This window comes from Notolepis coatsorum (genome assembly GCF_963971535.1).
Source record: "Notolepis coatsorum genome assembly, chromosome: 10".
Taxonomy (NCBI): Eukaryota; Metazoa; Chordata; class Actinopteri; order Aulopiformes; family Paralepididae; genus Notolepis; species Notolepis coatsorum.
Window position 1 is genome coordinate 46892971 of NC_140174.1, and position 72089 is coordinate 46965059.

Sequence of the window (72089 nt, forward strand, 5' to 3'; positions counted from 1 at the left end):
GGTCATGTGACAACATATTTTTGAAGAGGCATCCATTTCACTCAACCTGCAGAGAAGGGAGACGCCTGGCTTGAGAGGTAAGCACGTTTAAGTTCAAAAAACAGTTTTTTGCCCTCCAAAGTAAAATTTGTATGATCAAGGTTTTTTGATTGCTGTGTTTGAACAATTATAGACAACTTTGAAAACAGTTCACACATGTTTTAGTGCTTTAGTAAGCTACACCATGAGTCTATACAGTTAGCATGATGCTAGCTCAGCTGGGGGATGCATTTTTTTTCAAAATGGTAGGCTTGGGGTGATTTGTGCCAAAGGGCCTGGGTTAAGTTGCGCCAACTTATAATTATTAACTATATATATTACTTTATTGTATTTTATTGTTATTGTACATTGCATTCTTGCATTTGATCACTAAAACTATGTGATATTCTTAATTTTAGACCAAAATCCATCATGCCACGCAGATACAAACGGAAGACAGACAGGGTTTCAACTCCTCTTGAGAAGTTGGAAAGAGCAGTGAAAGAGGTGCAACAGGGGAAGACTATACGTCAGGTTGGAAAGGAGATGAAGATCTGCAGGATGCTTTTACCGCTTTTGAGATTAAAATGATCTGTTTTACGTAAAATTATCAATGGCACAATTTACCCCAGTGTATTCTCTCTAATGTCACAACTTACCCTGCACCGGGGGCAAGTTGTGCCACAAAACCACTTTTTTTTTCTAAAGCTATATTTCTGAAACCGTTTATTTAAGATCCAAAGTGATTGTCCCCAGGGATGCACAACATTCTAAACTATATGTACATATTTTAGTTGGGGGCATTACTGTAATCCCCTTGCTTTAAAGGCACTTTAAGTAAAAAGTGGCACTACTCACCCCACTCTCCCCTACTGTTTGTGATACAAAAAGAGTCCAAAAAAGAGTATATACATTTGACGTAAAAACTGTACATTGGGGGAGGTTGGGTAGGTGTGGTGCATGGGGGGGGGGGTTGTACATTGGAGGTGGTTCGTGGGTGGGTTGGGGGTGGGGGGGGGGGGGGGGGGGGGGGGGTTGGGTAGGAGGTGTGGGTGGGGAACACTGTACAACTGTACAAGCAAAACTGTACATTGGAATATTGACAGCCATACTTGGTCATTTACTGTACATTGGAGGGGGTTGGGTTAGGACATTTACATCTGCCAGTTTCGAATTGCAGTCTCCCTTAGGTGTTCTTTGAGAGTGGTTTTGAAAGTGGGTAGTGATTCACATTCCTTTACAGCTTTGGGTAGGGCGTTCCACATTGATGTGGCATAATTGCGAAACGTGTAGCATAGCATTTATTTTTCAGCAAAGAAAGTGCAATAAAAGTGCAATAAACCAAACGGATACATTCACTGAGTGTTCTGCCTCTCATTTGTTGATGAAACAAAACTAACATCAACACAATTGACCACCAAGAGCGGAGTTTAGTCTCACAAAAAGATCGTTGTCGATTTTGTTAGCTTATGTGCTAACGTGATTGGGATATGCCAGTATAACAGTATAGCATTGTGGCTAGCAGCGAAGTTTGTTAGCTTACGTGCTAATGTGATAGGGATATGTCATTATCTCCAGGGGGGACGAGTCGGCCTACAGAAATGGGAGCTAAACATCACGGCCCTGCTTAAATAGGCCCAGGGGAGGATGTTCTTCCTCCGGCAGTTGAACAAATTCAAACTGCCGAGGACCATGATGGCCCAATTTTACACAGCTATCATTGAGTCCATCCTCACCCACTCCATCATCTCCTGGTTCCCCGCTGCAGCGGCAAAAGATCTCGCCAAGCTGCAGCGGGTGATTCGCTCCGCGGAGAGGGTGATCGGCTGTCCCCTGCCCTCCCTCAGGTCCCTGCACGACTCCAGGGCGCTGAAGAGGGCAAGAAAGATCATGGCCGACCCCTCCCACAGCCTCTTCACCCTGCTCCCCTCTGGGAGAAGGCTGAGGATCCCAAAGGCTGTGAAAGCTTGTCACAGACTGAGTTTCTTCCCCTCAGCCTCCAGGCTGATCAATGCCTCAGGCCCCCTCCACCCCCAAGTGACACTGGCACAATGACACTGCACTGCACTGGTCTTTACTGGATCTCTGCACTTTACACTTTACACTTTATATATGTATTTAAATTATTAATCCTCCACTGCACTGTTTTTGTCCTGTGTCTGTGTTGTTGTTACTGTCAAAAAAAAGAATGAAAAAATGCATACACTGTAATGCCGCAACAATTACCAATGTGTTTTACACAAATGGCTTAATAAAGGAATCTGAATCTGAATCTCTATCCTCACCTTATTCTATTCTGCATTTGTGGTCAGTTCAACGGTGTGTTTTTTTTTAAACAATTTCACAGATAAACTGTTTTTTAGCTGTAAGACAGATTTACCTAAATAGGCTATGCCAACCTTCCAAAGCCTAATATAATTAGATTCCGGCTTTCTTTACTTATTCTCTCTCTCTCTCTCTCTCTCTCTCTCTCTCTCTCTCTCTCTCTCTCTCTCTCTCTCTCTCTCTCTCTCTCTCTCTCTCTCTCTCTCTCTCTCTCTCTCTCTCTCTCTCTCTCTCTCTCTCTCTCTCTCTCTCTCTCTCTCTCTCTCTCTCTCTCTCTACATATCCTGTTTCCCCCCACTGTGTATAAGGTCCCAACCAACCCTGAATAAAGCTCTGATTCAAGCATACAGCTGCAAACCAGGATCATTCTTTCCTCTACCCCCCTTCCACCACCAGTGAGGCCAGGCCAGGTCAAACACTTCCTGATTAATTGAAAATGGGGGACCCTGATGTAAACAAGACGAAAGTCTTTCTCTGGTCTGCATCCTCTTAACAATTGTGTGTATTAGGGCGGCTACGTGGCGTAGTGGGCAAGGCGCTCGCCACGAATGACGGAGACGCTGGGCTTGCCTGTTCGAGCCCAGCGCTCCACATTGCTTTCAGTTTAGCTGGCCGTCCATACTAATACACATTGGCCGTATTAGGGGGTGGGAAACTGATGGGTGGGGATCGGGCGTTGTGGACAGCGACTCCTACAGGTCGATTGGTGCGCCTGCGCAGTAGAATCAGGAAGTGTCGGGGGCAGCGTGAGCCTCCCACGCGTTACTCCTCGCCACTGAGAGATCGAGCTGCGCAGGTGAAAAGATGCGACTGCTGTTTCTCAAGTACCGGAGGGGACTTGTGCTATGTATGACTTAGTCCACATTGCAGCCGGCTTGTGGGAGGCAAGAAACAGCGTTCGTGACAGGGGAGGGTTGAATTGGATGATACGAAATTGGGATGGGAGAAAAATATAGAAAATGGGAGAAAAAGTGGATAAAAAAAAAGCAATTGTGTGTATTGAGCTGTACTGTATTGTACCCATTCTGCAATCTGTTAATAAAGTTTTCAATCAATCAATCACACACACGCACACACGCACACAAACAGTAGTTTGCTGTTTGCTTAAAATTACCTCTGATTGGTTGGTGCTACTGAAGCCACGCCCCTAGTACTCTGCCACATGGGTCGAGGTGCGTCGGTTCGGGTGTCTCTCTTTCCGAAACAGTTGTCATTTCTTGGAACGGACATTAAACGTCAAGTGCCTAACGCCTAATGAATGAGCGTAAATTTGCCCTAAAAAAACATTTTGTTTGTCGACTTTGAAATTATTTTGGGCGAAAAGTCTTCAGGTATTTTATGCACGTCTACCTCAACAAACAGAAATGGTGTTGAAGTCGGAAGATGGAGTTGGTAAGTTGCTCGACCTAATTATAGCAAAGGTAGACACTAGATCGGACGGCCTGGAAGAAAATGTTTACATTTATTTAAAAAAAAATTAAGTAGTGGGAGTGATTAAGGTTAGGGTTTATAAACGACTTTTAAGGTTAAAACGATGACGACTTGCGCCTTTGCAGCTTGGCCAGCGAACTGACGACCCCCAATAAAATACCGATGACCCCGTCCGATCGACTAGCATCAATCAACCATTAGCAAAGTTAGCTTTAGAACCAAGTTATCTTAGTAGCTAGTATCTATCAACAAAAATAACTTACCAGCAAGCACACATTGTCGCCCCACGTAGACGGTCAGATGTTTTAGTATTTAACTTCCAAATGGTCCCGACTAATTGTATGCTAGCGTTCATTTCCAGGCATGTTTAGGGGACAAGGGTCCCCATTATATTGGACAACATTGAGGCGATGGCATATTATGTGTTTATTGTGCAACACTGAATTCATAATGCACACGGTCATAAATACTCTGAAAGCATCCATTGATTTGGTTTAAAACGAGACAGTCTCGGTTCTCTCGGGCTCTGTGTCGTTACTTTACCCACTGGTGCTGCGCATTTCAGTGTTGCGCTTGACCACATACTTAGATGTATTTGTGGCGGCCCAACACAATATCAAACAGACCCACCACAAATAAATATATCAAACTGATACAGCAACACAAAATGGCTCATCTCGCATGTACAACACAGTCCTCTCCACTGCTCGACTGTATATGTTGCCTGTCCCAGTTTGCCACCACCACCACAGATCCTAGCCTAACTACGTGAAACATTCCAGTTACTTGTGAGGCCAGGTCAAACTACTGTCTGTAGGAGAGATGGATCCTAGTCTAACCTATATCCATATACTCATACATATTGCCAATGCCTAATATGTATGTATGTTTAATATGGTTTATTGTATGTGGTTTATGTTACATGTCCATTATATGTTTTTGTTGTTGTTGTTGTTGTTGTTGGTATATTTATTACCTATTTTTTTTATTATTATTATTTTGTATCCCTTGCTGTGCTGCACTGTTAGAACAAAGTAATTGCCCAATGGGGACAATAAATGTCCTTATCTCATTTTAATCTTATAGATGATTGATTGGTAGATCTAAATATGAGCTTGGATGAAGTTTAATAGGAAAAAAAACATTAAGGGGTCAGGGATGACCGAAAACATTTTCCTCAGCTGACTTTTCTGGCCATTTTGATCCTTAACTGGAACACCCGACCTTAATTGACAACTGTTGTGTTTGGAGGATCAAGAGAAGAGGGCAGGGTTTGAGACATGTCAATTATCTTGACCTCTAGATCCCTTTAGTAAACGCATTCAGACAAAGGCACATTGATGGAGGTTGGTGTGCCAGCTGCTCAACACCTGTGAGCCTGGACAGACTGGTGGGTCCATTCTCTTCGCTCTCTCTCCATCCGATCCGTACCTTTTCTCGTCTGGATGTTCCTCTTTTTCCTTTCAGCTGCTTGTCCTGTTGTTTATCGGACACTAACAGCCCAGAGGCGGTGTGTGAACACAGTCACCAGGGAGCTTCACCAAAGCCACATGATTATGTCATTGTTTTGAGCATGTTATCCTGGGGGGCAAAGAACATTACACTAGACAAATGTGACCTTGTGAGCAGAACATAACGTCTGTCTGGAGATTCGAATAAGACTTCATCTCAAAATACAGTGAAGGCTCTAGAGAGCCAGGTCTAGGGCCGATCTCAACTGCCCGACACCGGAGAGAGCAGCTTCAGTAGATAACTGATTTCATGAAGTGTGTGTGTGTGGCTGCTGCTGCTCATGTGATGGGTGGTTGACAAGGAATACTGAAGAGATGTAAAAATCTGCCAAACAGAGGACTGTTTGTTCAGCTCCAGTTTGTTAGTCATGGAATTTTAAGCCTGCACTTGATTCTCCCTGCTGTTGACAAGCGTGTCATGGGTCCTAACAGTGTACTTACCTGTCACACTACACCACTTACATCTGGTCAGAATAGCCTACTGTGCTTGCCCCACACACACACACACACACACACCCAATGTCTCATCTAGGGCTGCGGTTAGACTGACTGATGTTATTGTTTTCGTTTAGTTTTGAAGATGAGTTTAGCTTTTCCAGGTCGCAACCTAGCAGTAGGCGAGTCAGACATTCGTTTTGCAACCTGAGCACTTTTGTTTTGTCACCTGAGCACAGTGATGTAGTACAATGCCAAAGCAGTAGGTGGCAGTAGGTGGCGAACATGAAGGCAATTTTCAACCAATCAGAACTTGAATGAGGACACTCCACATCCTGTTCAAAATCTCAAAAGCCACCATCTTTAAATGCCTCCGCAAGCCATTTTAGCCAATGAAGCATTATTTTTCAGCAAGAAATAAAGTGCAATAAACAAAAATGGATACATTCACTGTGTTCTGCCTCATTTGTTGATTTGTTGATGAAACAAAACTAACATCAACACAAGTGACCACCAAGAGCGGATAGTTTAGTCTCAAAAAAGATCGCTGATGTTGTTAGCTACATTCACTGTGTGTTCTGCCTCATTTGTTGATGATTTGTTGATGAAACAAAACTAACATCAACACAAGTGACCACCAAGAGCGGATAGTTTAGTCTCAAAAAAGATAGCTGATGTTGTTAGCTACATGCTAATGTGAATAGAATATGCCAGTATAACAGTATAGCATTGTGGCTAGCAGCTAACGTTAGTTAGCCAGCCAGCACCAGGATGATATCGGGAGCTATCAGTAGCTAGATAACATTAGAGACAACGCCTCATGTATTAAACAAAAGTGAATTGATGACTGGGCCATTTTGTTTAATGCTTGTTATGTTGAAAGAGGGGCTCTGAGCTAACAGGGTCTGGTAGCTAACGTTGGCTCACGTTAGCCAGCTGCTCATGCAATCGTTAATGCTAGCAGAATGAATGGATGTAAACTTTATTTAACATATTGCAGAATGGGTACAATACAATACGGCTCAATACAAACAATTGTTAAGGGAATGCAGACTGTTGTAGCTTGTACTGGGGTCCTTATAACAATAACTTGACAACACATGGTAGCTGCAGCTATAGCTCTGTTGTCACCGGACGTTGGTGAGGGCACGCAGATGTGGTTTGATTGAAAAGTTTATTAACAGATTGCAGAATGGGTACAGTACAGCTCAATACATACAATTGTTAAGGGGATGCAGACCAGAGAAAGACTTTTGTCTTGTTTACATCAGGGTCCCCCATTTTCAATTCATCATATGACACACACGACATACAGATGGACAGTACTGCTACATCTATACATTTATGACATACCAGATTTGCAAATACAGTACTGTTTGTGATACTAAAAGAATCCAGAAAAAGAGTATATATACATTTGACATAGAAACTGTACATTGGAGGAGGTTGGGTAGGTGGGGTGGGGTTGGGTGGGGCTGTACATTGGAGGTGGGGGGGGGGGGGGGGGGGGGGTTGGGTAGGGAGGGGACACTGTACATTGAAATACTGACATACATTTGACATAACTGTACATTGGAGGAGGTTGGGTAGGTGGGGTGGGGTTGGGTGGGGCTGTACATTGGAGGTGGGGGGGAGGTTGGGTAGGGGGGGGGCACTGTACATTGGAATACTGACAAGGCCATACTTGGTCTTTACTGTACAACTGGGTTAGGACATTTGTAGGGGCCAGTTTCGAATTGCAGTCTCCCGTAGGTGTTCTTTGAGAGTGTTTTTGAAAGTGGGTAGTGATTAGGCAATTAGGCTTGGGCGGTATGGCGGTATTACGGTATACCGGGGTATTTAGAGATACCGACGGTATTGAAAATCAATACCATCAAAATCACAGTTGGGGTTCAGTTTCTATTTACACTGAAACGGAGTTTCGACGGGGACTGCATTGGTTGTAGTGCACAGACACACAGCACGGCCAGCAGAGGGCAGGGGAGGCGGTCCGTATTTCCCGCACAGAGCTGAGCTGAGCAAGATGGCGGCAGCATTGGCTATTGTGAGTCACGTGAGGAGAACACAGAGGTGCGTCACACTAACCTGTATGCATTTCCTCTATCTCTGAGCAGACTGCTAAAGCAATAATAATAATACGTTACCATTGAACGATGAAGCGTCGAAGTTAACCACGTCACTCCAGCCCACGATGAGCTCCCTGACCACAGATGGCTAACGTTTTGTCAAACAAGAGCTAAACTTGCACACACTTGTCACATTTGGACAATTAAAGGACTGGAGTCTGTTCGGATTTAAGCAAAACCCTCACCGCCACGAGTCGCCAGTGACTTCATCCAGCACAACGAGACTACGAGAGACGGGGGCATTTCTTTGGGAATGTAATATAAAACGGGGTGAGTGAGTGTTGACATTTTTTAATCCTAATGCAACTGGCTCACGTTGATACGATGGTGCCGGGCTGCCGGCTAACTAGCTACCGTTAGCTCACGTCGATACCTGAATGGTGCCGGCAGGCGGCTGTGGGCTACCTTCTGTGATTTGTTTACTTCGAGGTTGAAGAAAGTGCACTTTCAGGTTGAAAGAACGGCCCTAATCTCAACGTGTATATTGAGATTAGGGCCGACGACGAGTATATTGTTAGCTCCGCCGCCGCCGCTCCCCCCCCCCGCTGATGAAAATGAAAGTCATACGTCATATACCGTATACCGGGGTATTAGGTCATCAATGACGGTATGACGGTATGAAAAAAATGATACCGCCCAAGCCTAGTAGTGATTCACATTCCTTTACAGCTTTGGGTAGGGCGTTCCACATTGATGTGGCATAATTGCAAAACGTGTTTAGTCCCTTGTTTGAGCCGAATCTGGGTTTTACATGATTTGTGTTGTGTCCCTCTGGTGTTGTGATCGTGGTATTCACTGACCTTTGGGAAGTATTTTGACATGTACATGGGTACCTTGCAGGGCTCCAGACTAACTTTTTTCACCACCGTCCCAGAACCGTCCCGAAATACAATTTTAACCGTCCCAAAGTGAATGTAACCGTCCCAAAAATCAAATGTAGTTTCTTTACTTTGGTTTTGTTGTCTATAGTTGTTATTGCCATAAGAAACACCTTTCAGAGAAGGGGAGAATAAATTGATTTAGTCAAAAGGCTCCCATGGTGGAAAGATTTCACAAGAATAATTATGATTAAAAATAAATATAAAAAAAAGTGTTTAACAAGGTGCTAGTATAGGGATATTTGGTCACGGTGCTGTTATAGTCAACCAATTGGAGCCATGTTGATTATTCCTTCCATAGGAAAATATATTTAAATGTATTTTATTTCGTTTTATTTTTTTTTGTTATTACAAATGTGTGTTTATGGTTAAAAATGTTAGAGATAAATAAAGATCAAATCAAGTTTAGCTTTAAACTACATAATGTCATTGCATTGATACTAATACAAATCTATACACTGAGTATGAGGCTGCAGCACTGCAGATATACCCTACTCCAACGATCCACACGGACATTACACGGTGTTGCACTCGTTACCAAGTGGCTCTGCAGATATACCCACCCTACTCGGCTACAAGGCTCCGTTGGAGAGGATCTGTTGTGATTTTTGCACAATAAATATTCAACATTCTCTTTTGAGACTCCGCCTCAGACTCTTATCATTTGGCACTAAAAGCTAAACATTGTCACCGATATGGCTGTCCGCAACATGTCATTAATTGTGTACGCGAGGTGGTTCAGTGACGACGCTAACATGAGCTAGGTTAGCTAGCATGTAGCTGCAGATGGAAAGACTAACTTTACTGGTGAAAATGTGATTTACGTTGGAATACTCCTTCGCCAACTTGCTGTACTTTGCTTGCAGGTCTGCAGCCATTATTGCTGGATTATGATTAGTCCCAACTTTAGCCAAGGTAACGTTAAGCTAAAACTAGCTCTTCAGCTAATGCTAACACCAGCAATCGAACCCATCAGAGCTCCCCGTCACACTGCTCTGTCGGGAGGATGGCATTTAAGAAAGTATCTGCTGTTAAAATGACAAACAGCATTGACACTTTAATTCACGGTCGGTTAAACACACGTTTGTTTTATAATGCTCACAGCAGACCGCAGTGTTGTTGATAAATTACGTGGGGATTTAAGTTCCGCAAAAAAAGGTTCCGCACCGTTGCAATCGTACGGTGCACAGCGCGTACTGTACCGGAGGAGAGGTGGGTAGGAACTTGATGCTGGATGAGCGTATTGCTGCGTTGGGAGGCGGAGATAGTCATTGGATTTGGCAAATCACGCTACGTTTAGACTTCATTTGACAGCAATATATGCGCGCACTGACAGTCGGCCAATTGACATTTTCTGTGAAAAAAAAATCCTCTCCGTCCCGGATGCGTCCCAGCAAAGATTTCTGTTCGTCCCAAATCAATATTTGATCGTCCCCGGGACGACGGGACATCGTTAGTCTCGAGCCCTGGTACCTTGGTCGTGTAGTGTATCTTGTAGACCAGGCCCATTGCAAGTTGCTGTACTCTGTCGTCTACTCTAAGCCATCCTAGGTTGGCAAAGTGGGCAGGGGTGAGGTGGGTTCTAGAAGTCAGGTCAAGCAGTAGTCTGACTAGTTTGTTTTGAGATGTTTGTAATTTGGTTTTTAGTGCCTTTTGAGGTGCTTTGGTACCATGAGGTGCAAGCATAGTTGTAGTACCCTTGAATGAGTGCTCCTGCCAGAGTCTTCAGGGTATTCTTGTTTACCAGAGAGGAGATCCGGTACAAGAATCGAGTTCGTTGGTTGACCTTTTTTATTACATTGGATGCCATTTTGTCACAGGAAAGATTAGCCTCTAGGATGGAACCCAGGTAGGTAATTTCATCTTTCCTTGTGACAATATTGTCACCCACTGTAACTGAGAAGCCGTCGGTCTTGCTGAGTTTGTTATTTGAACCGAAGAGAATGGACTCTGTTTTGCCCATGTGTAATGATAGTTTGTTGTCGGCGAGCCATATGCAGATTTTGCCTAGTTCCGAGCTGAGGGTTTTTTCAACCTGTAACTTGTTCTTGTCAGAGACCAGCAGGGCTGAGTCGTCCGCAAACAGGAACAAGTTGCAGTCACAAGCTGACGACATGTCATTTGCATAAATTAGGAACAGTAGCGGTCCTAGTATGCTTCCTTGTGGAACACCACAGTTCACTGTGAGGGGGGGGGGGGGTAGGGTACCGTTGGGTGGGTATCTACTGCGCATGGGCGTTGAGCAACAACGGCTCCGCGCAGATTACACGACACGTTGTCGGCGAGTTTTTGGCGTTTTTCCAAAACGGAAACACAATTTAGCGTTTTCAGTAGGGCCAAAACGTTTCCTGCCAAAACGGCATTTCTATCTAACAGGGACAGCAAACATATTCAAAACGAACACAAAAACAGTCTGTGTAACAAGGGCCTAGGAATGCAACAAACATGGTTTAATTCATCAGGCCAATGGATCTGGCTAAAGCAGGAGGTACCAGGCTAAAGCAGGATACTGGGCTAAAGCAGGATATACAGTACTAGCCTAAAGTCAGGATAGTACCAGGCTAAAGCAGGATATACAGTACCAGGCTAAAGTCAGGATATACAGTACCAGGCTAAAGTCAGGATATACCAGGGATATACAGTACCAGGCTAAAGCAGGATACAGTACCAGGCTAAAGTCAGGATATACCAGGGATATACAGTACCAGGCTAAAGCAGGATACAGTACCAGGCTAAAGTCAGGATATACCAGGGATATACAGTAGGGGTGCACCGATGTATCGGTCGGGTATCGGTATCGGCCGATAAGTGCCTTGTTGACTGCAATCGGCCGATAAGCTCGAATATGGCGATGGCAGTAGCCGATAAATATTCGTCAATTTGTGTCTCGTCAAATGGCAAAAAAAAGTTCAGTTGCGTCGCGACCTGCACAACGCCGCCCCCGGCCCACACACACACAAGCTACTGCATCAAAGTCACTACTTATGATTAACAAATGCATTCGTTTTGTGGCATTAACGTTATATAGTTAGTGTTACACGTTCAAGAACATCAGCATTATTATTTACCCGAACATAGCACGTAGCAAGCATAGCACTCAATTCATAGCTCAGTTCCTTCCGTTGCTCAGAGCCCGTACTGAGTTGTACCCATTCTGCAATCTGTTAATAAAGTTTTCAATCAGACACATGTATAGAAAGGCTTTGTTTTATTATAACATTCGTTGCAGTAAAATCATTATGCCTCGTTGCGGAGCTAAACGTCGGCCGCGGGGATGTAACGTTGTTGTTGTAGAGCACCCGTCAAAATCAATGGTGGACAAAAGCGGAAGTAAAAAATGTATACGTGCTTGCCGATTGGTGGTAACAGCAGAGGCGGGTGCAAGCGGTGTGTGACGTAATTGGCAGAATCGACTGTCAATCAAAATTTCATTGGTTGAGAGCTCTGGTTGAGACAATAGTATCCAGCTGCAGCCCGGTAGACCCATACTGGGAGAACTAGTATCTAGCTGCAGCCCGGCAGACCATACTGATAGAGTGCTATTTCTTGATGTTTCCTTTTTTTAAGTAAGTAAAGAGGCCTATGTTCATATCGGTGAGCACAATTTGTAACACAAATATACAGTAGTTTCATAAAATAAAAAAAAAACGATTACAAAAATATATATATATATTACAAAAAAAAAAAAAAAATTACAAATTTTTTTTGCCACAAATATCGGTATCGGCCGATTGTGTTAGTTGAACAATCGGTATCGGTGGCAAATTTTCATATCGGTGCATCCATAATATACAGTACCAGGCTAAAGTCAGGATATACAGTACCAGGCTAAAACAGGATATACTACAAAGCAACATGTATGGCAAAAAAAATAAAAAAAAACATCTGCAGCTAGACAGATAAAGAATCATAGGTTGTTTACATCTTCCCAGTTCCTCATTGTACCAATGCCAAAAATTTTATAAATCCATATATGTTCGCCGCTATATATCTGCCCAGATTTGCTCATCGGTCCAATGGTGATTATATAATGCATCCCTAAAATTGAGGGATGAGCCAGTGGGTTAAGGTGCTCCTTAGCCGTCCCGGCTCCTCATAATTGAGAGTCTGCGAGACATTGGTCTTTGGAAAGATCTATTCACATATTTACTATATGGCTGAGTTATTAGCTGTCATGTTACGTTAGTTAAATTTCAACAGCAATTGTGAGACTCTGTTACCCCTTGACTGAAGCCCATTGCCAAACATTCCTAACCTTCTCTTACGCTCATGTCCACACGGGGGCGCATGTGGTGCTGGTGCTCTGTTGAGTGAAGGAGGAGTCAAGAGGGAGGCAGGCAGGGGAGAGAGAGATCTGAGAGTAGGGCTTTCCCCCCACACTGTCAGCAATCAGTCAAGCAGAGCACTTCTTCCCTACACACACACCCACACTGGCACACTCGTCCTAGTATTTTGGTGGCCTCCTCCCTCCTTCTCCCCTGCCTTCCTGTGCCCTCTGGCAGAGTGAGAGCTCTGGGATTAGGCTGGAGGCAGACCAGCAGGCTGGCTAGATTGTCGAACCACAGGATTGGAGGGCCGCGTGGGGACAGGACTGGATTACTTCCAGGCCGCCTGGGGCACTGGGCTGAACGGAGAACGACGAGCAGTCCGCTCTAGTACTGACGTGCGCTCCCAAGTTTGACTCGTGGATCAGAACTGCCAGCGACACCGGGCAGTGGATAAAGGTGTTGTCACTGTCAGAACGTGGTCTATGTCTAGTTGTCTACTGTGGACTACCAGACTACCGTCAAGAGTGGGGAGTCTCTACTGGTTCTGCTGTACTGGAAGAACGGGACGCACAGCTGATTGGAGACGGGAGGGTGAAGCCACTCTTAAGGGCAGAGGCTCTGATGCTCACACTGGTAGGAAGAAACTCCAAGACAATGTGTAGGAGTTGTGTGTGTGGAAACTTCTGCTTTAAAGTTTAGGCCTTATTGTGTGTCAAAAGAGTCACTGTGATGCTGCCCGGAAACCCAACTAGAGCATATGGTGACTACTGATAAAAACAGTGGTTTTTTTTGGCGAGTCTGTGTGAATTGTCATTGCGTTATTCTTGACCTTGAAAGGATGCAATTTCTTACACAATGCTTATCAAGCTTTTACAGAAAGTTGATGAGAAAGAGAGGGCAGGAGAGGGAGGGAGAGAGGTTAGCTGCATGTTGTTCAGAGAAAAGTGTCTTGACGTGGTGTCCCATTACTTTCACTCACTCACACGCACACACACACGCACACACACATACCAGGCTGACCTCTAGACTATGCAGTGCAGCTGGTTGAGGAGCCATGACTCATAAACCACAAGTTATGTCAGGAAGTGTGTGTTTGCTTTAGTAAATGTGTATTAATGTGTGTGTATGCGCTGGGGAGATAGTTGGGGGATGTGATTACTTCATAAGCCAGTATAAGTCCATTTGATCTCATCTCCTGGCTTGATGAAATAGCCAATGCCGTGGATTGTAAGTGTGTGCGTATGAATCTGTGCACGCCAGTGTTATTCTTGTCACCATGTTTAAAACGGGAGCTCCGGCCTAGTTAAACCTTTTTTCTTTTTTTTCATCTGGGCAGTTGGCAACATGGCACGTGTGATGAGTGAGAGTAAGTGTGTGTGTGCACCATGGCAATGATGTCACAGTCTAACTGAGGCTGTGACAGCTGTCCCATCACCTACTGGTACTGTAGGCCTGCTGGTTTTCACTTTGGTTCTTTTTTCCAATGTACCACAGGCTAAAACGGTGCTACTTTGGCCGACATCGGAACGAAGTCCCGTTTCTTACGATGACGACTAGCTGGAATACCTCTGCATGTGGTTTTCTAACGACTTCTTAAAATAGATGTTGACCATGCGGTGCTGCCGCTCGATCCGTCTCTCACACGCCTTCCTTTCTGTCCCCGTTTTCATCTCTCGTCCCTCTAATCCTTTATCGGAGGTTATTTCTTATGCCATTTCTTTAGAGATGCAACGATACTGATACTCTGAATGTCGGGAGAATTTCCCCAACACTTCAGATCTAATGCCCAGAGCCATGTGTGGAACATGTCGGGAGTCTAATGCCCAGAGCCATGTGTGGAACATGTCGGGAGTCTAATGCCCAGAGCCATGTGTGGAACATGTCGGGAGTCTAATGCCCAGAGCCATGTGTGGAACATGTCGGGAGTCTAATGCCCAGAGCCATGTGTGGAACATGTCGGGAGTCTAATGCCCAGAGCCATGTGTGGAACATGTCGGGAGTCTAATGCCCAGAGCCATGTGTGGAACATGTCGGGAGTCTAATGCCCAGAGCCATGTGTGGAACATGTCGGGAGTCTAATCCCCAGAGCCATGTGTGGAACATGTCGGGCAGGGGCGGATGTAGGATTGTAGGAGATCCGGGGCTTAGCCCAGATAGGTGCCCTTTATTTAATTTTTTTATTTTTTTTGGGCAGGCAAGGGGTGGTTTGGAGGGGGTCAGGCACCACCCCCTCCACGGCAGATTTTTTTTAATTTTTTTTTTACTTTATTTTTTAGCGTTTATCGCTTTTCTGGTCAAGCATGACCGACAGAAACGGGTTGAAATGGGATGTAGAGCAGGGGAAGACATTCTGAGAAATGACGGCGGGTCCGGGAATCGAACTCGTGTCCCCCAGATCCGTGACGAGCACGGTTTTCCCCGACGCAGAAATAGCGCCGAGATATACGGTGAGCTACGGGAGCTCCCCGGCATATTTTTTTTGAATTTAATGAACCTGTACGTGCAATTTCCTGCAATATAGAGCCTTCAATCTTGACCAATAAAGCTGCTCTTTTCACTATAAAACTCAGTTAACCATAACGTAGTTATGGTTAGATTTATATATTGGGGGGGGGGATATATCATATTTTTCATATGATCAAAAAGTGGTGGAGCAAGAGCATACCTTTGCTCCCCCAAGTTCAATAGTGGGAGAGCAGAGATGCTCCGAATGCTCTTATGGCCAGGCGTCTATGATTCACTGATACAAAGTAAAATAGTGCAGTGCAATAAAATAGTTAGTAAAATAGAATAAAATAATGCAATAGTGCATTGCAATAAAATAGTTATCATCGTATTTTTTCGGGAGGCCGGTAAGGAGTGCATTACAGTAGTCGAGTTGGCTTGAGATAAAGGCATGGATCTGGTTTTCAGCGTCCTTTTGATTTATAAATGGCCGTACTTTAGCTATGTTTCTAAGGTGGAAGAATTAAGTTTTTGTCAACTTGTTGATTGTGATTTAAAGCTTAGGTCTGAGTCTACCATAACACCAAGACTTAACTCACTCAAATACAGTTAGCAGCTGGATAGACCACAGATGGAAATTAGCTTCTGCTAAATCTGGTGCAAACATATTTTCATGTAACAATGATGAATTGTCAAAAAAAAAAAAAAAAGTATATATATAATTTTTTTTTAAATAGATTCGGGGCTTTTCAGAATACATTCGGGGCTTGAGCCCAAGTAGCCACCCCCTAGCCCCGCCCCTGATGTCGGGAAGCAAAATTATTCTCTTTTTCACAATTTTGTTTATTTACTGTAGTTTGGTCGTTTTCTTCTTTCCATTGACCCCAAACGAATGGTCCATTTACTAAAAGTAATGGACTGGATTGATTTTTGCTGTCGGATGATACTTCTATTTTAGGACTAGGGGTGGGGGAAAATTTTTTACTTAGTAGTATCGCGATACTTTGCGTGGCGATACTGTATCGATACAGGGACGCCAAACTCGCCAAGTATTTATATTTAATTATTAATGAATTGTATAAGGAATTTGCATTGTTCATTTCAATACCTGTAATAGTACAGTAGTCCACACACACACACACACACGTGCATTCAGTTAAGTTGGAATATGACTGTAATACAAACAGTTCAGTTTGTCAGGTACATGCAACACAGATTACAGTGTTTACATCTGTCTGCTTAAGAAAATACCATGTTCTGCAATAAAAATGATTGAAGTGAGATGAACAAACTGAACTTAATTTTATAAGATAAAACGTGTTGACAAAATCTTTTTTTCCCGCAATACTCAGCGTATCGCGATATATTTAGTATCGTGACGCAAGTATTGCGATAGTATCGTATATCGTGAGGTCTCTGGTTATTCCCACCCCTATTTAGGACTGTGACCCTTTTTCCTTATTTGAGGAGATGATGTAATGTCCCGCAGCATGGCTACATGGGTAGAGCTCCGGACTCATGATCGGAAGATCACCAGTTCAAGTCCCGGTTAAGGCCTTTGTCCGAAAGTGGTGGTGTTGTCCAGCAGGTTGCACTCTGTTCTCTGGACTTGGCGGTAACAATGCCCCTGCGAGTGCCGACTGAATTTAGTTGTTAAAGAACCCAGGGCGCCTATCGTAAAGAGTAGGGGGTTCCCCGACGTTCCTGGCCTAATTCCCAATCAGGTTTCTGACGTCTAATCATGCCTTCCTTTTAATTGGCTGGTATCAATCCCTGTCTCCTGAGCTTTTCAGCCATTGTGTATGTGTAATGTGTGCCTAGACCTAGTGCCAGTGAATGGCAGCCATTGAGCCTGCGTAGCCCAAAGTTGGGTGCTACACAGTGGTGGTGAAGGAAGCAATTTCCACCCTACATTGAAAAGCACTTTATAAACATAATGATCATTCATTCATGATGGATAGTTGGGGCAAACATGGGAGACGGTGAGGGCCATGACCCTTGAAGTATCAATTCTGGCTGTTTCTCCGCACCGGTCAACAAGAGTTTCTGCTCCAATGCGCCGAAAGGAAACTGGCTGCTCTTCTGGGCACTTCATCGTCTGGTGTGTCTCAGGTGTGTTAGTCTGCTGTTCCACCAAGATACCACCGTCGCTATGATCTAGCACCGACCTGAATGCTTTGAAGTTGAATCATTGCCATGGTAATCGATGTCAACATCGCTATTCGAATGCTTCATTGTTTTTGATGGTGTGCCTACATCAGCGTTAAGAATAACTTGTAGAAATGGATCATTTTCATTTAGAAAATTAGCTCTTCTCGGTCGAGGACATCACGAGAACCTTCAGAAAACCTGTTTGCCCAGCTCTCATTCACCCACTGCATTGAAACCTGTGTGCAGGAAGAATGACCATTATTGTTTGATGACCATTACTACCGGCGCTTGGAAACCCATCAAATGGGCAGCCCTGTATCGTTTGTAACTGACGGTGGGAATCTTCTTTTTTCTTCTCACTCTAGGCTTCTCTTTTTTTTTGGTCCCTCCCCAATGTCTCACTCTGTCTGTCTGTCATGTGGTTTCTCTGCTTCCCTTGTCGTTCCTCTGCAGATGTACATTGAGAAAATGGGTGTCACTCTGTGTGTGTGCGTGTGTGAGCGAGAGTTTGATCTTGTAGATGGAAAATATGCTATGTGGACCTTTCTTAATCCGTAAATCAGAATATAGGCTGGATCTGTTTAACTAAAGTGTTTAAAACATTAGCATTGTAAACTAACCTTTTACAACCATATAATATATATTTTATTTTCACGTTTTCTAGTGTTAGTCATTGTATCAAGAGCTCAGTCAACCAGAAAATGAGATCACTGATTGGGCCTTTCATCAAGAGACAAATATGAGTGCAGCTTAAACCGCTTTACAGGAAATGCCATGCAAGCTGAAATACATGGCATGTAGATATTCACAGTACATACATATGAATTAATTAATACATTTTCTTTGTCGTCATTATGGACATCGATGACATCATTACATTGTCACGCTTTGGTATGTGGCACGAGTGCTTGCATACAGCTGTGTGTGTGACTGTGTGTGTATATACTGTGTGAAGAACTGTGTATAAGACAAAGGGGTTTTGTTTCAACCTCCCAGTTGGAGGCTAGTGGTGGAGTTGGGGTGCAGTTTGATGGATTGCCATAGAGCAGTGGGATTATTGGGTCTCTGTGTGTGTGTGTGTGTGTTGTAACTTGTAACAGTATTTATTAATTCCTCTACTCTCTTTTTAGTGCCTGATGACCTTAGTCCAGAGGAGAGGAAGGAGCTGGAGAGCATCCACCGCAGAAAACAGGAGCTACAGCAGGACATACAAGTAAAACAAACACACGCACACACTGACTCACTCACACAGACACAAACAAACGCATAAAAAAGAGGGGTATAGATGGAGGAGAAGAAAGTATTCCTCCAGTTGCATAAGTCTTAAAGTTGTAATCAGGGCTGGAACTTAATTAGAAACACCCCCTCCCGGCTTCTAAGTCACTCCGGCCAAATTTTATTTGGATGATTTTGTTTACTGAGGCCCCCGTCCACACGAATACGGATATTTTCGAATTCCGGAAAACAGGAGTTTTAGGTTATGCCATCAGGTCATTCCATGCGAGTAAGTAAGTAAAACTTAATTTTTATAGCGCCCTTCTCAGCACGAGTGCTTCACAGCATTTTAAAACATCAGTGAAAATACAAGAAATAAAACATGCAAAGAGAAGAAAAAACATTAAAATTAGCTAAAACAACAGAATAGACAAAGAAAAAGAAAAAAAAGACAACGTCTATTTTGCGTTGTCGTGTGGACGGAGAGATCTTCTGAAACACCGTTTGTGATGACAGGATTTTCTTTTTTAAACTCGGTTTTCAAAAAGACCTGTTTACGTGGACTAGGCCTGACTACACACACAGACACTCTCTTTTAATTGCTTAATCAATTTGGTAAATATTGGAATGCAACTCCTGTTTACATTCCTTTGGAATTGCAACTCCCAACTGCTTGCCAGTCAGAACCATCATCGCCTGGTCATGGCTAGAAGGTATCCGCATTTCGTAGATTTTTCACCTTAGACGTTGTTTCCAAACTCAATCCCAATAGAAATACTTTATTCATCCTGAGGGAAATTTGGCTCTATCTTAACCACAAACCAATGCAGTCAATATGATGTTCTCTTTTCAAATCGTTCCATTTCATATCTATCCACTCCTCTTTTCAAATAGTTCCATTACATATCCATATCCACTCCTCTCTTCAAATAGTTCCATTACATATCCATATCCACTCCTCTCTTCAAATAGTCCCTGTTACATATCCATATCCATTCCTCTCTTCTCTTATGAGTATCGTCACCGAAAATGTTTTGTTCTCTGTATTATTTTGAAATATTCCAGACTGGAAAATGCCATGAAGATTCCTTCACAACCCCCCAATAATGAGACGAAGGTGGAGGGTGGATGAATGTCTAGACCAGTATGCCTACCTAGGGAGAATGGATAGTATGGGAGGGTGGATGAATGAGAACAGATGGGGGGGGGGGGGGGGGGGGTGAAATCAGTGGGGATGGTGAATACTAGCAGTTTGACTACTAGAGCGTTACTGTACGCACTAGTGACAAATGACCCTCTTTGTCTAGGTGTGTGTGTTGGTGGGGGAGGTGTTGTGTGATTTCATGGGTAATGTCTGGATGTCCATTTGTCTATGCCTTCTAGCCCTGAGGCTGTGTTTACCCTCTAACCTGCTTTTGTTGAAGGCTGGGTTATATTCCGCAGTAGTCCATGCATGTACATATTTATGAATTAAAAAATCTCTCTCTCACACTCTGTACAGTGGTTATGTGTAGAGATGCATTGATTGAGTTTATTAGTGGGGCTAACTCTTACACCACACTTCATTCTCAAGTCCTGCCCTGTCCTGCTCTGGGGGTTGATGGGTAATGGGGTGTGAAATATTCCTGTAATGGAGACAGAAGACCCTCTAGTAGTAGCCATGGTAACTATAAGGGTCCAGGCGACAGAAGTACTTACCTTATGTGACCATTTCGGATTATGTAGCCTGCCCTGCTCTCCCTAAATGTGTGTATCTCACTCTCTCACTCTCACAGACAGACTAATGTTTTGCACATTCTCTTTTAGATGATTATCCCACTAATCTGAAACAGACCTGTCTCACCTTCAGCTACCTCTCTCCTCTTCCCTTAGTGTTCCAGGCTCAATATACATTTATATTATTATTATTATTATTACATTCGATTATATACAATATTATATGTATAATATATTACATTTGTTTTATTATTCCTTCCCATCTGTTCCCTTGTATTCTACACTATTCTCCCCAGGAGTTGCCGGAGACATTCTTGATGATTTTCATCTCTAGTTGAGGTTATTGTGAGGTCTCCAGTTAAGTTGAGCGTTTATAAACCAGGGTGTGAGGTTAAGGCCCAGTCCACACGATCACAGGTATTTTTGACACCAGTTTTTTTTTTTTTATTATTCAACAACAAAAAAACTCTGTACACACGACTGGTTTAAACTCCGCACTGAGTGATGTATATACATGTAGTACAATGCCAAAGCAGTAGGTGGCGATGTAGTTCAAACATGAAGGCCATTTTCTTTTTTTTAAACTTTATTTTTTAGCGTTTATCGCTTTTCTGGTCAAGCATGACCGACAGAAACAGGTTGAATGGGATGTAGAGTAGGGGAAGACACTCTGAGAAAATACGGCGGGTCCGGGAATCGAACTCGTGTACCCCAGATCCGTGACGAGCACGGTTGTCCCCGACGCAGAAATAGCGCAGAGGTACGCGGTGAGCTACGGGAGCTCCCCCATGAAGGCCATTTTCAACCAATCAGAAGGGTTGAACGCGTCACTACACGTCCTGCTCAAAAACAGAAACCCACCATCTTTAAATTACCTCGCGTGAACCATTAGCAACATAGCATTTATTTTTCAGCAAGAAACAAAAGTGCAATAAAAGTGCAATAAACAAAAAAGGGTACATTCACTGTGTTCTGCCTCATTTGTTGATGAAACAAAACCAACATCAACACAATTTACCACCAAGAGTGGAGAGTTTAGTCACTCAAAAAGATCTCTGATGTTGTTAGCTACATGTTAATGTGATTGGCATTTTCCATTTATATAGTTAGCATTGAGGATAGTGTACATTAACGTACTAACGTTAACGCTAGTAGAATAAATGGATGAAAACGTTATTTAACTGATTTCAGAATGGGTACAATACAATACGGCTCAATACAAACAATTGTTAAGGGGATGCAGACTGTTGTAGTTTGGACGGGTTCCTTATAACAATAACTTGACAACACATGAGCGTAGTTGGTAGCCGCAGCTACTTGGGACAGCTCTGCTGTAAACACTGGAAATAACCTCAGTTACTATGTCCACACGCAACCACTGCAACCGGGATGCGTGCAAAACTTCACCCTGGACTCCGGATGTAAAAGAACACTGTGCAGTGTTCCAAAAACCCGGTTGCGTGTGGACGAACAGTGCAACCGCGCACATTAAGGCTTGGTTACATAACACCCCGCGTGAGTGTGGACAGGGCCTAAGTTAAGAGTTTATATAAACCAGGTGGGTGTGAGGTCTCCAGTGAGGTTGTTAAGAGTTTATAAACGACCATAAACAACCGTCCCAAAATGGCGTGGAAACGGGGAGTCCGTTTGTCCCAGAATATCACTCCCCCTCCCGTTTGGGATCTTGGCTAAGCCAATCAAAGCCTTTGATCCAAAGTCCCGCACCCCCACCCTCTCCTCCAACTTGACACTTATCAGAAAGCCGGGGGAGGCGGGGGATTGGAAATGTGGGTCAGACAGAGGGCGGAGGAGGAGGAGGAGGAGGAGGGGGAGGAGGAGGGGTGGAGGGGTGGAGGGGTGGAGAGGGTGGTCCAGTCTGACCCCTGAAGCAGGTGCAGCATCTCCCATAGGGGATTTTCTGCCGTCTGCGGCTGTTCTGAACGATGCCCCGCTGAGTCGGCCTTTGCAAGGAGAGTGATTTATGTCTGGCACTTGTACTTTAGACCAACAACTGTTTTTACCTTCGCTGTGGGGTGGCTTTGTATTCATGTGTTGTTGGACAGAATGATTTTGAATCTGGAACAGGAATAGACACACATAGAGGCTGAGGCGGGGGTCTAACATCACAAGAACACTGTAATGTGATTTTGTTTGTGTACATGTGTATTTATTTATGTTGAGTTGTACAGTATGTGTTTGATTCACGGAGCTTCAGCTCTCCTTGCTCAAAATCTCTCCCTTTATTTTTTTTGTTCATGTTCCCCTCTCCCCCTCCCCCATCCCCTCCCCCTCAATGTCTTCCTCTCACTCTGCTCCCTCAGAGGCTGAAGGATGAGATCGCAGAGGTGACCAATGAGATTGAAAACCTGGGCTTGTCAGAAGAGAGGTATTGTACCTTTTTTCTTTTTTTGTCTGTCTTATGAGTGGCATTATCTACACTTGTCAGCCTTTGTGCTATGTAGATAGTTGGAGGGGGGTGAGGGCACACACACACACACACTGTCGTGAATTTCCCCAAGGGTATCAGTAAAGGAATATCTTATCTTATCTAACACACACACTACAAAATCACTTGCTGACACGAAGTAGAACAGGGAGGATTGATAGTGATGTCACCATTGAGGGATGTGATTGTGTGTGTATGTGTGTATTATGTTATGTGCGCGCGTGTATGTGTGTATTATGTTATGGAGGGTCTAGGCCAGGGAGTTTCCCTCAGGCTGTAGAGACTTAATTGGGTTAAATGGAGGTTATTTGGATGGACTGGCAGCTCCATTAAGGCTGATTTATGTCTTAATAAAAGCGATGTTAATCTATTGTCTCTGCAGGAAAAACATGCAAAGGAATAAGCAGGTGGCCATGGGCCGCAAGAAGTTCAACATGGACCCCAAGAAGGTTAGAGCAAAACAACCTCTAAATGAAGGGCTTGGATGTCAAAAGATCAAAGGCCCAGATAAAAGACTGCTTTGCCGCTGTTCTTGCATCGTAGTATGGAGTGTGTTGCTACTAGGACTTAATTAATCCATCACTTTGTTTGATGATCAATTAGTTGTTTTTATTAGTGTTTTGTTTGTTTTCTAGTGGAAAACACTCAATTTTAGATGATTGCTTGTGGAAAACGTCAAAATCAACTTAATTGATTAGTCAACAAAGTCCTATGACTGAATAAGGAATCTGGTAAGTGGAGGACAGTCCTGTCAGCTCCCTGTTTCCTGTTTCTGATTTCTCTTCAAGTCAGTTGAGCATTTTCTCGATTTGTAAAAGAACCAGACAATATACTGAAGTGCTGCCATTTAACCTTGTTATGGTTTTCAAACTCTTGCATATGATCTGATTGGCTTTGTCTCTTGTAAAATCAGGGGATCCGGTTTTTGATCGACAGCTCCCTGCTGAAGAACACCAGTGATGACATCGCCCAATTTCTTTATAAGGGGGAGGGGCTTAATAAGACTGCCATCGGAGACTACTTGGGGGAGAGGTGAGTGACTGTTATTGACGGTTATTGTGCACCTGTTCCTCCCCTTTGTAACAGAAACTGATGATGCACATGGAAAACCAGTTGACCTATCTCAAACCCCGCCCTCTTTTCTTGACCCTCCAATCACAACAGTTTCTTCCCTCGGACATACAAAAGTTTGTCCAAGGGAAGCGACAGTTGTGATTGGAGGATCAAGAAAAGAGGGTGGGGTTTGAGATGGGTCAATTCCATAATTGGAAAAACATAATCCCTAATCCTGAGGATTTCCATCTCTGGAATAGGTCCAAGATTCAGACTGTGTATGACTTATGTAACAGGCATGTGTTTGTATGTCTCTGGCAGCAGGAGGAGACAGTGGGTCAAATCAATATATATCTGAACACCAGAGTAATCAATCCATCCATCACATGAATCTATTGGTTGCCAATTGGTTGGTACTAAGCAGAACTGCATTCAGACTTGATATGACATGTATATTATTGACGTGTGTGTGTGTGTGTGTCTCTGGGTGTGGTTGTGGTTGCGTGTGCAGAGATGACTTCAACATTGAGGTTCTGCATGCGTTTGTGGAGCTTCATGAGTTTACAGACCTGAACCTGGTGCAGGCCCTCCGTCAGTTCCTGTGGAGCTTCAGGCTGCCCGGTGAGGCCCAGAAGATCGACCGCATGATGGAGGCCTTTGCCCAGCGATACTGTCGCTGCAACCCGGGTGTGTTCCAGAGCACAGGTTTGTGTGTGTGATGATGAAATTACCCCAACCCTTTGTTTACACACTCACTTTAAACAAACACTCACTTAGGGCGGCTGGGTGGAGTAGCGGAGATTGCGCTTGTCACCAATGCAAGAGACTCCGGTCTCGACTCCCCGAGTCAGCGTTGCCTCCGGCTTGGGCCAGTCGTCATACTATCTCAATTGGCAGAGTTACTGGGTGGAAAGTTGATGGGTGGGGATTGGACGTTGTGGACAGCGACTCCTACAGGTCGGTTGGGTGACGCCTTTACAGCAGAGACAGGAAGTATCGGGGGCAGCGTGAGCCTCCCACGCGTTACTCCTCGCCACTGAGAGTCTGCGCTGTCTGGTGAAAAGATGCGACAGGCTGCCTCCTTGTGTACCGGAGGGGACACGTGATGCAAGGCTACTATCCTCACTGCAACCGACCAGTGGGAGGCATAGTCTAGCAATGTTCAAGAAAGAGTAGGGGAGAATTGGCAATATGAAATTGGGATGGGAGAAAAAATAGAAAATAAGGAGAAAAAGTGGATCAAATACGAAAAACAAACGCTCACTTTACTCAATTTAGACACTTTAACACACTTTATATTTATCTATTATTAAAGAGATTTGCACTACATTCATACCTCATTTGCACCCTACCCTAAGTTTTGTACCTCATCTAATTTCTGCATTGTACCTCACTGTTACTCATTTTACTCTGTATTGTATATATATTGTATATTGTATATTAACTGAACATACCCTTACTTACTTTTTACTTACTACTTAATAACTTTTTTTACTTACTTTTTTTTACTGTATGTAGCACACTCTCGGGCTCATACAGAAACAAGCATTTCATCATAAAGTATTCTGTATTTTGTTGTGACAAATAATAAACAAACTTGAACTTGTAGCTAAGCAGATAACTGCAGGATTTGGCAGAATTGTTCACATGTGGCAACGAGCAGCACATTTTGGAACAGATTTCTCAAGATGGCTACCACCAATGATGCCAAAAATGCAATTTTCCCTTATAGAATTAGATTTCAGTCATTCATTATTTCCCTTAATCTAAAATCTTAATCTCATTCATGCCTGAAAATAGTTGCTGTGGTTAAAGAGTTGGTCATTAGCAATACATGTCATAGTTCCAAGTTTAGTAGTAGAGTCTGGTAGGAACTGACTATTCAACTGTACCTCGTGAATTTGTGACTCTGAATCAATCCATTACAGGAAGGCAATTTTTCCTATATTTACTGGGGCACGAATATAAAATAGGAAGTGTTGCTTTAATTTGTCTGCAGAATCATTCCTTTTTACAGCAAGATGGATGAGAAGTCCGTCTGACCTGCAATCACCCGTTGAGATGTCGAACACTATGACTGAAATGGCATTTCTGCCTCGTCGGTGGTGGCCATCTTGAGAAATCCAAGTGGCTTAATGTTCTTTTACGGCAACGTTAGACTCAAGAAAACCTTCGTGACAATTACGATGCTTGCTGCCTGCTTGTTGCATGTGAACGATTTCTCTCATCTGCGTGGTTATCATGCTCCTCGTCATGCGTGGAAAGCGTTTTCACAGGTCTAAACTACGCGCGGTGAAGCCCCCTGTAACACGCTGTCCTCCGTCTCCTGTCCTGTGTTGCAGACACGTGTTACGTTTTGTCGTTCGCTGTGATCATGTTGAACACCAGTTTGCACAACCCCAACGTGAAGGACAAGCCCTCTGTCCAGAGATTCACCGCCATGAACAGAGGGATCAACGAGGGAGGAGACCTTCCTGGAGAACTACTCAGGGTACCTTCATCTCTTCTCACTCTCTCCACAGACTGCTTTCAAAGACATGGGTTAAAGGAACATGCCAACTTTTTGGGAAATTAGCTTATTTGCCATCTACCCTGGAGTTAGACAAGCGGACACATACCCTTTTCTTCTCTATGCATGCATTAGGCTTAGGGAACAGCCGCACCGTTAGCCTAGCTTAGCGTCATTCACTGGACGTAGGTGTGCCAGTGTAGCCTAGTTCCCAACCGTCACGAAATACACTCCAAATACAACAAAGTAAGATGGGGAAGAAAATATTACATTGGGAGTTGTTTTGCATAAACAATTTGCATATTTTATATATAAACTTTTACATGATAAAAATATAGATATACTGTATTAAAAAATAAATAATAATAATTGCTTGCCTAGTCTATTTCTTGGCTGGGTCTTGCTTAACTAGGCTTGCCATGTCTTGTTCTTGGCTGGGTCTTGCTTAACTAGGCTTGCCTAGTCTTATTCTAGGCTGGGTCTTGCTGAACTAGGCTTGCCTAGTCTTGTTCTAGGCTGGGTCTTGCTGAACTAGGCTTGCCTAGTCTTGTTCTTGGCTGGGTCTTGCTTAACTAGGCTTGCCTAGTCTCGTTCTTGGCTGGGTCTTGCTGAACTAGGCTTGCCTAGTCTTGTTCTAGGCTGGGTCTTGCTGAACTAGGCTTGCCTAGTCTCGTTCTTGGCTGGGTCTTGCTGAACTAGGCTTGCCTAGTCTATTTCTTGGCTGGGTCTTGCTTAACTAGGCTTGCCTAGTCTTGTTCTAGGTTGGGTCTCGCTGAACTAGGCTTGCCTAGTCTTGGTCTTGCTGAACTAGGCTTACCTAGTCTCGTTCTTGGCTGGGTCTTGCTGAACTAGGCTTGTCTAGTCTATTTCTTGGCTGGGTCTTGCTTAACTAGGCTTGCCTAGTCTTGTTCTAGGCTGGGTCTTGCTGAACTAGGCTTGCCTAGTCTTGTTCTAGGCTGGGTCTTGCTGAACTAGGCTTGCCTAGTCTTGTTCTAGGCTGGGTCTTGCTGAACTAGGCTTGCCTAGTCTCGTTCTTGGCTGGGTCTTGCTGAACTAGGCTTGCCTAGTCTATTTCTTGGCTGGGTCTTGCTTAACTAGGCTTGCCTAGTCTTGTTCTAGGTTGGGTCTCGCTGAACTAGGCTTGCCTAGTCTTGGTCTTGCTGAACTAGGCTTACCTAGTCTCGTTCTTGGCTGGGTCTTGCTGAACTAGGCTTGTCTAGTCTATTTCTTGGCTGGGTCTTGCTTAACTAGGCTTGCCTAGTCTTGTTCTAGGCTGGGTCTTGCTGAACTAGGCTTGCCTAGTCTTGTTCTAGGCTGGGTCTTGCTGAACTAGGCTTGCCTAGTCTTGTTCTAGGCTGGGTCTTGCTGAACTAGGCTTGCCTAGTCTCGTTCTTGGCTGGGTCTTGCTGAACTAGGCTTGCCTAGTCTATTTCTTGGCTGGGTCTTGCTTAACTAGGCTTGCCTAGTCTTGTTCTAGGTTGGGTCTTGCTGAACTAGGCTTGCCTAGTCTTGGTCTTGCTGAACTAGGCTTACCTAGTCTCGTTCTTGGCTGGGTCTTGCTGAACTAGGCTTGTCTAGTCTATTTCTTGGCTGGGTCTTGCTTAACTAGGCTTGCCTAGTCTTGTTCTAGGCTGGGTCTTGCTGAACTAGGCTTGCCTAGTCTTGTTCTAGGCTGGGTCTTGCTGAACTAGGCTTGCCTAGTCTCGTTCTTGGCTGGGTCTTGCTTAACTGATAGAGTTGTGCCCTTCCTGATGACTTGTCGTACAGAACTTGTAAGTCGCTTTGGATAAAAGTGTCAGCTAAATGACTAAATGTAAATGTAAACTCCAAAACTTTCCTGTAAACATGTTGTGACCTGTGTATTTACCACATGGAGAGAAAAAATTATTGGCATTTTAGTTTTCTAAGCAGATATATATACTCAGATTTTTTTTGCCGAACCACTGCTGCTAAATCACTGCACCGAGGCAGCAGTGGTTCGGCAAAAAAAATTCTGAGTATATATCTTAGAAAACGAAAATGTCTTATTATTTTTTTTTTTCACGTGGTAAATACACGGGTCACAACATGTTTACAGGAACGTTTTGGAGTTGTATTTGGAGTGTAATTCGTGACTTTTGGGAACTAGGCTACACTGGCACACCTACTTCCAGTGAATGACGCTAAGCTAGGCTAACGGTACGGCTGTTCCCTAAGCCTAATGCATGCACAGAGAAGAAAAGGGTATGTATCTGCTTGTCTAACTCCAGGGTAGATGGCAAATAAGCTAATTTCCCAAAAAGTTGGCATGTTCCTTTAAGCCTTGTCCTGGACTAATGTGATTTTGTTCCTGAAAAGCACCCTTTTGATGCATTAGTCTCCACCTCCCCTCTAATCGATATCTGTGAAACCAGCCTCCCCGTGTCATGTGTCCTCTCCGTCTTGTCCTCTGTTTGACTGTGTTTTACCTTAACTATGACCTGTACAATACAATTTAGATGCCCCTCTTACCACCTCCTACTTTGCTCTCCGCAGAACCTGTATGAAAGCATCAAGAATGAACCTTTTAAGATCCCAGAGGATGACGGGAATGACCTCACACACACCTTCTTTAACCCAGACAGAGAGGGCTGGCTACTCAAGCTAGGTGTGTGGGTGCACTTGATTCAAATAGAAATAGACCACCTCCATGTCTGTGTGAATATACTTGTTTATAGTATGGATGAATAGAATCCTCTGTTGGTTTATTATGAGCTAGAGGGCCATCTAGTGGCTAGGATTGGAATGGAATTGATGTTGCAGTTATGTTGTAAAGTTACATTTATGTTGGCCTTGCACAGAATGTTTGTGTAGTGATCATTGCTAACCACTTAAGAGATTTTATTAGATTAAAAATATATATATATTTATTTATTAAAAAAAAATCTAATTTCTGGGCAGCGGAAGAGTAGGTAAAACACTGGAAAGCATGATATTACCGTTCTACTGTGAATCATTTACAAGATCCAGTAATAAGACACAAAACGATTGTGTTTTTGTTTATATATTTATATATATTGTTTATATATTTCTCATAAATCAACACGTAGCAACAAAGTCGTCTTCTTATCGCACAAAACAATGGTTGCTATGTTACAGGCAGCCATCCTGGAAGAAAGAAGTACATAAACATTCCGTGCAAGGTTTCTATTGGTGTGTGGAAACTTCTGACTCAGATGTTTTTGTTGACATATTTCTTGTTTGTTTGCTTTTCATGGGTTTTGTCTCCAGGAGGTATGTATTATCTGAAAGCTCAAACTCCTCAGCTTTTAACAACACGCTGCTTTGCTTTGAGTGCGTCCTTGCCCCACCTCACTTCCCAATGGCTGTGTGCGTTAGAATGCGTCCTCACAATTTCATCTACAAAGATGAAATTGTCTATGCCTTTTATGTTTCTGAAGGCATTTTTACCCTGCACTGTTTTTTTATTTGGTTGGGTCCTTCCCCCTGACGTTAAAGGGCTAAGGTTTCCTCTCGTCGTAGCACTGTCCACTGAAAACTGTTTTTAACCCCAACCAGTGAGCTCAACTTTTGCAGTCAATAAGCTTTCTTTTGCTTGTCTTTTTATGCCAAGTGTGTCTGTAATAATAACTTAATATCACCACAGTTGGTCTAATTATACTGCACCTATAGCGGGGAAAAAGTGGTCAACGATGTAATCCTGTGTTGGTCCTCGCTAACCTGTAATCTGTCCTCAGGTGGACGAGTTAAGACGTGGAAGAGACGGTGGTTTATCCTCACAGACAACTGCCTCTACTACTTTGAGTACACCACTGTGAGTAACTGCATGACTTAACGCCGGCCGGCCTCGTCAGACCTGTGGAATGCTAACGCAAGCTAGCTCTCCCTTGGGACTCTGGTCGGCTTTGGACCCAGCCAGGGGGAGGTCCGGTTCCAGACCCAAGAGAGAGCTAGCTTGCGTTAGCCATGTGTGATGTGTTGGGCTAGTTGAAGAGTAGGGGGGGAGGGGTGTTACAAAAGCAGACCTCTGAACTCTGTTGCCTATTGTAATGGGAAATATTAAAGGACAAAACGATGAGCCGCTTTATAAATCATTCTGAGTCATTATTAATAATAGAAACGTTTATTTCACCGTGGCCACAATGAAAGGACAGTTTACAGACGGATACATCATGTTCACACACTAGCGTCTGGCCATAAAGTGACCAGGAGGTCTGGGCAGAACATAGTTTATACACACTTGCAAGATGTAACATTAGAACAGGTATGATGATGAAAGTAAATAAAAATGGTTCCCAGTTACGGGAATTAATAATAACCTTGCTTTGGCTGGCTGAGGAGATGTTGGTACCTTGGAATCTCTTAAAGAGACACACGCATTACACTAGTTGGTCACACTGAAACAGTCAAGCTGTAAAATGATAAAATGATATCTCAACACAGATCTATAATGACATGATAATATTTTCCACGACACTATACTCAATCTATACCCATCTACTGCCTACAACTCTCTTGCACTGTAATCATAATCACCTACCTCAACCTATAGTTGTATCTGTATAGTATCTGTATACATATATCTGCATATATTCCTGTTTTACATACCCACTCTGCGTCGAACACACTGTAGGTATATCCCACACCTCTTATTATACCACTGGCCAGTATGGCTTACTACCATAGTGTATTTATACTTGTACTCAGTGGTGCAGTGGTGGTCCCACGTGGTACCACGCCGTCCCAGCAGTTTTCTGAGCAGAAGTACTCGCACGGATGTGCATGCGCGCGCGCACACAAAAATGCGTTCACAATAAGTGCCGACGCGTCGCGCCGTGCGCCAAGTACCGGCACTTATCTATCACCTAGACTTTGCATAATAATAGGATACCAATAACATAACAAAGAACGAGAAGTGCAAAACCAAAATACAAGCCCTGTGGGGGTTTGCTTGATCTGTGGATCTCTCACTATGTGACAAATGGTCCCGACTGGAAGGATGAGGCATTAAGTTGTGCTTCAGAAGGAAACTGTCCTTCTATAAACTGTAAGTTACATTGTTAATTTAGTTTGTATTTACTTTTCTAGTTTAAGTTAATTCAATTAAAGAAATTGTAACTACAATATTGTATCTACAATTACATTTAAAACATTGTTTCAACCATATCTGTTGACAATATAATTTATTTATATATTGAAGGCTACATCCTGCTACCTTTTTCAGCTTCTCTATTTCAAGGCAATATTTACAAAAACTAAACTAAAACTTGTAATTTCCTATACAAACATGTTTCCTACTATTTATGCATAATAATCATCTGTTCTGTGCGCACGTGTGGGAACATGTATGCGCATGTGCGTGCACACGGCGTCCAGGCAGTTCTGATATTACGACTGCACCCCTGCTTGTACTGTATCATTCATTTAACCTTTATTTAGATCCTCAGAGATTATTGAGGGTGGACCTAGGGTTGGGTGGTATAGCCTAAAATGTATATCTCTGTATGTTTCTAATTTTGGACGGTAGCAGTATATTTGTTTTTCTTATAATAATAAAAATGCTTTTGGAGTAGTACAAGATTTAACTGAGTTTTTTTTTCTTTTACATAATGTGGTTCCAAGTGGTCATAATGTCCTGTGAAAATATTTCCCTCTTGTTTTTAGTTGGTTCCCAAGTAATGTACATCCACTAAAAGTGGTTGTTTTTGCCACTGAAACAGAAATCTAGCGCAAACAGAAGTCTCGTTCTGAAATCCCTTGAGGTGTGTGTGTGTTTACCTTGTGATGCAGCTGGATTCACGAGATCTGTGTGTGCGAAAACCTGGAAACAAACAAGGACTGGAGTAACACTTGTTGCATTGGAATACAGCTACCTTAGTGTCATCTAAAAGATATAAACAATGGTTTGTGTTTGTACGTTTCCAAATGATGTCAACAACATGTTGCCTACTTCGCATAACGTTCATACAATATTGATACAGACTGACACACTTAAATTGTGGCTAGCATCTTGGTTCACCAAAGTACCTTTTTACTCAAGAAATCGGCCACAAACTATTTTATTATATTTGAATGGCAGCATGCAGTAATACACCTAAGAGCAGAGTGATAAAAGCATCTAAGGGTAGAAATGGCAGCATGTCTATATATTACATCACCATAATCCATAATTGGATTAGCATATTTACTCAGTAGCTTCGTTATATACTAGGGGTGCACGATATTGTTTTTTTTACCCTGATATCGATACCGATAACTTTCTGCTCCTCAAGGTCGATACCGATAACCGATATATATATATATTTATTGTATTATAATACCGTAATTCCTCTAATAGTAACCCCGGCTTGTATTTGTTTCAACTGTAGCGGGTACCAGGCTTGTATTAGGAGGAGGCCTGTATAAGAGGGAGGCCTATATTTCACATTTTCAAACGGATCATAATGAATAAATCAACATTTTGTGTCAGTTTGAACCCAGTAAAATGTACTGGGTTCATTTATTGAAACCAAGTACTGTATGAAATAGTAAACAGTGCAATTACAGGTGGTCACTGGTCATTTCAACGTTTTCAAAGTGAAATCAAGTAACTAGCTCAGTATGCAGCTCAGTATATTAGTAACCCGGCTTGTATTAGGAGGCCGGCTTATAATTGCTTAGCTCAAGAGCGCACCCGGCCATTAATAGAGACCCGGCTTGTATTTGAGACCCGGTTACTATTAGAGGAATTACGGTATATATTTGTTTGTATGTATATTCCTGTAGTTTTGACCTAACCAGATTTATCATGACATGAGCGTTACTACTATGAACAAAACAACGCCAAGAGAACAGTTTTGACTCTTCAAATAAAGTTTCCAAATAAATATAATTTGAGTCAATCACAAAATTCACAATCCGTCAATGTCATTAACAATGTGTTTCCCTGAACAATGAGTGAACTAAAAACCAACAGGTATTGTGCTTTGTCAGTAGGGATGGGTCCGTTCACATTTGAACTGATACGGTACCGGTACCTGTGAATCGATACCGGTACCCAACGGTACCTTTTTTCGGTACTTTAGTCTCTAAAAATGTAATCTACCTACCTCAGTTGTGAAAAAAAGAATCCAAACTTCAAATAACCAAATTTTCAACCGTTTTCGGCTTGCCATTGCCCCGACTGCTTTGTTGTTGAATCAAGTCAAATCCTAAGTAAGCATATATTGTGCGTTTGAACGTTGACATGAAAAGAAAAAAGTGTAAAAAAAATAATTATTATCGGAGCTATCAATAATTTTATCGGGATGACGTCATAATTGCTGATATCGGCCCGATAATTATCAACCCGATAATTATCGTGCATCCCTAGTATATACGTATAAATTCCATATTATGTGTATATTGTTACACTGTATATTGTTGTGCACTTTACTGTTACCTTGCACTTACTGTACGATGACACTAAATCGGAATCTAATCTAAGATTGTCGCAACGTGTGACATTGTGTATGGTGGTAATCTACCAATAAATGTTGATGGGAGCATAGTCCAGTGTGCCTACTCTTAACTCATTCGGCGCCAGCTATTAGTCGGGGCCCGCTGTGCATCACCTTTTTTGTAGAGCTATAACTATATTCTATATTATAGCTATGGATACAATACTATGGCCCATTCGTTCAATATGTGAAAACGAAAAAAATTTATACTGTGTTGAATATAAGTATGGTTTTAGAGCTGTCTAGGGTAATTCATGAAATGCTGAGTTATAGCCTTATATGTCAATTCCACTATAGACGTTGCCGTTTCTTGCCTGTACACGCTATTATTCTGAAATCAAATCTATATCATAGGTATTATGTTCCATCATGAATGCATGAAAGGGGGGGGGGGGGGGGTCGTTTCTGATTATTTGATTGTCAGTAACGGCATTCGTATTGAACACAAAAAACGCGTATCAGCCCGATCGGTATAAAAGCATTGCAGGATCAAGCTAAAATTGACGTCGGATCGTTCTTACCTCTGATCGGGAGTATTCCAAAAAAATTATTCCAATTGTTTCATCGCCATCTGGTACATCCAATGTCCATTTGGTCCACGGATAATATGGATCAGGATTTTTTTTCTTTTTAAACTTTATTTTTTAGCGTTTATCGCTTTTCTGGTCAAGCATGACCGACAGATACAGGGTGAAACGGGATATAGATCAGGGGAAGACATTCTGGCAAATGACGGCGGGTCCGGGAATCGAACTCGGAGTCCACCAGATCCGTGACGCAGCACGGTTTTCCCCGACGCAGAAATAGCGCCGAGATATGCGGTGAGCTACTGGAGCTCCCCCTGGATCAGGATATTTGACGCGCTTCAATGGAACCGGGAGAACCGCTCGCCTCGCCCGACAAGGACAAATTTAACCGGAGACGTTTGGCCATTACATAGGCTAAGATACAAGGTTACAAAGGGTGCTCGATACCGCCGTCTAGCTGGATGCGGCCGGTATTGCACTTTGGCGACCTCAGACTAATTCCCTATGGTAACACAGAGGTCCGTGGATGAATAATAAATAAAAATATCGAATAAAGGAATAAACTACCAAAACCTGAGAAATCTTGGGTCTGACACCCAACGCATGGCGAGTTAACCCGGGATATCTCGGGTCTGGCGCAGAATGTGTTAAGACTAGAGTGTTCGTCTCAAGGCTGTGGCTAAGGGTGCAGACAGAACGCTTGACATCACACGCTCTTCCCTATTCTTTTAGGATAAGGAACCTCGGGGGATCATCCCTCTGGAGAATCTTAGTATCAGAGAAGTGGAGGACTCCAAGAAACCGGTAAACACTATCTCTTTCTCTCTTTTCTGTCTCCAGTGATGTTATTAAAGGTGCATCCTGTAAGACTGTTTGGAATGAGGACCTTGTACACCGTACACATACAGTTAGTAGTATGTGTATGTACCACTGAGGGAATAAAGGCCTATTCTATTCTACACAGTCCTCATTGATGGTGTGAACCGTGTGACAGAGTACGGACCATGTCGACTCAACCTTGAATTACATGCCTATTCCACACTGTTGTACTTGATTCAAGTCTACGAGTTCCTCAAATGATCAGAAATCTTACTCTTAACACATTGAGTACCACGCCCCTTCCGGGAAGTGACCACTTCCGTGCCGTCCATTAACCCCATGTAAACGTAGTTGTACTTTGTAGACCTAAACCTATATTTTATAGTATAGCTATGGGTCTAATAACGCAGTCGAGTCTCATTGCTGCTTCTGGTCAACGTGCAAAAAACAGATTCTTTTTTCATCCGTACATTTCCGTTTTAAACCGTTTTGAATATGAACATAGTCCGGCGGCTTCTGAGCAATTCCAGGGAAAAGACACGAAAATAGCGTTTTTGTGTAATTCAATAAACATGTTGTCATTTTGGGCGGCTACGTGGCGTAGTGGGCAAGGCGCTCGCCACAAAATGCTGGAAACGCTGGGCTCGTCAGTTTGAGCCCAGCGCTCCACATTTGCTTTCAGTTTAGCTGGTCGTCCGTACTAATACACATTGGCCGTATTAGGGGGTGGGAAACTGATGGTGGGGATCGGGCGTTGTGGACAGTGACTCCTACAGGTCGGTTGGTGCGCCTGCGCAGTAGAATCAGGAAGTGTCGGGGGCAGCGTGAGCCTCCCACACGTTACTCCTCGCCACTGAGAGATCGAGCTGCGCAGGTGAAAAGATGCGACTGCTGTTACCTCAGGTACCGGAGGGGACTTGTACTATGTATGACTTAGTCCACATTGCAGCCGGCTTGTGGGAGGCAAGAAACAGCGTCCGTGACAGGGGAGGGTTGAATTGGATGATACGAAAATTGGGATGGGAGAAAATATAGAAAATGGGAGAAAAAGTGGATAAAAAAAAAAAAAATGTTGTCATTTTTCGCCTGATTATCGGATCTTCCTGAAATCAACGCTAGATCATCACTATTATCCTTTGTCGTGCATGCATGCAATGTGATTTAGACCTGCGCCCCCCCCCCCCCCCCCTCCAACGGAAAACAGCCAAACAGCTATAACACAGATAGCTTCAATCGCAGTAAAAATAAATATCAGATCAACGCAAGCTTTCATATATGGTGTCCTTACCTGGTCTCTGAAGTAATGAAAAAAAAATCCAATAATCTCATCGCCATTCCAGTTATCCATAGCAATCGTGCCTCCGACGTTGTTGGACATTGCTCTTCAACGGGCGGGCGCGGTCAGTAGTCCAAAGCATCCCTACAAGCGTGTGTTTTGCCGGAGTGTTTAGGACCCGCCCCCATGCCGCAGCTCGGTAGAGAAAAGAAACCAACCCGTTTCTAACGGGGTGCATTACTGGCCGAGGGCGGTATAATACCGTCTGCCAGCTCAGACACACTCAGAACAGTATGCACAAGGTGCCCCGCTGAATTATGAATGGCAATAGATAATAAAAGAAATACCGTGACAGAAACGTAGATCTACGTTTCCGGCACTCAACCATCGGGCGACAGAAACGTAGATCTATGTGAACGGCAGTCAATGTGTTAACACTTTCAGTGCCAACAACGAGATTTCTCGTTAGTTCATACCAACCGTTGAGTGCCAGCCGACGAGAGATCTCGTTTTTAATCGTTTTTTTTAATTAGCGATTTCCATTCATATTTCATCAATCTAGCCTCCCGTTACCACTGGAACTCTCTCTGAGCTCCATTGGGAAAATACAGCCCCCTATCGTCTCTCCGTGTGGTACTGCACCCCTTTGGATTGGATTGAATGAAACGCATGAAAAAAAAATCCTGCTTCCACATTTTACTTCTCAGGCATGTAACTCGAGCCGATCGGATTCATTGTGGACCATCAGAACAGCGTGGAATCGGTGTTTCGACCACCCAGCGTTGGATCAATAAACGCAATCGATATTTGGAATGGCGATCAGGAATTGGAATAATCTTTTTGGAGAACATCTGATCTGAGGTAAGGAATCTATTTTACCAGTCTTGGGATAATCAGAGCTTTTTTCACAGATATCAACGTGGGCCCTATGTGTGTGTGTGTGTGTGCTGATCAGGAAATGGATAATAGATTTTTCAGCCCGCTTCTATAGCGTGCATAAGTACACATATACTATCGATAATCTAGCGTTTATTTGAAAACGATTCATAAATAGGCCGAAAAATTACATTTTTTTGTGTATTCCACTAAAGGGCAATTATCACAGAATCTTTATATTTTCCTGAAACTTTCAAAAAACTAGTTTTTCAAAATGGTATAAAACGGAAATGAACCGATAATTTTATTTTTAAATAAATAAAAATAAACAAATAAAATCCGTTTCGACAATGTTGACTGCAAACAAGTCATTGATAAGCGACGGCTATTATTATACACATAGCCATAATTGAAGATATAGTTTATGCGTTCGCAAATATGAGAGCTCTATCATTGAAGTGGGCGTTGACACGCAACAGGGTTCCGGAGCACCGGACCTGTGGCACGGAAAGTGTCAAGAAGCTCCATTAACACTTTAATCGCCGGAAACGCTGAAACACGTCTTTCCCCGCCATGCTCATTCTGCCGAAGACGCTGGACAGCGTCTTTGATATCAATATTTCTAAAATCTGTGATCGAAATCATATTTCTCCCCCGGAGACATGAGATGTACTGTTGAGCCCCTCTCAACTCTCGAACGGTTCAAGAGCGCCATCTGGTGGCCGATCGGCGGATCGCCCAGGGCAGAAACAGGAAGTGGAAGCTGGTGCTCATTTCAATTCGGTCCGATCACTCGCTAATAGTCCCAGGACTCGAGCTGATCACAACGGATAGCAATCAGTTACCAATAACTCGATAAACAACATGATTTGGACGTATATACTATTATACAACCTGGAAATGGATCGGATATTTCGACATCCCATAATAGAAAAAATTCTGTTCCACGCTAATCACCCAACGGCGCGAGGAAGCTACGGTGAGTTTCAGCGTTATTTTCTAACGTCTTCGATACTAACTGCTCTAATGATCATATCACCCACACTAGATGAATGATATAACGTTGCCCACGGAATTATAAACGACCCGCCCCCATCCGGTCAACATCAGATCATACGTAGTAACTCCTAGAAGCACGTCCAGTTGAAATTTTTTATCTCTCACAGATTCCTACCAAACTGTATTTGATCATCAATATAATGCATTTAGGGCTATAAATCAAGTTCTGGAGAAAGCTGCAGAAAACGATAAAAACATACTTATACTTTAGACCGTATTTTAGTATGAATATGTGAATGAAAAAGTATAACGTTGCTACACCCTGAACAATAGATATAGGACGTTGAATGGGCCATAGTAATGTCAATTTAGCAATACAATTTAAAAGGTTATAGCAAAGAAGGGGAACTTCTCCATGTTAAATAAGGCTGGCGAGGGATGGTAAATTATGAATTTAACCCCGGTGATCAAAATGTTAACCTCTGCTGTTTTTTTCCAGAAATAATTTTTCTTGTTTCTCTATAAGAAGCCACTGAATGACTACAAAGCTCTCTTGTCTCCCATAATCTCTATTGATCCGTCTCTCTCATCCCACTCTCTGCTGCAGAACTGTTTTGAGCTCTACATCCCAGACAACAGGGATCAGGTGATCAAGGCGTGCAAGACAGAGGCAGACGGACGTGTGGTCGAAGGCAACCACACTTTCTACAGAATATCTGCCCCGACTGCAGAAGAAAAGGAGGAATGGATCAACAGCATCAAGTGAGTCCCATCTGTTCTTCCTTTTTGAGCTAAATCCTTTTCTCTGTGCGATCAAAACGGGGTTCCTACTATAGCCGTGGACATTTGGAAAAGTTATGGAATTGTATCTAGTACAGGTCCAAAGTTGATAACAATACCACAGAAAATGGTGTTTTACAGCGGTATGTTTATCCAAAATGGCCATTGGCACCAATGCATTCGCACGCTCAGGAGAGGCTTTGAGTATTCTTCTTTTGCCAGAGAAAAGGATGTATATATCCCTGTAAATATCCCTTACATCATATATCATCGTTTCTAGAATTTCATTGGCTACAAAACTGGTCAATCATTTTCACCATCAGAGGTGACTAGTCTGATCACCGAGAGGCAAAACCGGAGGTGGTAACTTTTTTGAAAGTGACGCTCGTTGGCCGTTTGGTCTTATAACCCGAAATTGGAAGCACGTAATATGTAATGGGCCAGGTAGCTTAGCTTTCAACTGATGTGTTGGTTCATAGACAATAACACAGCGTGACGGCGACAGACGAGGGCAAATGTGTTGCGACGTGCCGTTCCATCGTTAAGAATTTCCTGGTCTACTGCCCCAGTGCCCCTCCCCCTGCCAAACTAACACCTAATGAAGAAGTCTTTCAGATTGTCTCGTTAACGTTTACGAGCCTCATCTATCATTACACATGGGCAAAACAGAGTCCATTCTCTTCGGTTCAAATAACGAACTCAGCAAGACCGACGGCTTCTCAGTTACAGTGGGTGACAATATTGTCACAAGGAAAGAAGAAATTACCTACCTGGGTTCCATCCTAGAGGCAAATCTTTCCTGTGACAAAATGGCATCCAATGTAATAAAAAAAGTCAACCAACGAACTCGATTCTTGTACCGGATCTCCTCACTGGTAAATGAGAATACCCTGAAGACTCTGGCAGGAGCACTCATTCAAGGGTACTACGACTATGCTTGCACCTCATGGTACCAAAGCACCTCAAAGGCGCTAAAAACAAAATTACAAACATCTCAAAACAAACTGGTCAGACTACTGCTTGACCTTACTCCTAGAACCCACCTCACCCCTGCCCACTTTGACAACCTAGGATGGCTTAGAGTAGACGACAGAGTACAGCAACTTGCAATGGGCCTGGTCTACAAGATACACTACACCACTAAGATACCCATGTACATGTCAAAATACTTCCCAAAGGTCAGTGAATACCACGATCACAACACCAGAGGGAGCTCCACAAATCATGTTAAACCCAGATTCGGCTCAAACAAGGGACTAAACACGTTTAGCAATTATGCCACATCAATGTGGAACGCCCTACCCAAAGCTGTAAAGGAATGTCAATCACTACCCACGTTCAAAACCACTCTCAAAGAACACCTACGGGAGACTGCAATTCGAAACTGGCCCCTGTAAATGTCCTAACCCAACCCCCTCCAATGTACAGTAAATGACCAAGTATGGTTGTCAATATTCCAATGTACAGTTTTGCTTGTACAGTTGTACAGTGTCCACCCACCCACCCCTCCTACCCAACCCCCCCCCCCCCCCCCCCACCCACCCAACCACCTCCAATGTACAGCACCCCCCCCCACCCCCCCACCCCCATCTACCCAACCTCCTCCAATGTACAGTTTCTACGTCAAATGTATATACTCTCTTTTCTGGACTCTTTTTGTATCACAAACAGTACTGTATTTGCAAATCTGGTATGTCATAAATGTATAGATGTAGCAGTATTGTCTATCTGTATGTCGTGTATGTCATATATGTTATGATGAATTGAAAATGGGGGACCCTGATGTAAACAAGATGAAAGTCTTTCTCTGGTCTGCATCCCCTTAACAATTGTATGTATTGAACTGTACTGTATCCATTCTGCAATCTGTTAATAAAGTTTTCAATCAATCAATCATTCAGTAACAATACTCCCCCGTTCAGCAAGTGATTATTTGCGAGCGGATCAGCGAGTGATTCTTTGGAAGGATTCGGGTCGTGAATCAGAGATTTTGATTAATTTGATTCAGCTATGGAGTGAAGGGACTCGATGACGCCATCAACCCGAATCACTCCAGATAATCCCTTTATAGAGCCTGTCTCAATGAACGTGCTGTAAATCATGGAATAATATAAATAACAAAAACCTTGTCAATATTGTTCTGTTACGTTCCACATCCATACTCTCCTGTTTTGCAGAGCTGCCATAAGCAAAGACCCCTTCTATGAGATGCTGGCTGCCAGAAAAAAGAAGATTTCTTCCCTGAAAGGGCTGTAGGAGAAGCTCAGTGTTGGAACAGTGACGACAGGCCACACTTCTCAACCCAGCCTACTGGCTATGGACCTGCACTATAATGACCTGTACAGCTGGAGCTGGAGTGGGAACATTGATGCCTCCATTTTGGCTACTTCTGTGAGGATAACGTTCGGACCTGACAAGGAGGCGGTGGACTCTTTGGACCTTCTTTTTCTTTTTGTACTCGTGTGGTTTGTACTCTTAAAATACACACATGTACATAAACAGCAGCCACGACCTTCCATCTTCCATGTGTAGATTCAATTCTATGTGCTTTCAAAGTCTTCGTGGACCCCCCCCAAGGAACAAATTCATTTTCCATGTTGCAGTTCTGTCATAAGGTCAGAAGCAGACACAATGCTTAGCCTGTGGTTGTTGCACCTTTTTTAGTTTTTTTTATTACGGCTACCCACAATTTTCCAGGAATGGGAAACCAAGAGGAAACGGAAAATCTGAAGTTAGTTTGTAGCACATGCTGTATTAACATGTAATTCTACTTGACATTTTTACAAATACTTTTTTCCAATACAACAGGTCTGAGGTCTGTCCACAGATGCTGAGACACGCAGTGAAATGAAATTGAAAGACTAAAAGTACTGGAGATTTATTCCTCCTGTATAATTCAGTTAAACTTCCAAGATATGTTAGTTATTTACCAAATATTCCTAGTTACCACAATGATTTAGCTAATTTCAAACGAGAACCATGTAGACTCGATAGTAGGAAGTTAAAGGTGCACTAAAGATTTTGGATAATTTGAAATGAGAACAGTGTATACTCATAGTTATGTGGAATAAGCACATAATGTAGTGGTCAAGTTTTGCATTTGGTATATTAAGCTTGTAGTAAATACAATAGCTACTTAATTTAGAATACGCCACCTTTTGCCCATCCCAGATTCAGATAGTCGAGTGTTGCTTTATTAATCCCTCTTGGGGAAATTCAAGATAATTTCAGGTCAACCGTTTTATTAGGCCTAACTGCTGGTAAATATTTTTGCTAAACATGTATTTTTCCCCCAATTTACTTCGGTCTCAGTCAGTGCACTGATTATGGAATTTCAGTTCATGCTTAGTTAATATTTAATAATAATTTATTGTTTTCAATTGTTTCATGAAAAGTGTGCAAATAAACGTCATTAAATACTGTTGCCCTTTGTGATAAAGGGCACTGTAACTTCTACCTGGAAATGGATTGCTCCACTTCTGTTTACATTAACACATTCTGTGCCACACAGTTTGCCTATCTTATACCACTCTCTGCCAGTGCTGTAAGCCTATGGAGTCGCTCACCTTCTTTGCAGGGCTATAACTTTTTTAATATTATAGCTATATCGACATTACTATGGCCCATTCAACATCGGGTATCTAACGTTCCGGATGTGGGAACGTTATATTTTTCCATTCATACATTGTCGTGTTAGTACAGTCGTGAATATAAGTGTTTTTGGAGTGTATAGCAGTAATTCCTAGAACGCGAGTTATAGGCCCCAGCGCATATTACACATAATCGATTGGCGTTTCGTTCCTATACACGCTATATTAAAAAATTAAAATGCATATGCTCGGTATACATTATGCTCCATCATGCGTGAAGGAAAGGGGGGGGGGGGGGGGGGGCATTTATGATTCCTTGATTGTCAGTAACGGCTTTCCTTAGTAAGACATCATATGTTGAGCAGATGGATTGCAATGAAATAAATGGACAATCGAGCTGGAATTAACGTTAGATTCCTCTTACCTGTGGCCGATGCGTCTGGAGAAAAAAAATTCTAATTATTTGATGTCTATCTACTAGATCCATTTTCCGTTTGTATGACTCAATAAATGCCGAAAGCATATTGATTCTTGCGTCTCGAAGGCGATCAAATGCACTTGAGTGTTTGTCTTGATCAACATAACAAGATATCTCTGCCGGAGGATTTCCCCCGATGCACAGAGCGCCACATCCGGTTTAGAGTGGAGTGCAACTAGCCCGAAATCCACCAGGCGGCGGTATTGAGGCGTTGAAATATCAGACAGGGTCCAGCTCATAGATATATATAGAACACTAGATAGCTTAAGGCGGAGTCACCAGCGTCACTGAACCGCCGCCATCTTTGGAGGGTCAGCCTTGAATGAGAGTGAGTGAGCTGCAGACAAAAATACTCATAACTCGCTGAAATATTGACGGATTTACAAACGGGTTGGTTTGCTATAAACATCAAAGATGTAGTTATGATACTGCATACTTATAAAAAACATTTAAAGATGTTTTTTTTTTACAAACCGCTTGAATCATAGCCACGTTAATAATGCTTGTAATAAACCAAACCGTTTGTAAATCCGTCAATATTTCAGCGAGTTATGAGTATTTTTGTCTGTGCAGCTCACTCACTCTCACTCAAGGCTGACCCTCCCAAGATGGCGGCGGTTCAGTGACGTCGCTCTCCATTGGCCGGCAGCGCGGGCAGCGTGTAGCTTAATCCCAGCGGAAGAGTGCAAGAGCGCTTCCGCATTCTTCGCCATACGCCAGTACGGTAATGCGCATTTCCTTTTCCTTCGCCCAGGTGCTCGCGCGCGCATGCGCATGAGATCCCCGCTTGGTTCGACGCTTTGGTTCATATTAATCACATATTAACACGCTTTGGTTCATATTAATCACATATTAACGCTAACGCGCCATATTAGCACACATAAATACACGCGATGGACGCAGCAGGCGATCATATTAATCACATATTAACACGCTTTGGTTCATATTAATCGCATATTAACGCTAACGCACCATATTAGCACACATATATACACGCGATGGACGCAGCAGGCGATCACTGCTACTGTTATTCAGCCTGCGGCATTATGTAGCCGTAATCCCTGATGTTTTTCATTCGACGCTTAGCTCAACTGGTATGCCGCCGTGCTGTGTATCCTGCGGTCCGTTGGTGACAAGTTCGATTCCCTTAAATTTTTTTTCTTTCTTTTTTTACGTGCATTCTTTCGCCGGTTAAGTTTAGGCATGTTAACTTTAAGCATTGTTTCAGAGTTGGTTATGGTTAAGGTTAGGCATTGTTTCGGAGTTGGTTAAGGTTAGAAGGGTTAAGTTTAGGCGCTGTTAAGGAGCTGGTTAAGGTTAGAGTTTGTCTTAGAGAATGGCAATGTAAAGTACAGTTGACAGTGAGTGAATCGCGTCGCGATAATATACATGTATTACCATAATATGTAAAGTACAGTTGACAGCTGCGTTGTGTTAACGTTACAATGTACAGGGAAATAACATTATGTGGTCCTCGTTTGGATAATATGTAAAGTACAGTTGACAGCTGCGTTGTGTTACGTTGCAATGTAGGCGGAAATGCTGCGTTGTGTTGCAATGTACTACATGCATTCCATTTCGGCGTCTGAGCGGGGGGAAAGAAAATGCGCATTTGGAGGGCGTTACCGCGGCCAATCGGGGCAAAATGCGGAAGCGCTCTTGCACTCTTCCGCTGGGATTAAGCTACACGCGCGCGGGCAAGCTATCTAGTGTTCTATATATATCTATGGTCCAGCTGGCTCCCGGAGCCTTCCTGGATGAATTATGAATGCCAATAGCGAATAAAGGAAATAACGATCATAAAAACAAGTAAACTCGTTGTCGGTGTTATTAGATTGGCGGGCAATAACGAGTAAACTCGTTTTTGGTGCAGGATGTGTTAAGGTTCCATAGCTTTATCGTGTTTCTCACCCAGTTCAGAAAGCTTTGCCTGCAACTGTTCCAATAGGGTTCTCTTCCCCGTCGTGGTGAAACGTCCCTGTGCACTAAAGCTCAAGCCCAGTCACTTGAATGCAATGCTATTGTGAGAGTAGTGTTTTGTGTTGACTGTAAGCAGCCAGCACCTTACACACAAACAAGACTTCTTTTTCTGTTTTGCAAATCTCTCCCTGGTTCGGACAAAAACACAATATTGTGGGCCACTAAATTATAACTGGGCCAATGGCTTTTCTGTGAAAGTCATTTTAAAGTGAGTAATGGTTTTGACAACCATATAATCTTATATAGTTCCATGTGCGCAACCTCTCAATTAGGGGATACCCAAACGGGCACAGTGCACCTAGTGGCTTTAGTGGGAACATTGTATTTTTCACTAGGCTACGCATAAAATAGTGCATGTAATTTGTAAAGCCACACAACATTGTAAAGCAACACACAACAGGCACAGTGCCACCTAGTGGCTTTAGTGGGAACATTGTATTTTCCACTAGGCTACGCATTAGGCCGTGGGCCAGTAGGGTTGGTCGTTACCATCTTGGGGGACAAACTTTCATAGTGATTTTTGGGAAGGTATACACCCCTACTGCTAGAAAAGATGTGATGGCAATGTAGCAGTTGCCTCCAAATGTGTGCTATCACATCTTTTATAACACTACCAAGCATATTTGTCAGGCCTCCTGTCCGAAATTACATGCCCCAAATGAATCATGATAGCTCCTGAACCATAAGGCCTATATGCATGTTTCTGGTCTCCTTTGATAGGTAACAAGCTAGGAAATATGAATCCAGTGTAAGTAAACCCACATATATTACCATTCCAGAGTAAATTTGATTTGATTTTATTAGGGATCCCCATTAGCTGGTGCGATAGCAACCAGCTAGTCTTCCTGGGGTCCACACACAAAAAAAACATACAAAAACAATCACTGTAACTGAGGGGTACAATTCCCTGACTGTATTAATAAGTATGGTATCATTAAACCACTACTGTCTTATGTACATTACTACTGGCCATACAGTACACAGGTATATGATGAGAACACCTCCACAATGACACGGTTCCACACACAACTGGGTTTAAGAATATTTATTAGCAGCAATGATAGTACATAATATACTTTACTTAGGGTGCGCTTATAAGGCAAAGAATGTGCGTAGGCAAATCAATAACGTATGTCCATTCTCATATTACGCAGGAGATAATTAATACAACCTGAATCTTAGGAATTATATCTATGGTTCTCTAGTAAGGTAGCGGGAGATACTGGTAGGGTCCCTCCGGTTGTAGGCCAGCAGGGGGAGGAAATGTTCGAATGCAAACTCTGGATCAACGGGGAATCAATAAACTCCAGCTACGGGAGACGATACATTACTCCTTTGATCAGCAGACGAAAGCAGCAGCTGTAATCCAATTATGCGTGCAGCATAGGTGAAAGCCGGCCAGCCTCTCCAAGAGACGGGCTCGAGTGATGTTCCTCACGGGTAAATCCCACACCGTAGTGGGTATAGACGATTCTCCTCCGCTCCAACATCCACAGGACCAAAGCAATAATCCAGCTGGAAAGGGCTCTGCATTCACCGGTGTAGATTCTCCGGTGCGCTGTACTTCACATTAACTAGGTCGAACTTGACGTTATTCCACTAAGCTCTGACACTTTACTATCCTATTTGCACGCGGTTATAAGTGCTCTATTTAGATGCACGGTTGCACACTTCACTTGGTTGTTGACTCGTGATGAAGGCTTTACTAGTAAGGAGCGAACGATACGTTGAACGAACGTATTAGGATAAGACAAGACTACTGCTGTATCCACCTGCGACGTATTTATACGTACGGTGAACAAACTAGTACCAGCCCTATTCCTGTCTCGTATCCTTGCGCAGAGCCGTTCATGCCCAGGCATGTCTTTGACGGTGACTTTGAACTAGACCCTGGAGGTATGGCAATGGCGCCTAATGGACCGCTGTCCAATAGGAGAACGAAATATTATGGTCTGTACTAGGCTAAAGGGATATTCCGTGTATATGTACAAGGAATACACAAGGGATATCAAACGATATACAAATATTATGCAATATATATCAATCAATAAATATATATATTCGGTTTAATCTGATCCTTTGTAACAATCACTATTGCAAAAACAAAATTATTAAAAGTCAGTACACACAATGCATAATGAACCTACTGTAACAATTAAGATGGCTAAAATTACATTAGTGTAAAACAAAAACAAAAAAAATACTTTACAGTGTTAAAAACAATTTAAAAACAATTTAAGATTATTTTTAAAAGTGAATCTACGGGGGAGCTCCAGTAGCTCACCACGTACCGCGAGTGCTATTTCAGCGCCGTGGACAACCGTGCTCGTCACGGATCTGGGGCTGAGCGAGTTCGAATCCCGGACTGCAGCCGTGCCTTTCCCAGAGTGTCTCCCCCCCCATCTGAACCCTTTCAGCCTGCTTCTGTCGGTCGAACTTGACCAAGTATAAATGCGATAAACGTATAAAAGAGCCAGGGAAATGGCCAAAGTTTAAAAAAAAAAAAAAAAGTGAATCTACTGTAAATGCAGCAGAGGTTCCGAGGCAGGCCATTCCAAAGAGTTAATGCTCTAAAAATAAAAGATCTCCCCATTGGAGATACAATGAAGGAAAACATCATATTTTTACCCTCGCCTGGTACATAATCTTAATTTAAAAGGCAATATGACCATTATAACCAATATCCCATGGATAATAATACAACTGAAGGTGTTCTCCTACTCCTTGACTACAAATGTAACTGTAAATGTGATGACAATACATTAGAAATGCAACATTTATGATACCGTTTAAAAAGGTATACTCAGGGCGGCTGAGTGGCGCAGTGGGCAAGGCGTTCACCACTAATGCAGGAGATGCTGGTATCGAGCCCGGCTCTCGGCGTTGCTACCGGCTTGGCCGGTCGTCATACTAACACAATTGGCAGTGTTAGAGGGTGGGAAAGACCCCGTCAGTACAGACAGTTCTCAGTCTCTATCCGTGGCGCTGTTGGCGGTGCTTTCCAATGGTCTGGGAGCCGAGACTAGTACAGATGTAAAAAAACAATAACATATATAATAATAATAATAATAATAATAATAATAATAATAATAATAATAATTGTAACTGAGGGGTACAATTCCCTGACTGTATTACTAGATATGATACTTACTACCACTACCTTTGTACTTTATATTCGGCCACCCAGTACTCGGCATAAATATATTATGATGAACACTGTCACGTAGATGAAACGGATCCAACACAAATGTACGAATTAGAAATAGGTCTTTATTTCTACACAGCGATGGTGTGTAGAGCAAGCACTTAATCAAATCAATCACATTTATGAATGGGAATTAGTATGCACTTTTATGGCAAGAGTATTCGTCGGTATATCAATAGAGAATGTCCAATCTCTGATGGCGCAGGTGGTAAATATACAACCTGGAATAGTTAAGGAATAACAGCAATGATACTTTAATGATTATAAGACTGGATACACTAGGGGGGTTAATCCGGTCGCTTGTAAGACAACAGGAGTAGGAGGGGGGGGGGGGGTAGAGTCTGGCTGCCTCGTCCGGCTAAGGGTATCCTGGGTGAACCCACAGTAGTGCAGTTCAATGCGCCAGCGATCCTTGGACCACAGATGAAAGCAGCTGGACTCTCTGTGGGCCGGCTCTCTCCGGTCCACGGAGGAGAGACGTGAAGCGACCTCGTCTTGCAGAGCGCCTCCTCACCTTGCGTCCTCTCCAGGGGGGGGGTTCCAACACACGGCAGTGTCGGGGGTCTTTATCCATGGAATAATCACTGTACACAAAGCATAATCCGTGCCTGGGAAGGCGGGCTGTCGTCGGTAGAATAATCCGGTATACAGGTCCACTCGCTCGTCGGCTCTGGGGCTCCTCGGGTGCAGCCTCACATGGGGTCGGCCACCCTGGATAAGCAGCCAGTTCTCTGCCCGAAACGATGGGGTACTGACTGCGATAGTATTCTCACCGCACGAAGCACTACATATGAATAGACTATTATTAGCTTAATAGACTACGTCCAACTCGACGATATAGTGCCAAATATGACTATTCAAATATTAATATACACGATGTCTCAATACCGATGGTAGGCCGAACTTGGCCTTACTCCCACACGTGGCGTCGCGGGGAGGCTTTACGTCTGTCACTCTATTGGAGGGTAAGAAACTGGACTAAAAAGGAAGTCCTACCTTAGTAGCGCCGTATATATACGCACTATGAACAAATAGTACCGTTAGTGGTGCGGTAGCCAGATTCCTACGCGGAACTAGGACTTGTTCGTACATGTTGAGCGGTACGTTTGAACTGGGTCTGGGGGGTATGGCAGCCTGGCACCAAGGTCTCGACCAATAGTAGAATGGAGACTATTATGGGATGTTCAGTAGGCTAGAATGGATATTCAATGCATATTGTACAAGGAATATACAAGGGATATCAGGGAATATTAGAGAATATACAAATACAATTAAATATATATATATAATAAATATATATATTCGGTTTAATCTGGCCCTTCACAACAATAATAATACAAAACCTACCATACTTTTTTTTTTTTTTTTTTAATCCACTTTTTCTCCCATTTTTTTCTATATTTTCTCCCATCCCAATTTCGTATCCAATTCAACCCTCCCCTGTCACGAACGCTGTTTCTTGCCTCCCACAAGCCGGCTACAATGTGGACTAAGTCATACATAGCACAAGTCCCCTCCGGTACTTGAGGTAACAGCAGTCGCATCTTTTCACCTGCGCAGCTCGATCTCTCAGTGGTGAGGAGTAACGCGTGGGAGGCTCACGCTGCCCCCGACACTTCCTGATTCCACTGCGCAGGCGCACCAACCAACCTGTAGGAGTCGCTGTCCACAACGCCCGATCCCCACCCATCAGTTTCCCACCCCCTAATACGGCCAATGTGTATTAGTACGGACGACCAGCTAAACTGAAAGCAAATGTGGAGTGCTGGGCTCGAACAGGCAAGCCCAGCATCTCCAGATTTCGTGGCGAGCGCCTTGCCCACTACGCCACGTAGCCGCCCACCTACCATACTTTGTTTTACATCTTCCACATCTTCATCAGAACTTTCCACACTCTCTGAGGTGGATGCCTGGTTCTCACAGTCTGCCAGTCTACACATGTCAGTGCACCTGAGGCCATTTGCAACACACATACATCTTGGGAGTAAACACATTTTTGGACAGTTACAGGCCAGTAGATCCAGGACGGCATCGGGTGCTGGCTGGCCTTCCATCCAGTCCACCACCAACTGTTCAGCTTCCTCTTCTTTCTCCATCTTCAGGCTTCTGCCAACAGGGATTGGCACTTGTGGGTCCTTCTCCAAACATCTTCTCCATATACCAGCCTGGTAGTTAGCTTTCTGTGCATGTTTTGTTAAGCAGTCCTTGCATGGTGGGAGTTGATGACTTTCAAGTTCACCTTTTTTGGCATAGAAAATGTGATATCTGAGCTGATTGACCTTGGTGGTTGATGCTTTTGGGGCATACAGGAGACATGTAAATGCCTCTAGTTTGTCCCTCAGCTCTGGGGAGAGATCCCATTCCTGACCCAACTCTGAGAATGTGTCCTGATTTTGCCTATTGCTGGTCAGAATTTTTAGGGCACTTGTCTTCCCTTTGCCTGCAAAAGCACTTAGTGTCACATCCTGTATATGCATGCAACCCGATGAGAGCCCTACACACCTCTACACGAACAGTGGCAGCAACCTTCCTGGTGTCCACAAGCCTTGCACAGGATTTACTGCCACACATCTGGAACAATGGGGCCTCAATCTTGTCACAGAACGCTAAAGACATGATAAAGACATCTGTGTCTTCTGAGCAGATAACTACAGATGGGTATCCCTCTCTTTGTGGAATGGGCAGAATCGAGAAGTAGGCGGCCATCTGCTTCTTGTTGGCATTGAAGAGCCGACACCTCCTCACTGTCCTGAGATGAGATTAACATTTGTCATTCACAGTTGCATACAGAATCTTGTCTTGTAGCTTTGTTCTGTACTCTGCCTTCCTCCATTCATCGACTATACAGCTAATGAGACTAGTTTTGTTACTGACTTTGGTCAGGAAGCTCCTCCACTGCCTCACCATCTGTGTACCTGTGATACCTTGCAACTCATGACCAGTCTCTTCACCCCGTAGAGATCTTTCACTGTTCTTGATAGAGTTCTCCTTGTACAACATCTATTCTGCTACTCTGACTGCCTTCCCTCAGAGCCATACCCAGAACTGTTGTGGCAACATCTCTGAAAGTAACTTGATCACCTTTCACTCTTTGGACCAAGTTCATTCCATCAACCACTGTAGCAGAGTTCCCTGGGAGTTTCTATGCTAATGCAAACATTTTCTGCAAGGTCGTGGCCAAAGTAGCTTTATTTGTCTTTCTCAGCAATCCGCCTGGTGTGGACTGTGGGCAGGGCCCAGGAAAATCGCCCAAGGGGATGAGAAAGGATATCTTCCATATGTAGACTGCGCCCTTGTGCCATCACTTTGATGTGTCCAAACAAAGACCTGTTTGCTTTCAAGATGATTGCCCTCCCACTTGATTTCACTTCTCTCTTCTTACACATATCACTGAATGTTTTTAGCCTGTTGGTTTTCATTGGGTCATGGAATTTCTTTGCTGGTGGGTCTTTCTCCAGTCTCTCATCCTTGAATATTGCATAGCATTGCTCACCAATCTCATATGCCTTCATCAGGTCGGAGTCAATCTCCTTGGGGGCTGTCTTTGCTGTAGAGATTCTAATGAGGTCCCGCTTCTCTGCAAATGGGTTGACCCATTCCTGTATGAGGCTAACCACTGCTGAAACTGCTTCCTCATCTTTCAGGATTATTGGCTGCTGTAGCTCCGCATGACAAACCTCTGATTTGTCACCTTGCACCATCTCCCTTAACTGTCCCAGGAATGCACTGCGGTGCTCAGCTGTTATGTAGTAACGCTTGACAGCTCCAGCATTCAGGCTGAACCATGTTGTGCCTCCAGGAGTCTGTGTGTCTTTGTTAACTGTGACTTCAGTAGCCTGGTCCACAGGGATCCATCCAAAGGGGTTGTTACTTGACAGCTGCACCAAGAATTGGCCTGTCTTGAAGGCCTCATACACAGCAGGATGCTTCTCTGGGCGGTTTTTCATCTGAGCAAAGTAAGGGGACAGGTACCTGGCATAATTTCTTATCATAAGCAAAGTACCATGGGATCATGCTTCTTATAGCATGGAGGTGCAACTCCCAGTCCCCCTCACAAGAGGCACACAGAAGGACAAGTATTACGTTATCTACCATGTCAATGTATGACATCCAGAATGCAGAAAGCTCTCCATTGTTGTGACTGAGGTGTTCCAGAAAGTCTGTCCACAGGGTTATCAGCTCAGCTAAGAGTGGACTTTGCAGCAGATTGTTCGCCGTCTGTTGGTTCAAGTCACTGGCCATGTCTTTCACATTGTCCAAGAATGATTTGATCATCCCACTCTTCTCTGGAATGCTGTCCTCAACCCACAGTGTGAACTCTGCCCATGCGAGTCTCATCAGTGCTTCATAGATGTACTTGTGGACCCTGACAGCACGGTTATAGTGTTTACCATCAAGGACTCCATTGACAGAACCCTCTGTGACAATTCCAGCCTCTATGCATATGTCCTTTAGACCAGCATCCTGAAATCGCTTTCCTAGGATGGCTAAGGCAGATTACATATGGTATGGAATGTCCCCATTCTGAGAAGAATAAGATAAGATATTCCTTTATTGATCCCCTTGGGGAAATTCAGGCATCATAGCAGCATGGGGGGGAGGGGTACAGGTAGTAAAACAACACAGTATACAGGTAGTAAAAGACAACACAGGCAGTGTAAACAATTTGATCAATATGGTCAATATAATTTACTATCTGACTAGCTGAGGAATATTCACATTATTCACAGTGTCACATAAGGTGCAGTATGCATGAGGTAGTGTTATAATTTACTATCTACTGAGTATACATTAATCAAAGTACCAGGGTAGTCTACTTTGTCCCCCTTGGGTTCCTATAAGTCCCAGGTCAATGTCTGGTAGCAGTCGCTGTCGCTGCCCCCTGTTGTGGGGCCTGGAGGCTGCTAGTCGCTGCCCACTGTTGTGGAGCCTGATGGCCGCTGGTATGAAGGACTGTCCGAGGCGGTTAGTTGAGTGTCGGGGGGGGGATGAGTCTGTGGCTGAACGAGCTTCTCATCTTGACTAGCTCGTCGTAGAGGGGGTGGTAGGGGTTCTCCATGATGGCATCCAGCTTCCTTATCATCCCCCTCTCTACCATCACCTCAAGTCTAGGTAGCTCGACTCCCACCACGGAGCTAGCCTTCCTCACCAGCTTGTTGAGCTTGTTGGTGTCCCTTGAGTTGATGTAGCCTCCCCAGCATGCCACAGCATAGAAGAGGATGCTGGCCACAACAGACTGGTAAAAAGACTGCAGCAGTTTGTTGCACACATTGAAGGACCTGAGTCTCCTCAGGAAGAACAGCCTGCTCTGTCCCTTCCTGTAGAGGGCCTCTGTTGTCCGACCAGTCCAGTTTATTGTTCAGGTGTACCCCAAGGAACTTGTATGAGTCCACCATCTCCACATCCACCCCTCGGATGGAGATGGGAATCGGGGGGGGCCTCTTCTTGCCCCTCCGGAAGTCCACCACCAGCTCCTTGGTCTTACTGGTGTTGAGTTGGAGGTGGTTGCTGTCGCTCCACCCCACGAAGCTCTCCACCAGGGCTCTGTACTCCTCCTCATCATCGAATGTTGGAGAAGCTCTCTTTGTGCTTCCAGGCCATTTCAGTGGCTTGCGCATATAGTGCTTTATCCATGACTACCACAATTGATTCTAGATGCAGTTCCTTTCTGATTATCTCTGATTGATTCAGGATTTCAAACACTGGTCAACTGTGTGGCTGGTGAATTGATGGTTGGCAGATACCCAACTATATCTTGTGAGATTGGTTCTTGGTCCCTGGTGCTGATATTAAAACCAGTCCAGCTTGGGATTGTCTGATTCTCTGTATCTGTTTGCCTTGCAAGTGCCCACACCAGGTTCTTCTTGCAGGCAAGAAGAGCAGCTTCCTTGGTTTCCTGGACACCGTGTTCCCTGGTTGGGAGAGGCTGTGGGCCCACACGCGCACCTGCTACATATACTCCCAGTTCTTGGTCCTCAATGGTGACCGATCTCTGCTTCAGTTTCTCAATGTGTGGAAGCTCAGCTCTTGGTAGTTGTGGTCCATAGACATTGGCCTGTACAACTATACCATTGACTCTGTGATGTGCCCTTTCCAGTGAGAGTTTCCTCAAGTCTATCAATATTGTCCCATGCAAGATTGATGCTGGAAGTACAACTCTTTGAGTTGAGGCTGTTGCTAGCTTTTGGAGACGCAGAGCAGTGTCATTCTCTTCAAGTTGGGAGTAATAGACCCCATGCCCAAGCTTGTTCAGTGTTTGGATGAGCTCAGTATTACCCGTCAATGTTTTTACTGCATAAGGAAGTAGAAGGTGGTTTGTGTTAAAAATGTAAACATGAAAATGTTCCCTACGCTTATCACGATCGGCCATGCTTGCTGAAATAGGGGTGTGGCTCTAATGCAGTCCACTTTAGATGTGGAACAGTGGTTGGCTTATAGACATCCAATAAAATGTTTGTTCATATGGGTGGGTGGAGTCAGATAATAATAATAATTATAGATCTAGACAGCCTTTAAAAGTCATGTCCATGGTGGATCAAATGGGATATCTTTATAAATTGTATCATAAATGTTGTATTTTCATCATATCCAGAGTTACATTTGTAGTCCAGGAGTAGGACACATTCAGTTGCATTATTATCCATGTGATATTGGTAATGGTCATATTGCCTTTTTAAATTAAGATTATGTACCAGGCGAGGATATAAATGTTTTCCTTCATTGTATCTCCATTTGCTCTGGAATGGTAATATTATATGTGGGTTTACTTACACTGGATTCATATGTCCTAGCTTGTTACCTATCAAAGGAGACCAGACACATGCATATAGGCCTTATGGTTCAGGAGCTATCATGATTAATTTGGGGCATGTCATTTCGATACCACACATTTGGAGGAAACTGCTGCATTGCTATCACATATTTTCTAGCAGCAGGGGTGTATACCTTCCCAAAAATCACTATGAAAGTTAGTCCCCCAAGATGGTAGCCATGGCCCAAATTTGGGCCACGATATTGCATGTAATTTGTAAAGCCACACAACATTGTAAAGCAACACACAACAAGGTAACCCAGTCACACTTTTAATCTCAGTTTAAAAACCCTCAGTTCACATCTTCCAGTCATTTACAAAGGTCATTATAAATACAGTAAACGTGGGAAAACGGTAAATGTATTCAGGCTGTGAATGTGTACAGTTCTCAAGGTAAATCTGGTCAATGTGAACATCTACTGGTCAATGTGGGTGGATAACGCTTACCATCCTTTAGCAGTCCTTCACATTTTGGGTCCACTTATAATAGGAACTGTTAAAACACCTGGACTGTTCAGCCCATTTCATAGCTGTCCTCTCTTATTGAGCTGCCTCATGGAGTGATTAGTCTCCTATATATATATATATATATATATATCTATCAATGAATAACTTCTATCGGACCATCCTCATGTCTGCATGTGCAAAGTTTCTTATGGTGATTCCTAGTCTGAGCACAAGCGTAGCTGATATCACTACAGATATTAGCTTATGTAGCTACAAAAAGAATATCGCCATAGAAAATAATCGAATACTGATTTAGTCTTAATGTTAACTGTGTTCGACATCTAAACTGTTGTGCGTAATTCTTGCTATTGAAATGCACATTTACCACAATGTGTGACACTTCCAAAAGCGTATTCACCTCAAGTGTGCCTCAATTACCGCAGGCATGAGCACTGAATTATAAATTACAAGTAAAAAAATAAATAACTAATTTAGATTTACGTGCATAAAAAGGACCAGTACTGATTTCGATCAGAATTGTCGGGCGGTTGCAGCCAATTTCACACTCTGGCGTGTTTGATAACTACTGGCCCAGAAGGCAAGGGAGTTGATATGTAAATACTTTTCGATGAACGTGGTCAGGATGTGCAATCGCATTGCTGTGAACGTGCACCGACAAGTAGTTTTCCACCCACGTTTACCTGTAAAATGTACCACCGCACTGGTTAATGTGTACAATGTATTTAACGAGGTCATGTACACATTTACCACAGGGCTGGTGAACGTATACATTTAAATGGGTTTATTCACCGTTTACCCACATTTACCGCAAGAGATAAACACTGTACAGTTACTGGGATGACTGTATGAGGTGGTACGTAGAGTCGTAAACACAATTACTGCTCCTCAGAACTATCATTAAGGCTCCTTCAGGGATTACAACACTTCACCACACCTGTCTGCCGTCACAGCACTCATTATTTCCAGAACATTCACTCGAGAGCTACTGAAGTACAAAATAGTAATCTTTAGACAAAGTACCAGTTGCCGTCCTATACATGCCAACAGATTCTAGTGGACAGACACACGTGGTACAACGTTATTTGCAATATAAATGTTTTCCAATGCATGTAGTTAATCAAACCACAAAAATAGTAATCCACAGTGCTAGGAAGTTACAGTTAGGAGATCTGGAGTGATTTATGAAGACTCCCTCTTGCCTTCAACGTCGAAAAGGTCTCCTGTGTGCAGGGGCTCGCTGGGACACAAGCGGTGGTGGGGGGAGGGTTATAGCAGTTGCACAGCTCTGGGAGCTGCCTTCCAGTATGGCGGTAATCTCCACAAAGGCCGAGTCCATTGATAGCCAGGAGACCCAACGGATGTCCCGTCTACAAGACTCACACGACGAGAGGACCCCATATGACGTCTGGACCTTCAACATCTGGCTAGAGTTCGCCTCCTGCGTACACATCGAACAACAGACAAAACACATACAACATACTTGACATTTAATTTATATCTTTCTTCAAATAACTTCTATATATGAATTAGTGATAACATAACGTCATGTTCAGCTCTGGATAATATACAGGCCAAAAATATGACTAATTTCACAGTTAAACACTCGCCATGCTCTGAAAAAGAGTGCTCATCATAGTCAAATAACTCGATGTAGGGGACAATGAGATGCAGCTCACTGTGAGGCATATCACTACGGTGCCACTAGAGGGCAGACTAGACCAAAAACTAAATGTGAACCACAACACCTTTTGTTTTGCATTTCATTAGGCTGAGAGGGGTGAGGACACACTGCTCCAACAAGCGGAGACAGTGGCGACCCTGTTTGCACCTCTGGGGACAGAATAGGCCTTTTAGTGTGATGGTGAAAAGGGTTTGGAGGGACTCCAACCTGTTGTCAGTGTTTTCTAACAATAGACTGCCTGTGCTGGTGAGGACATTTCATCCTCTCTTTACCGGCAATGCTATTGTGGGAGTAGAGTTTTTTTTTTCTTTGCTGTAAGATAAAGAGATAAAAGCTGAAAGTACAGTCCGTATGCCAAAACAACAGCTTACCAGCTCTTCTCCCTGGTGGGACGGTGTGACAAAAACAACAATATTCTAACTGGGCCACAGGCTATTCTCAGAAACTCACTCACTTCAAGTGAGTAATGGTTTTGTTTTGACCATCACCAAACACGGCAAAACCATTTTCCATCAACATAAGCAGGGAAAAAAGAATCCTCATCGACTCAAATGTTTTTAGTTGTTGAACGAGGCGTACGCAGGGAAAACATTTGGAAATACAGTTTCACACACACGTTAGTCTGATCGAGCTATCCGATTGGTCCGGAGGCACTCCACGAGTGCTGATAAAAGGGCACTATGACTTCGACCTGGAAATGGATCGTTCCACTTTTGTTGACATTCAGTTTGATACATTGCATCTGTTATATCGTTTAAAAACTATATCAGTTATACTATATAACAGTATAAGCAACACCACCCTCAAGCTTTGCATCTTGTTCATCGGCACGATAACAATGGGTGTCTTGGCAGCAGAGACGCCTGCCAGTTAGTAGGTAGGTTGTGTTTATTCACGATAAAGGTCTGTAAACGTGCGCCTCTGGCTTTAATCCAGCTGCATACGGATTGAACGCTGTGGTGCAACTCCTAACGAAGGCGCTCCGCTCCTGTGAACAGTAGATAGATGCGATGTGTCTGACATCTTCAAATATTTGAACAATGAACAGTACACATTATTTATAGTTGGATAAGATAAGGATAACTTTACTGCCCATGAGGATAAATGACTTTTCACAGGATGACACGGGATAAAAGAAGAAAGGTAAAAGAAAACAAAGGAATAAACCATTTCAATGAACATAAACCACTTGGCTGGTCATGTATATAGATCTCTACCATACAGGTGAGTACAGGGTTATAGTACCATACAGGTGAGTACAGGGTTATAGTAACAGAATTATAGACACAGTGTGTGAGTGTGCAAAGACATTGTGGTTGGTGCAATAATAAAAAATCATTAACAGTTATATATACATAGCTGATGTACAAGGCTACAGAAGGAAATATATACAAACAAAAACTAATTAAAGAGTTGTGTGCAGGTCAGACTGTTTAAAGCCCAACCTCTAGGTTAAACCCTACTGATCAATTATGGGTAGTTTACATCATTGGTATATAATTTCATTATTTATTTTTTTCCATTTGACACCGGAAATGCCACTCTGAAAGAGTTAAAAAGGTCCACGCACGAATAACATGCACGCGCGAATCAAAAAAGCTTATCAAACGCCGACGTCACAACAGGTTAACAGGACAACAGGTGCATATTAATGAGCCGAATCTAAAAGCTTATCAGACGCTAGCACCTAGCACGGCCGTGACGTCACTTCAGGAAACGTATGCCTTATGTCCGTCCGGGTCATAGTACTAGATCAATGGTGGCTCACTCGGTGCATCACAGTTAGCCTATATCTGGCCCTGCAACACCTCAAGCCCCTGGTGCGTGACTCCCTCGACCCCCTGCAGTTTGCATACCAGGCAAACATCGGGGTGGAGGATGCCATCATCTACATGCTCCACAGAGCGTACACGCACCTGGAGAAGCCGCGCAGCTCAGTGAGGATTATGTTCTTTGATTTCTCCAGTGCCTTCAACACCATCCAGCCGTCACTGCTAGCGGAGAAGCTCTCTGCGATGCAGCTGGAGCACGGCTTGGTGGCCTGGATCAAGGACTACCTCACTGAGAGGCCACAGTACGTCAGACTAAAGGACAGTCAGTCTGACGTACTGGTGAGCAACACCGGCGCCCCCCAGGGAACTGTGCTGTCACCCTTCCTCTTCACCCTCTACACCTCAGACTTCTGCCGCAACTCCAGCGGGTGCCACCTGCAGAAGTTCTCAGACGACTCCTCCATCGTAAGCTACATCACCGACGATGATGAGGAGGAGTACAGAGCCCTGGTGGAGAGCTTCGTGGGGTGGAGCGACAGCAACCACCTCCAACTCAACACCAGTAAGACCAAGGAGCTGGTGGTGGACTTCCGGAGGGGCAAGAAGAGGCCCCCCCCGATTCCCATCTCCATCCGAGAGGTGGATGTGGAGATGGTGGACTCATACAAGTTCCTTGGGGTACACCTGAACAATAAACTGGACTGGTCGGACAACACAGAGGCCCTCTACAGGAAGGGACAGAGCAGGCTGTTCTTCCTGAGGAGACTCAGGTCCTTCAATGTGTGCAACAAACTGCTGCAGTCTTTTTACCAGTCTGTTGTGGCCAGCATCCTCTTCTATGCTGTGGCATGCTGGGGAGGCTACATCAACTCAAGGGACACCAACAAGCTCAACAAGCTGGTGAGGAAGGCTAGCTCCGTGGTGGGAGTCGAGCTACCTAGACTTGAGGTGATGGTAGAGAGGGGGATGATAAGGAAGCTGGATGCCATCATGGAGAACCCCTACCACCCTCTCTACGACGAGCTAGTCAAGATGAGAAGCTCGTTCAGCCACAGACTCATCCCCCCCCGACACTCAACTAACCGCCTCGGACAGTCCTTCATACCAGCGGCCATCAGGCTCCACAACAGTGGGCAGCGACTAGCAGCCTCCAGGCCCCACAACAGGGGGCAGCGACAGCGACTGCTACCAGACATTGACCTGGGACTTATAGGAACCCAAGGGGGACAAAGTAGACTACCCTGGTACTTTGATTAATGTATACTCAGTAGATAGTAAATTATAACACTACCTCATGCATACTGCACCTTATGTGACACTGTGAATAATGTGAATATTCCTCAGCTAGTCAGATAGTAAATTATATTGACCATATTGATCAAATTGTTTACACTGCCTGTGTTGTCTTTTACTACCTGTATACTGTGTTGTTTTACTACCTGTAAAACAAGTGGATCAATAAAGGAATATCTTATCTTATCTTATCTCCGCCGTCCCTGCTACACGCAGTCGGGACCACTACACTCACTGACGTTAGCCTATAGCCCGCCGTCCCTGCGGGTGGTTCTCTCCTCTTTGTGTGCCCCCGTCCCCGCGGAGGAGCTTGTGGACTCGACGGCGGCAGCCGCAGGGCGCCCGAGCCCGCAAAGGCTAGTGTTACACGATAGCTATGAGCTAACTAGCGCTGCGGGCTCCGGCGCCCCGCGGCCGCGGCCGCCGCCGTCGAGTCCATGGGCCCCCCGGCAGGGCACCCGTGGGGACGGGTCGGGGTGTACAGAGAGGAGAGAACCATTTTGGGTCGGCCGTTCATGCCGGCCAGCGAGCCGGATGTCGGGATATGTTGTTAGCACAATAGCTACCAAGCTAAGCTATGTTATCTACTAACGTTATAAACACAATATGTGTACAACGACACAATGATTTACATTATTACAAATATGGTAACATGGTTGTGGCTTTTACAAATAGTGGTTAGCTTTAGAGATGGATGGATGGCTATAATCACGGAGCAATAGTGAGGTGAAACAGATACATTTCCATTCGGCTAGTAGTAGCAAGCATATATCTATGGTAGCAAGGCTCTCTGCCTGCCACTAGCTGTGTGACTCAGCGCCCCCTGGTGAGCCCCCTGTTGTCCTGCACCTGTTGTGACGACATTACACGCGCACGTTATGAACCATTGATTAAAATATGCACGTGCGTGGTGATTGTGTTGGGCAGACAAAATGTTTGATTAAAAACGCTAAAACTGGGTCAATTTCAATACTTTTTTTTCCCCTTCTTCATGAAAGCCACTGTTGGCCTAGTCCACATTGTTTATTGAACAAAAATACAACGTGGAGGTTGACCTTTAAGTGAGCAGTGCAGAAATTACCAGAGGTGATGCTGTGTGTGTGTCTTCTATTCTATGCTCTGATCACCGACTTGTCACTCAGGTGGTAGCAACTCATGATAGGGTTACACAGATACCACGTATTCGAGTACCGACCTGATCCAGTCTAGACTCGGACCATTTGTTTGGTGTCGATGAACAAAAAAGATGATACATTCTCAGCAGTCGATGCTGTTATGGACTGCATTTATTTAGTGCTTTTATCCTAAATGCTTTACAACTTATGCTTCGCATTTACCCATTCACACACCGACGGTGGAGGTAACCACTAACCATACATGGTGCCAACCTGCTCATCGGGAGAAGTTAGAGGTTAAGTGTCTTGCTCAAGGACACTTTGACGCGCTGCCAGGAGGAGCCAGAATCAAACCGGGAACCTCCTGATTACCAGATGACGGTTTGGCGCTCTACCTCCCGAGCCACTGTCCCATTGTTCTCCATAGTGGATACCAGGGGTGCAGTCGTAATATGGGCGAAGGCCAAATGCCCGCGCGTGCACGCGCATACATGTTCCCTCGGTTGCGCACAGAACAGATGATATCCTTCCAGTCGGGAGATCAAGCAACCACCCACCACACCTACAGGGCTTGTATTTGGTTGTCGGTATCCTATTATGCAAAGTCTAGGTGATAAGTGCCGGCAGCCGGGGTATACGGCGCGACGAGTCATTTTTGTGTCGTCGCGCCGGCACTTATCACCTAGACTTTGCATAATAATAGGATGTGCGCACGTCGGCCTCAGTGACGAAGCCCAAACGTCGTTTGACCGCGTATGCCCAGCACTGCACCCCTGGTGGATACCCACAGCGCCAGACAGTCGGCCACAAAATCAAAATGTTTTTTTATATATTTATGTATATTTTTCTATAATTACAGAGATATCGTGTGCTTCTATGTGCCAGGAATGCAGAAAATCAAGTCACTATTCTGACATGTTTCTTTGTATTGGATTTTCGCGTTGGGAAAATGATCTGATACATTTGTTTGTGCCTGGTATCAGAGATACCGGGGACCAGTGAGTTATCGGTGTGACTGAGGTTAGGTGCTCACTTTCAGTTTAACTTATTTTCATCCATATCACAATTACAGCAATGTTTTACAAGGTCCCCCATTTAGAGGTAAAATTTGTGGTCAAACGGCAACCTCTAGGCAAAAGAGCCCCGCTTGGTATTGCATTTTGCTTACTTTTGGTGTCTTGGTCTGACGTGTGGGTTGGAGTTTAGTAACTTATTTTACTGTGAATTTCTCCAGATCTCTCTTGGCAGAGCCTGAGGTGTGGCCAGCAATAGCAACCCCTCCCCCTATCCCCACTGAAATACAACCCACACATCAGGCAAAAACAAAGCTCAATACTAAAAGGGGCTCTTTTGCCTAGAGGTCGCTGTTTGACGACATTACAGATTCTACCTTTAAACTCAAATGTATTTCAGATTAACATTATATTAAAGTAATAATCTCAAACTATTTCATATAAATAAATGTCTATTTTGCCAACTGATACACAATAGTGATTCTATCTATAACAAGTTCATTAATGTTTTTGCATTTGCCGTTCTTGGCTGTTCTAAACACTGGTGTCTGGTAGGACATTCGCAGAAAAATCATCTGGCACACAGGAAGTGGTGTGTTTTACATCACCAGCAGCAACAGCAGTTTGTTTGGAATAAATATACTAACTCAGTTGCCCTTTTATAATTTTCAAAATGGAAAGCAAGTCAATACAGTGCAAAACTACAACAACAATGATCACGCATCACCAATAGATGTCACCAAAATAAACTAAAATGAGAATCTTAAGGATTGACACTTTAAATATTTGTAGTATGTCAGACAACAGTGTTTCCCACAGGATTTTCAGAGACTATGGGGGGTGAACCTCCGACCCTCTAGGTGGGTCCGGGGGCATGCCCCCCCGTAATTCTTTTTTGTTGTACATTTTAAAGTTAAATGCATCAATCTGGTGCACTTTGAGAGCAAAATAAAGAGGCTAGATCTATGGTGAACTTTGTGCTCAAAACACAAAATCGACTAGACTAGTGCTTCCCAATCCTCTCCTCGAAGCACCCCAGCCGTTCAATGTATTTGTTAAATTCCACCACCAGCACACCTGATTCAACTTAACTAGCCCTTTATTAGTTGAATCAAGGTGTGCTGGTGGTGGAATTTAACAAATATATGGAACGGCTGGGGTGTCTCGAGGAGAGGTTTGGGAACCACTGGACTAGAGCATACATTTGAGCCATCAAAGAAATTAAACAAAAGTGGTTACCTGTGAAAATAAAAAAGAATAAAAGAAAATAAAAAAATATAGTGGATTACTATTATGACTACTACCACTGCCAATACTACTGATACATCCCTATTGGCACGGGCCGCCACAGTCTAGTAATTAATGGAAAACCCTGGACATTCTGAGCATACAACAACATACAGGTGTCTGCAAGCCAGAAAGATTTATTTGAAATAATCTATGTTCATATGGACTTGAAGGAGCAAGCGATTTACCATTCAATGTACCCCTCCAATTGGAATTCAGCTGTGGTTTTTTCTCTGTAACATGGTTGGTTCAGTGGTTCAACCTATGTAATGCTGTGGCAGCCACTCCCACAAGAACACAAATTCCAAGGCACGCCTATACGTTTTGCCTGTAAAATACCATATAAAGCATATTTGTTCGGACATTGCTTTTCTTTACATTTGACCAAAATCCCAGGGGTCACATCTGAACTGACTTCAGGGCACATCTGAACTGACTTCAAGGCACATCTGAACTGACTTCAAGGCACATCTGAACTGACTTCAAAGCACATCTGAACTGACTTCAGGGCACATCTGAACTGATTTCAAGGCACATCTGAACTGACTTCAGGGCACATCTGAACTGATTTCAAGGCACATCTGAACTGACTTCAAGGCACATCTGAACTGACTTCAAGGCACATCTGAACTGATTTCAAGGCACATCTGAACTGACTTCAAGGCACACCAGTTGAGAACCGCTGGGCTAAATGAGTGTAAGAGTGTCTGGGGTAGAGAACCAGCTCCAAAAACATCATACTCCTACTACAGAGCTGTAGGGACTTTGAGTCACATCATGGATGACATCATGGACAACTACAAGTTTTCCCCTCATTTTCGCCTAGGAAATTAGTTGGCAGAAACAACTGCTAAAGTTATCCACCTGACTTGTGTTTCAATTGGCCTTATAGTCGCTGTATCATTGGACATGCGAAGTGATGAAAGACATGCAAACCGAATAAAAATAAAAACAATATGTTGCTGTCCGCATTTCCAGTCCACTAGGTATCCCTTTGGTTTAATGAAGTTAGTACGGTGTTCAGGTTTCAGAGCATAAGTGAAACCTCTCCCTTTGTTCAACCTATCTCTTCTCCTCATCAGAATAAACAAGTGCTTCCTGAGCCGCTCTAAAATTCCCCCGAAGTAGGTGCACACACTTTTGCACATTACACAAAGTATGTGCTTTAGTGTGTGTGTGCATTTTGGAGTACTTGTGTGTTTACTTGTGACGTGTGGAGTACCCGCTATTGTTCTCGGTTGGCAACAGATCATACGTCTATCTTCTTTCACCTCCTGTCTCAGGTCATGTTAAAACCACCCATTTACCGTCACTATCCAGCACCCAAGCACTTCCTGCTCTGCCTCGGTCTGTCTGCAGCCAAAAATAAAAACCACAAAGAATGCTGGATGACTTCCTTTCAGTCATCATCTGTCTTCGACTGAAAATACAAGCTACCGTTCTAATTTGTAAACATGAAAATACAGGCTACTCTTCAAGTTTGTAGACATGAAAATACAGGCTACTCATCAAGTTTTTAGACATGAAAATACAGGCTACTCTTCAAGTTTGTAAACGTAAATATGAAAAAAAAACAGGCTAGTCTGTACATATGATACTGGTGCTGCATGGGAGGGGGTGTTGGGGTGGTAGAGGAATTTCAATTACACTGACTAAAAGAACTGACATTTTGACCCAGGGTGACCTTTGAACCCAGAGCCATTTGTATTATAAAAGTAGGTGCAAGAAGAGCCAAAACAAACAGTTCAAAAAGTAATCTCCAATTTACTGTCACTGACGCGGCGCCAGGTTTTGTATCTTGTTTTGCATCTTGTTGACATTACGAGTCGAGTTTCCATTTCCTACTGGTAGCTTTGAAAAGAAAGATTTGATCTCGCTCACGAACATCGCTGCCCAAGATAAGAAGAGGCATAGTGTCGACCACTTCCCATCCTTCCGACTCTGCTGATAAACTCACCGATCCCCAACAAGGCCTCATATCTCCACACAAGCTACAAGAACCCCAACCAAAAATGTCATACGATCACCTTAACACCATGGTGAGTCATTTCATGAAAAGTGAATAAGCTGACACATGCCCGCCCGCCCGCCCGCCCCCCTCTCTCTCTTGCATGGTTGATTTGGGTGAGCCTGCCGGGAAGATGAGGATCGGGGCTGAGAATCTGGGACTCGACCGCGATGACTACAGACATTTCTAAGAAACCACAACGTGTTCTACAGAGCAGTTAATTTGACTGTACTGGTGTGTTTCTTCATTACAGTACGTCCTCTACAAGATATTTATTGGGGGGCGGGGGGGCAGTGGATATCAGACGGGGTAAACAGACACCGGTATGTGAAAGCTGGCAGAATCTAAAATCATTGGTAAGTAGGAAATGGGGCTAGGGCTCTAAAAATCCAAACTATCCCTTTAAAAATACCTTCTTTAACCCTACTACAGAGGGTTAACCTTTCACTACCACACTACAGATGGTTTGTAGAGTGGTAGTGAAAGGTTAACCTTCTGTAGTGTGGTAGTGAAAGGTTAACCCGTCTCCTCCTTCATCCACATCCTTTCTTCATGTCTGAAAGTGGACCACCTGGATTTACTCGGCCAGTCTATTTCATGGAAAGAGCAGGTGTTTCCTGCGTTTTGTACTGTATACTCAGTGTATAATACCCAAGAACATGTGTGGTCCTGTGTAACTCAATGGCTTATCGGTCTGAGCAAGGCACTAACGTTCACACAGAGTTAGGGAGCCGATTCCCCGCTGGGGCCACCCATACTGAAAAAGGAAAATGTATGCAGCCATTCCATTGTAAAAGCGTCACATTCCAAAGTCCAGGCATCCCGTTCATTATTGGTGCCGCTATTGTAAAGTAGCTGATGCTAACGTACCTCAGAAGAAGTTCTTGATCAGGGGTGTTACCAGTTTGACCCAAAGCTTCACATGGCGGTCAGGCCGCTGGAACGTAGAGCTGGACACCTCAGTGGACCTCTCGTACAACATCTCCTGCTCCTAGATACAGGAAGGGTTCGGTTTTAAAAAGGTAACAGGTGTGCGTGTCTGTCGGTCTGTTCTTGTATTTCTATCTTGTGTCCCCACAAGGATAGTAAGATGAGTAGAATTCTTCAGAGTTAGGACATTTTATTGGTCCGACTCCTCAGTAGGGTGATATTAAGGGTAAGGACAGGCATTGAGTAAGGAGGCTAAAAGACACATTTTAGCATTTTAGAAATGGCATTTTAGAGCCATCAAGCTACCCTAACGTGATTTATTTCCAAACGAAACAGGCGGGACCTGATGTCAGGAAGGATTTGATTAGATCATTCAAAAGTGGGCATAACGTGACTATAATAAAGCTGGATGCTAGCTAGCTTTGCTATGAATTCCAGGACATGTCATCACATTAACTCATTCAGTGCCAACCACGTAATAATACGTGTTTGCTCGCCAGCGATTGATCGCCAATCACGTAATAATAAGTTTAGATATTTTATTTTAATATTCTATACAGTCTCATGGACCTCTGTGTATCATTGGAACTCATTCTGAGACCTTCTAGGTGGCAGTATCACCTACCATTTGAAACCTTATTTCACACTGTGTTACATTTTATATGGTCCGGGTGGAGAATTTGGACCCGGGCAAGTGAAACGCTTCATTCAAGCAACTTGGAACGCATCCAACACGCTTGATGCATAGTTTGTCCCATTTCATGTCAGGGACCCAATGGACATCAATACTGGAAATCGCGATCAGACAATTGGAATATTCATTTTGGAATACCTCCTAGCAATGGTCTCCAACTACACACCCTTCTGGCCGCCTCAGACCTACTCCTATCCGAGCTCCGGGAGGGTCATCAAGGAGAAGCCGCCTATTCTCAGTCCTTGCCCCACAATGGTGGAATGAACTACCCACCCCAGTTAGAACAGCCGAAACCCATCCAATCTTTCGCCGTCGACTAAAGACGCACTTCTTCAACCATTATCTGAAATATTTTTTTTTAAAAGATATCTAACCCTAACTAACCTTACTGTCATGCATTTGTCCTAATAAACTAATCTACACTGTAGCACTCAACACTTTGATGAACATTGTTACTCAGCTGCGAGTTGTGCCCTTCCTGATGACTTGTCGTACAGAACTTGTAAGTCGCTTTGGATAAAAGCGTCAGCTAAATGACTAAATGTAAATGTAAAGGTAAGGACTATATGACGTCAATCCTAATTTGATCCTAGAATGATTTCACATCGATCGCAACGATCATATGTCACATACTCCAAAACATATGCCGTTGCTGACGATCAGAGCATCACAAAACGACCCCCCCCCCTTTGATGCCTTCATGATGAAACATAATACCTATCATATACCTTTGATTTGGAAATAGTATCGTGTCCAGGCGAGCAACGCGAACAACGCAAAATGCACATAGCGTTCCATAACTCAGCTTCCAGGAATTAGCCCGGATCACTCTGAAACTATACAATATTCACCACGGGATAACACACAAACGTATACATGAACAAATCTTTTTTACATATTGGACTACAAATAGTGCCTGTCAAATGAGCCGGACTATTTTCTCCATAGCTATAATCAGTGGTGCGTTGGTGATTTCATACCTGGTTGCACTGTGTTTTAACACTTTGGATGCCAGCGACGACATATCTAGTTTTATCAGACCCCCCATTTAGTGCCGACGACGCGATTTGTAGTTTTATTTTTTTATTAGCGATCTGGATTCATATTTCATCAACCGAGTCTCCCGTTGGTACAGCAGCCCCTCCAGGAGCTCAGATGGGAAAAAAGCACCCCCTATCGTCTATCCCTGTGTAACTGCAGGTCAGGCGATTAGACTGACCTGGGATCTGTAGATCTGTAGAGGTGGAGCCAACTGGCTCCATTGTGCTGGCGAGCCGTCTGATCAAGAGGGATCTGATCGCGAGACGGAAAGCAGCCTGGAATATATATTTACAGCAGCCAATCAATAAGCGTAATCGATATTTGGAATGGCGACCAGGAATTGGAATAATCTTTTTGGAAAACATCTGATCTAAGGTAAGAAGTCTATGTTACCAGTCTTGGGGTAATCGGAGCTGTATTCACTGAGATAACAGCGTGTCCCTATGTGTGTATGTGTGTGTGTGTGATCTTGAGGAAACGAGAGAATAGATTTTTCAGCCCGCGTCTATAGCGTGCATAAGTACACATATACTATCGATAATCTAGCGTTTATTTAAAAACGATTCATAAATAGGCCGACAAATGACAACGTGTCTAGTGTATTCGAGAATATTCCAATAAATGCCGTTTATGGGGGAATCTTTCAATTTTCAGAAAACTTTCGAGAGAACGATAGCTTTTCGAAATGCTATAAAAAGGATATGAACCGATTAAAAAACAATCCGTTTCCACAATGTTGACTGCAAACAAGTCATTGATAAGCGACGGGCAGATTAGACACATAGCCATAATTTAAAACATAGATTAGGCGTTTTTAACGCTAACATTGAAGTGGATGATGGCATTCAACGGGGTAAAAAGGTAAACAAGGTCGGCACTGATAGTGTTAACACTTTGACTGCCATGAAACGTCTTTTCACGTCATTGCTGGCCATGCTCAAGTTGCCGGGGGACGCTGTACAGCGTCCTTATATCAATATTTCAAAAATCTGCGATCGGATTCATAATGCCCCTCCGCTGGCCTGAGATCCACCAGCAGGACCCACTGAGCTCTCTGGCGGTTCAGGAGCGCCATCTGGTGGCCGATCGGCGCAATCGCCAAACAGGATGTTGAATAGAGGTTGTCCTAGACGACCGTAGTACTTCCGGCGCTCGCTATAGGTCCCGCGACTCTGGCTCGTCACACTACACAGTGATCGATTGCCAATAACTCGATAAACAACATGATTTGGACGTATATACCATTATACAAGCTGGAGATGGACCGGGTAAATTTACATCCCATAATGATAAGATTTCAACTCGACGATGATCGCCCAACGGCGCGCGGAGACTGGGGTGAGTTTCAGCGTGTAACGTTACCGTCTTCGATACTAACTGCTATTATCAACATTTGACCCACATTAGATGATTGGTATAACGCTGCCCACGGAATTATAAACGCCCCCTAGCCCATCCGGTCAACATCAGATGACGTGTAGTAACTTCTAGAAGTACGTCTAGTTGGAATTTTTTATATCGCGCTGATTGCCATAAAACTGTATTGCATCATCAATATAATGCATTTGGGGCTATAGATCACGTTCTGGAGAAAGCTGCAGAAAGAGATGAAAACATACTTATACATTAGACCATACTTTACTATGAATATGTGAATGAAAAAGTTTAACGTTGCTACACAATGAACAATACATATAGGACTTTGAATGGGCCCTAATAATGGCAATGTAGCAATAGAATTTAAAAAGTTATAGCCATGCAAAGAAGGGGTACTTCTCCATAGACAAATAGAGCCGGCAACCTATGGTATATCATTAATTTAACCCAAGGCAACCAAAGTGTTAATGGCGCCACGTGCGCGCGCTCCCGCACATGCGCATAAATGTTCCCTCGCGTGCACACAGACTAAAGACAATGCCTAATTGGCTCTAGGAATGGAATGTAACACATTTCATTCACACGTTTTGTGTGAATGTATCTGAAGACGTATTTGAACACACCTGACGACCTGAGCTATTGTTATGCAAAGTAGCCAGGTGGGTACTTGGCGAGTTGGCGCATCAGTCGAGTGCAGCGCATGCTTCTGCTCACAGAGCCGGTTGCTCGGCATGCAACCCCGTCCCATGGCTATAATATAGAATATACAATAGATCCCCAAAGATCGTGAAATGTCGTGAAAATAGGCAATGGAAAGCTGGCCCTAGAGAGCAGAGATGGGGACAGGCTATGGCGCTGAATGAGTTACATTTACATTACATTTACATTTTGTCATTTAGTTGACGCTTTTATCCAAAGCGACTTACAAGTTTTGTACAACAAGACAGCAGGAAGGGTACAACTCTATCAGCTGAGTAACAATGTTCATCAAAGTGTTGAGTGCTATAGTGTTGGTTAGTATATTAGGACATGACAGTCACACATCACAGAAGTGCATGACAGTAAGGTTAGTTAGGGTTAGATTAAAAAAAAAAGGTCAGATGATTGAAGAAGTGCGTCTTTAGACAACGGCAAAAGATTGGACGGGTTTCGGCTGTCCTAACTGTGGTGGGGAGTTCGTTCCACCATTGTGGGGCAAGGACCGAGAATAGGAGACTTCTCTTTGATGACCCTCCCGGAGCTCGGATAGGAGTAGGTCTGCGGCGGCCAGAGGATGCAGAGCATAGGAGTCTTGAGGGTGTGTAGTTAGAGACCATTGACCGGAGGTAGTCGGGAGCCGTTCCCTTTGCCGCACGATATGCCAGGTCGATGGCCTTGAAGCAGATTTGAGCGGCCATGGGGAGTCAGTGCAGGTCCCTGAGAAGTGGGGTGACATGGGCTGACTTCGGTAGGTTTGAGATCAGGCAGGCCGCTGCGTTCTGAATGAGTTGAAGAGGCTTGGTGACAGTGGTTAAAGTACAGGAATGATATTATCAGTTCTCTGTACTAGCCACTAAACCTATGACGTTCAGTGTTTCCCCTACCATTGCCTTGGCGGCCCGCCCCGCTAAAGGGACCCCCCGCCCCCCCTGATTTTTTATTTTTTTTTATAAATGTATTTTTTTATAATTTTTGTTTAGTTTTGTTTGCTTTAATCACAGTAACGTTGGCGAGCTAGCTGAATTATACATAAATCGGTTTTCATATAAATCAATCTTCACTAAGACTTTAAAACGGTGGTGCGGCACTGCTCTACGGTATGGATTTTGACTATACCTTGTAACCGGTAGAGTAGCTCTAAAATAGCAATGACGTCATGTAACCACAGCGACTATTTCAATCGCATTTGCCCCTAAAAATAGATAGAATTAGTCATAGATAATAGATATGTGCAAACTGGAAAAAGTTATTTAGGAGGCTTCGCGCAGTGGGCGTGTCAACACGCAATTGTCATTTCATAATAAACACATATCACCGCGGCGCACAGCAAGTTTCAATTTCAGTTCCTGGCATTTTTAACCAGTGGAGAAAGGTAAGAGATGTCCC

At 43.7% G+C, this 72089-nt stretch overlaps 2 protein-coding genes across 3 annotated transcripts in view; one reads left to right on the forward strand and one right to left on the reverse strand.

The window, feature by feature from the left end:
- Positions 1-3580: 3580 nt before the first annotated feature.
- Positions 3581-41765, forward strand: cyth1b (cytohesin 1b). Of its 2 annotated transcripts, none has more exons than XM_084323920.1 (12): positions 3581-3735; positions 18719-18801; positions 22841-22905; positions 23348-23414; positions 23879-23997; positions 24530-24723; positions 26361-26509; positions 29042-29154; positions 30242-30320; positions 35244-35315; positions 39089-39243; positions 41439-41765. In XM_084323920.1, the coding sequence occupies exons 1-12, from the start codon at positions 3708-3710 to the stop codon at positions 41515-41517; spliced, it is 1203 nt and encodes a 400-aa protein (XP_084180046.1). In that variant the 5' UTR covers positions 3581-3707; the 3' UTR covers positions 41518-41765. The 2 variants fall into 2 exon arrangements, with proteins under 2 accessions (XP_084180046.1, XP_084180045.1); XM_084323919.1 differs by lacking the exon at positions 3581-3735 and adding an exon at positions 13276-13625.
- A 13818-nt stretch (positions 41766-55583) lies between these two features.
- pgs1 (phosphatidylglycerophosphate synthase 1) overlaps positions 55584-72089 on the reverse strand; it is a 104530-nt gene continuing 88024 nt past the window's right edge. Inside the window, 2 exon segments of the mRNA XM_084322861.1 lie at positions 55584-57231; positions 66833-66953. Coding sequence (XP_084178987.1) covers positions 66834-66953 — 120 coding nt within the window. The 3' untranslated portion in view covers positions 55584-57231; position 66833.

Excerpts from the sequence above, each read along its gene's own strand:
- cyth1b (XM_084323919.1), top strand. The coding sequence starts at position 13,475 with ATGTCTAGTTGTCTACTGTGGACTACCAGACTACCGTCAAGAGTGGGG. Across the intron at positions 22,906-23,347 it reads CTGGGCTTGTCAGAAGAGAG|GAAAAACATGCAAAGGAATA; the intron begins GTATTGTACCTT and ends TTGTCTCTGCAG. Across the intron at positions 24,724-26,360 it reads GGGTGTGTTCCAGAGCACAG|ACACGTGTTACGTTTTGTCG; the intron begins GTTTGTGTGTGT and ends CCTGTGTTGCAG.